The sequence below is a fragment of the Hemiscyllium ocellatum genome, chromosome 9 (genome assembly GCF_020745735.1).
Source record: "Hemiscyllium ocellatum isolate sHemOce1 chromosome 9, sHemOce1.pat.X.cur, whole genome shotgun sequence".
NCBI classification, from domain to species: Eukaryota; Metazoa; Chordata; class Chondrichthyes; order Orectolobiformes; family Hemiscylliidae; genus Hemiscyllium; species Hemiscyllium ocellatum.
In genome coordinates, this window is record NC_083409.1 from 78,253,166 (window position 1) to 78,325,254 (window position 72,089).

Sequence of the window (72,089 nt, forward strand, 5' to 3'; positions counted from 1 at the left end):
GGATGAGGGATGACTTGATACAGGTTTATAAGATGATCAGGGGAATAGATAGAGTAGACAGTCAGACACTTTATCCCCGTGTACGACGGAGTGTTACAAGGGGACATAAAGTTAAGGTGAAGGGTGGAAGGTATAGGGGGGATGTCAGGGGTAGGTTTTTACCCAGAGAGTGGTTGGGGCATGGAATGTGCTGCCTGTGGGAGTGGCAGAGTCAGAATCATTGGTGACCTTTAAGTGGCAATTGGATAGGTACATGGATAGGTGCTTAAGCTAAGACAAATGTGCGGCACAACATCGTGGGCCGAAGGGCCTGTTCTGTGCTGTATTGTTCTATGTTCTAAGATTTAACTGAATACATGCACTTTTACTGAATGAAGTGGTCTGATCCTTCAATATGTAGTCATGATTTGAAGGTGCCAGTGTTGGACAGAGGTGGACAAAGTTAAAAATCACACAACACCAGGTTATAGCCAACAGGTTTATTTGGAAGCACTAGCTTTTGAGGTGCTGCCTCTTCATCAGGTGGTTGTGGAACATGACCATACGACACAGAATTTATAGCAAAAGGGTTACAGGGTACAACTCAGTGACACGGTAACCCTTTTGCTCTAAACTCTGTGTTGTATGGTCATGTTCCACAACCACCCAATGAAGAGGCAGCACCTCGAAAGCTAGTGCTTCCCAACAAACCTGTTGGACTATCACCTGGTGTTGTGTGATTTTTAACTTCTTCATAACTGAGTTTAGTGGTAATTTGATCACTCACATGAAGTTTTTTCACCTTGGATCTTAGTGTTCCATTTGCACAGGCTGAACCTTAAGACACTTTAATCTGTAAGCTGTCAGCCAGCATTAATACAGCTGCTCTGATGACAAGCTCAAATTCTGTTTTAAATAGATTGTCTACAATCTTATTGACTGTTTTGTACCTCCATTAAAGAAGTTAGTTTAGTTTTGTTTTGCTCTTGATCCTTAATTCCTTACACTTTTCAGTTTCAAACAATTTCCATTTATCAGCACATTTTCTCCTAGTGGCACTTTACCTCAGTTTCTTATGATGATGGAAGTGGAGCTGCCTTGCAGCACTTCTTGAAGTGACCTAATCATCCACATTGATGACACTCAGCTATCCCTCAGCTACCCCTTGTGCTGCTTTGATCCATATCTTGAACCATAATATGGACAATATTATCTAACAAAACCCCTTGGTTAAGAAACAAAGTTACAACCTATTGATCTGATAAACATGATACAAGGGGAGAAAAACCACATGATTAAAAAGAACATTAAAAGTGTTTTTTAAACACAAAAAAAACACCAGTTCGCAGAGCAACCTTATATCATCCAGACCCAAAAACCTTCACTTCTGATTAAGAATACATTCTTCATTCTCAAGATTATTAGCAGGGTTGTAGAGCTAAACAAGAGAAAGAAATGTGTATGTAAGAAAGAAACCTGTTTATAGGCTTAAGCAAGCCCAGTACAGAACATAACATCACATTGAGAAAAGATGCCAAGACGTTATGTAACACAATACTCAGAAAAAAAGTTCATCCTCTAATTAGAACATAGAACATAGAACAGTACAGCACAGAACAGGCCCTTCAGCCCACGATGTTGTGCCAACCACTGATCCTCATGTATGCACCCTCAAATTTCTGTGACCATATGCATGTCCAGGAGTCTCTACAATGTCCCCAATGACCCTGCCTCCACAACTGTTGCTGGCAACACATTCCATGCTCTCATGACTCTCTGTGTAAAGAACCCGCCTCTGACATCCCCTCTATATTTTCCTCCAACCAGGTTAAAACTATGACCCCTCATGTTGGTCATTTCTGTCCTGGGAAATAGTCTCTGGCTAGCGACTCTATCTATGCCTCTCATTATCTTATATCCTCAATTAGGTCCCCTCTTCTCCTCCTTTTCTCCAATGAAAAAAATCCAAACTCAGTCAACCTCTGCTCAGAAGATAAGCCCTCCATTCCAGGCAGCATCCTGGTAAACCTCCTCTGAACCTCTCCAAAGCAACCACATCTTTCTTATAATAGGGCGACCAGAACTGGATGCAGTATTCCAAGTGCGGTCTAACCAAAGTTTTATAGAGCTGCAACAAGATCTCACGACTCTTAACCTCAGTCCCCTGTTAATGAAAGCCAAAACACCATATGCTTTCTTAACAACCCTGTCCACTTGGGTAGCCATTTTAAAGGTTCTATGTATCTGCACACCAAGATCCCTCTGTTCCTCCACACTGCCAAGAATCCTATCTTTAATCCTGAACTCAGCTTTCAAATTTGACCTTCCAAAATGCATCACCTCGCATTTATCCAGGTTGAACTCCATCTGCCACCTCTCAGCTCATCTCTGCATCCTGTCAATGTCCCACTGCAGCCTACAATAGCCCTCTATGCTGTCAACGACACCTCCAACCTTTGTGTCGTCTGCAAACTTGCTGACCCATCCTTCAATCCCCTCATCCAAGTCATTAATAAAAATTACAAATGATAGAGGCCCAAGGACAGAGCCCTGGAACACCACTCACCACAGACTTCCAGGCAGAATAGTTTCCTTCTACTACCACTCGCTGTCTTCTGTTGGCCAGCCAATTCTGTATCCAGACAGCTATGTTCCCCTGAATCCCATTCCTCCTGACCTTCTGAATGAGCCTACCATGGGGAACCTTATCAAATGCCTTGCTAAAGTCCATATACACCATATCCACAGCTCAATCCTCATCAATTTTTCTAAGGTTTGTGAGGCATGACCTTCCCCTCACAAAGCTGTGTTGACTGCATTTAATCAAGCCATGCATGTATTGACCATACCAATTGTTACAGAATTATAGAATCTCTACAGTGCAGATGGGGGCCATTTAGGCCTATCAAGTCTTCACTGATCCTCCAAAGAGCATCCTACCTGGACCCAACACCCAAGCCTGTCCCTGGAACCCTGCATGAGGTTTTACCCCATGGCCAATCCGGCTAACCCTGCATCTTTTTGGACTATGGGAGCAAACTGGAGCACCTGGGGGAAACCCAGGCAAATTCATGGAGAATGTGCAAACTCCACCCAATCAACAACACCCATATCTTTTTTGGAATTTCAGCTTCAATGGATTTTATAAAAATATCCACTCCAACATGGTTTATTGTCATCAGAATTCTTAATGGGAGGAAGCCGAAAACTCAGCTTCCTATGCTTCCAAAAAGGTTGACTCCATAGATAAGTGCCAAATACAATAAGAATGTTTCCTGTAAAGAAAACTATTATTGACAGCAGCAAGCTACTAACTATAAAAGACATTACCACACTAACCAGTTGCTAATTGTGTACCTAATGCGGTGACAGAAGATAAGAGGTCTCATTATTTATGGTACAACAATTGATGGACCATCAAAGGTCATTGGAGTGAATTGTATACAAAAATCGTAGAAAATTGTGTCCCAATATAACCGTAGCCAGTTGCTACAGCAGTGGGGTGAACTTAACGGTCAACATCACAATAACATCATTAACAATCCACTCTGGTATGGGATCAAACTTTGAATCGACCATCCACCAACTCGTCAAGCCCAACACATACATGTCCTGGAAGATATATCAAGTCTCCAGATTGATTAAATTGGTAAAATCAGAGACTTAAGAGCAAAATATACAGTAATAAAGCTAGCAATTGGATAATAGGTTAAATAGTGGGAGACAAGGTGGGTGAGTCAGGGCATGTTGTGAAAGGCAGTTGATCTGGAAATATCAACTAAGGGGCATTTGTGTGGCTCCATCCACTGATACATAAGTATCAGTCTCCTGAAGGACATAATCACTTTGCAATTTGCTTGCGTGCAATCCAATCTGAAGTGAAGCTCTATAGTCTGTATATTAGACCTAGCTACTATCTCATAGGCAATAGCAATATCTCTACCAAGTGTTAATGTAGTTAGCTAATCTTTCTCTACTGTAACTTGGTACCTTAATATTATGTAACAAATGACTTTTTGTTACTCAAGGACATGCTTCTTCTGCTGAGCCTTCCATGAGGTTACCCTTCATAATTTAATATGAATAAACTTTGGATATCATTAAAGGAGGAAATTAGTGGCAACTTCCAACCCAGAATGTTCACAAATCTTTTCGAGAAACATTTAGCAAAGATCCCCTTTATAACAAGGTGCCAGCTGAAGGCATCTCTTCCAACAAAAGCCACATCTTAACAATGACAAATCAGTTTTAGCCCCCTGCCTTTAAGCAACGTCTACTCTGAATGCCTCAAAGTTATCGCATGTAAGTAACTGCTCTGAAGTTCAGTTAGTGGTATCATGCATTTAAAGCAATGACATTTTGATCACAGAGGGTTCCCAAGAAGAGCATTGTGTTGAGTAATCAACTAGTCTGATTTAAGTGGTGTCACTGTGAGGGTTTTCTGCTTGACTTCAAATGGTGTCACTGACCTTTTAACAAACAGAAGCAGATGGGATGTCAACCTCATGCCTTGAGAGTCATTTTATGCCGTTGTGTTGCTGTCTTCTAGCCTAGCAATACATACCAGAAATTTGAGCATATATTACATCTTATACTCTAATCATTCATTTTAATGATCAAAACTCCTAAAATAGTTGCATATCCAACTTTTCAATATTTGTTACGTAGAACCGAAACTTTCCATTAGAAGTGCAGTTCCCTTAAATTAACACTATTAGCAATCCAGACAAGAATTAGCCAAAACTTTGAACTCAAGTTCTGGAGTATGAACCCACAGGTCAAGTATTACTAATGGAGCAAAACCTGATCTATGCAGTGAATGTCTGGCCCCTTTAAGATGTCACATTTGTAAAGAAGATTACCATATTAATTCTCTGCAGGTATCTTTTGATGAACAAAAGTTTCCAAGCACCTGTTAATTAAAAAATTTCCCCATCAACATCAATTGTCCATGGGATTTATCGTAATTGGGATTTGTTAATTTAAAAAGACAAAATACAAAGTCAGAATGATATTTTGTACATTACACTGCAAAAATAGTCCTTTGACTGTAAAACAACATAGTGACCTTTTCTGAAACAAATATAGTAAATAATGGAGAAATTCAGCCATTCTGGCAGCATCTGTGGAGAGAAAGCAGAGTTAATATTTCAAGTCTAGCAATCATTCTTCAAAACTGGGCAAATTCCTTGTGGAACACTTGATGCGGCAACAAAAGTAAAGCTGTCAATTAAGAACGATAAGAATGGAAATCCTGTCAGAGAGAGAAGCAGAACTTCTTCAAGATGGGCATAACTGGAGTTAAACTCTATAGTTAAACAAAAGCTCCAGATGCTAGCAACAAAAGCAGAAACTGCTGGAGCAACTCAACAGGTCTGGCAGTATGAATGGAAAGATAGCAGAAGTAATGTTTCAGATCCAGTGACCCTCCTTCAGAACTGTTGTATTTTAGCATTTTATTTTTGCTCATGAAATGTGGATATTAAAGGCGATGCCAACCTTTATTGCCCATCCCTACATGCCCTTGAGAACATGGTGGTGAGCTGCCTTCTTGAAACATTGCTGTCCATTTGGTGTATATATTTCCAAGTGACAATGGTGTGTGGCTCAGAGGAATTTCCAGGTAATGGTATTTCCAAGTCTCCTTGTCCTTCTATATGTTAGAGATCTTGGGTTTGGAATATGCTGCCTAAGAAAGATTATAAATTAGCGTGAAGAATATCATGATAGTTATCATATAAGCTCAAAGGCCTAGGAAATGTGGTAGTCAGGGTCAACAACAGAAACCAAGCAACTTTTAGAAACACTAAAGACAAGACACCAGAGGAAGGCTATCCATACAGAAGAAAATAACGTTACCCCTGGAGATCTAACTTTTTGAGGCATCTTGGACTTTAGCTTAATTTCTTTCCTGAAACTTGTGATTTCTTGATGAATTTGTGTTTATTCTGTCAATATCGTTGATCTGAAGACAGAACAAACACTGCTCGGAAAAGTACATTCATGTCAAATCCATTTCTTCTGCTTAATACCTCCAGGCAAGACATACATCAGATGTAAAACTGCCTCCTTTCCACTCCAGACTCCTTTGAGAAGGGAGGGAGGAAGGTAGGGCAGGGGAGTCTTACCGGCTTTATTGAGAAGAGAGCTGAGATACAGAGAACAATTTTGGGTGTTCAGAAGAGAAAGAGAAAGCCCAGTTAAACAAGAGGGATACAATGAGAGATGGGGAGAGGCCTAGATGCTGGGAGTTGAGAGATCTCATTGAGAAACGGAACCTGTTGAACATGAGATTATGAATTAAGAGCAGATGTAGGCAATTTGGCCCCTCAGTCCAGCACTGCCATTTGATAAGATTGTGGCTTCAACTCTACCTTTTTGTCGATACCCAATTCTGCTTGACTTGCTTATCAATCATTGAGGATGCTGCTGAATAACAGGTTGGGTGACCAGGTTGATTTGGGAGGAAATGTAGTATAATATAGTGTGGAAGCTACTGAATGAAGAAAGAAACAAAACTCTGCAAAGAGAGAGAGAGGAGAGAAAGATGTCTCTGTATCTTCTACAGCATGAAGGTTGGCTGATGTTCTGGCTAATGGTTATATATTTTAAAACATTGGAGGTGAATTAGTCTTGGCTGGGAGCCCAAGGTGGCAATAGTGAATCACAGCTCATTTAAGATGTCACTGACTTCAGTGTAGTGATAATGATGCATAAATTCAGCTGTTGATTCACTCTTTTCATGCTGCACAACTGCTCAAGACCAATGTCACCCTAGTGCAACAACTGACCTACCAGGAGTAACATCACAGGAGATTTATTTTGTTTAAAAACAATCCTGGGCATTAATCATTTAATCTCCACTCTTCCTATTAATTAAAAGATTATATTCTCTGCATCTGTACTACAGTCTACTGGCATGAGGTCGAGTTTAAGCCTCAGTATACACAACACATGGTTTTCAAACATGATAGATTCTGAACTCTAAACTAATGGCAAGAGGCATATTCTCAGCTGCTAACATTTAACTGGGCAGTTGATTCAGGAAGCAATTAGTGGACAAAATCTCTCCACTTTGTAATTAAAGAACTACATTTCATGATTTACCTGCCTTGTGCAGTTATTTAACTTTTTTAAAATACCATTTCTACATCTTACTAGTAAATTCAATAAAGTTGAACTTAGTGCTAAGTTTAGACTGTTTACATTTTTTGGCATTGCTCCCACTTCACACGAACAGCAGATATCCAAACTGACGTTACCAGATGCTTGCACCAGATATAATTTGAAATATGAGATTTCAACCTCAAGATATGTATCATCAAACTACATTTGTTATATTAAACACTGACAGGCTGCATATCTATCATGCTTTTTAGCAATTTTATTTGCTGACAAATGTGAGGTTTTTTTTTACAAAATGTATTGATTGTAAAAAGGCACAAGTCCTGATATTCCAAACAAATATCAGAATGGATTTTAACTGCTGACATGCAACTTATCTATCATAGCACAATCCACTTTTTAAAAATTCAACTCACAAGATGAGAGCTTCACCTGTTAGGTCAATTTCTTTTGCCCAACCCCTAATTGCCCAGAGGGCAATTAAGATTCAACAATATTGCCATGGCTCTGGAGTCACATCTAAGCCAGACCAGGTAAGGATGGCAGTTTCCTTCCCTAAAGGATATTAATGAACTGAATGGGTTTTTCAAAGCAATACCTATATCATTGTTTCCAATGATTTATTTTCCACTGACAAATCTTGCATGTGGTTTTACCCAAAGTAGATCATTTTAGTAATTGTGTTTTTTTTGTGAATCAAAGGCTGACTTTCCTCAACTGTATTAAATGATATAAAATCATAGAATCCATACAGTGTGGAAGCAGGCCATGTGGCCCATCAGGTCCACACCGACCCTTCAAAAAGCATCCCACCCAGACCCACCCTCACTACTCCCTGTAACCCTGCATTTCCTATGGCTAATCCACCTAGCCTGCACATCCCTGAAAACTATGGGCACTTTAGCAGGTCAATCCACCTAACCTCACTTCTTTGGACTGTGGAAGGAAACCAGAGCACCCAGTGGAAATCCACATAGACACAGGGAGATTGTGCAAACTCCACATAGACAGTCGCCCAATTCAAACCTGTTTCCCAGTCGCTGTGAGACAATAGTGCTAACCACTGAGCCACTATGCCGCCCAAACTGGATTCCACCAAACTGGAAAATCATAAGTCCTAAAAAAAAACCCAAAACCACAGACATAACTTTGAACTGTAAAATATGAATAGTCAAACCTCAACACACCATAGAGGGGTGAACCATACAAATGTGTTTGTGTGGTTCCTTGTAGAAGAATGAGATTGCTGAACTTCTGGCTCCTTAGGAGACAGAAAGTAACATTAGCACAAGTAATGATACAAGGTAACTGCCATTGCCTAATGCACTTTAGAGACTGGAAGTGAAATTATCATAAACAATGATTAAAGAAGCATCTTTCACACATGCATCAGTCATAGAGCTAGGTATCCCTTCCAATGAGGAAGGGACTATTTGGTTTTCTGTTACAGAAACAACATGATTCAGCAGGATAACAACAGGATATAAATCATCATAGCCAAGGACAACATCATAACATTGTTATTGCAGTCAGGAGGACAGAGACTAGTTATCTCTAAATTCAGGCCCACAATCCATGCTGGTAATAACCAACAATGTGTGATTATATGTTTTAGCCGAATTGTGGAATGATTTGGACATAGACCATGCTTAAGCTACAGTCAAATCACGGAGGGTTTCAAGCTGTGGTAATTTGTGCAAGTTCCAGTCAATCTTGTTCAGGGAGTTTGTGTTGTGGGTTTTGTGTAAATTCCTGGACAACTCACAGGGCAATGTGTATTGGGAAGTGAATTTTGTGACTACAATAAACAAATAAATCGGAGGTTGAGCCAAGCTCTGTGTTGTGTGCATTTTGTTTTTGCAATTCCTGAAGTCCAAGGACAATTTTAACGGAGAGGATGGGAACTGAAACCACACAGTATATCTTTAAAGCAGCAATTTCCACAGAAATTTTCCCATGCTAATGTCAGTGAGACCAACATGGGCCCATTTATGAATCACCCAAAACTCATTTACTTGGAGTTAAAAATCAGACTGTTTCTGTTATTTTCTGTTGGAAACACGGCAGGAAATCATGGAACCAAATGAAAATTGTTTTCTCTATAGTCAACATTTCCTTATAAAATATTACAATATCAACTTGTTTGCCAAATACCCAGACTTATACAAATTGCATGAAAGATATTTATGTGAGACAAAGTGCATCAAGATAATCAATCTATCAATATGCCTCAATGGAATTTGCTTAGATTCGGTTTGCACTTGAAAACTAATCATAATGCATTTGAGTCTGTATTATGTCTGGGGCTTCTGATGGGGAAGGAGGCAGAAAATGGTGTGTTTAATGCTTGGGAGGGCAGAATCTAGGTCAGTTAGGCTTGGTTCATTTGCCCTATTTATGAAGAAGATCTATTCCTTCTCTATTCCACCACGTAACAGCAGCAGCTTAGCTTCACCAGTCAACTACCCCAGTTCTGTGGAAGGGTCACTCTGATTTCTCTCCACAGATGCTGCTCGACCTGCTGACCTTTTCCAGCAATTTCTGATTTTGTTTGTGGCCCCAATGTTAAAGTCTGCACTGCAAACATATGTGTTATATCTCAAAGTTAGTATCCAATAAATCATGAAGAGGCAAGCTCATAATATCATCACCATAACATGGCAAATGACTTGAAGTCTCAGTATCTATCTGGGCTACCTTAAGTATTAGCGAGTTTTGAGAAGATTTGTAGGACAGGCTAAGGTTCTGGATGTAGGTTTGCTCGCTGAGCTAGGAGGTTTCGTTTTCAGATGTTTCGTCACCATACTGATGATGTTACTTAGTATGGTGACGAAACTTCCGAAAATGAACTTTCCAGCTCAGTGAGCAAACCTACATCCAGCACTTTAAGTATAAGTTTGCTTTATGTTATCAAATAGCTTAGTATCAGCCTAGTCACTGAAGTGTTTGGGATAGTAATGTATGTATATACAAGCAGCTGTAATAAATGTTTTTTTAAATCTTAACGTTCATACTACATTATCCACATCTAGATCATATGTTACCTAAGTATTACCACATCAGGTACAAATACCCTGCTGAAAGCAAGAACTCATAAACAGAGGCAGATTTATTCATTTTACTTTCCAGTGCTTAACTTTACAAAAGCGCATCTTGAAATGAAATGAGTACAATACAACCATGAAGAACTGCACAGCCAAATATCAACATAATGTATTTTCCTTAACCCAGCATGCTCATTTAACTTTACAGTAATTTCACCTAATTCCTTGCAAGCATTGCAAACTGCTTTTTCAGTAAAGTTTGACTTTGAAAACCAAAATTAACATCTCCATTTCAGTCTTAACAATGAAGTTTATCACAGAGCTTCAACTATTTTAGATTCCTATTTCCTCTCTCATAATGTGTGGACATTTTAAGTTTTTACTCTGGGAAAACATGACCAAATATGTGGTCAAAGTAAAACCAATCTTATTCAAAGAGGACAGTATGGATTTCCAGGGATTCCTCTGCTCATGTCCCATGATCTGGATTAGGAGCTGCAGAGGCACTGCACGAAATAGATTGCTCACACTATCTCTACCCTTTTCAGTAGTAGATTTAGCAAGACAAGAAGATTTTGCAAATGTAACCTCAATGAGTTTCTGCACTGCAGCTAGTAGTTGATGCATGCTGCAAGGATGCCAAGAATAGAAGACTAAATATTGAGTCCAATGCCAGGAAATGCAGATCAACTGAAATACTCTGCCTTGGATTGTGTTAGCCTCCTTAGAATGCTTTTAAAATCTCACCCTCTGACAAAGCTTTCAATCACCGCAGAAGACAAGACGTAAGAGCAGGAGTAGGCCATTCTGCCCTTCAAGTCTGCTCTGACATTCAATGAGATCATGACTGACAAGATATTCCTTATCTCCACTTTCCTGCCTATTCCTCAGAACACTTAATTCCCTTCCTGATTAAAAAAACTGTCTCTTTCGACCTTGAATATACTCCACAAACCAGATTTGACAGTCCTCTGCAGCAAAGGGCACAAATTCTTCCTCATCTCCGTCTTAAATGTGCAATCCCATATTCTGAGATTATTCTCTCTGCCCCAGACTCTCCCACAAAGGGAAACAACCTTTCCAAATCTGTCCTGTCAAAGTTTCAATAAGGTCACTTCTCATTCTGCTGAACTCCAATGAGCAAAGAACCAAATTACGCAACCTTTCCTCATAATACAGTCCTTCATATCAGTATCAGCCTCATGAACCTTTTTCTGGATGTCTCCAATGCCAATCAATCTTTCTTTAGATAAAGAGCCCAAAACTAATTCTCAACATTACAGCCTTAATTTGATGAGTGTCTTGTGTAATTTTAGCAAAGCCTCCTATTTTTATACTCAAGTCCCTTTAAAGAAAAGGCTAAATCCATCATAATATCTCCTTATGTACTTTGACATTATGTTTTGTCCCATGATATTGTTCCTGAAACAGGAACAGATAGCTTACATTTATATAATACCATTAGTGCAGTAAGTTATTGTTGTTACTGCACTCATCCAAGTGAATTTTGAGTACATCAAAGCATTCCAAAGTTGAGCTTTGTGAATGACAAATAGACTTTATGGGTCAGACATAAAGTCTTCCATTTCAGAGCATCAAGTTTTAATTCTGTTTTTGCAGTCACAATATTGACATGGCTGGTTCAGTTCTACCTCCTACCAATGGTAAACTCCAAAGATATTGGGCATGAACACTCATAGTGCCATTGAAAACAGGGAGATTTCGTGTTAAGGTAGTCAGCATCCTGAATTTAGATGGCACAAATGTCACTTGCCTTTTGTTAGTCCAAACCTGAGTATTGCCCAATGCATGTTATAAGTCAGCATTAAGAGGAGTTGAGAATGGGATCTAAACACCATAAAACAATTTGTAATATTGCAGCCTTATGCTGGATGGAGGTTAGTTGAAGAAACTGCTGGTTGAGTTGAAGCCACTTTGTTGAGGAATTACATACAAAGATATAAATAAAGAGCAGGAGTAGAGTCAGTAAGATCATGGCTGATCTGATAACTCCACATTCCCACCTATCTTGGATAAGTCTACCAAGAATCTACCTAACTCTACATTAAAAATATTCAAAGACTCCGCTTTGTTGTCTTATGAAGAATAGTTCTAAAGATTCATTATCCACTACGAGAAAATACTTCTCATCTCTGTCTTAAATAGGTTGAACAGTTCATCAACTTTACTAACACCTTCCATCCCGACTTGAAATTCACCTGGACTGTCTCAGACTCCTCCCTCCCCTTCCTAGACCTTTCCATTTCTATCTCGGGCGACCGACTCAACACAGACATCTATTATAAACCGACTGACTCCCACAGCTACCTGGACTACACCTCCTCCCACCCTGCCCCCTGTAAAAACGCCATCCCATATTCCCAATTCCTTCGTCTCCGCCGCATCTGCTCCCAGGAGGACCAATTCCAACACCGCACAGCCCAGATGGCCTCCTTCTTCAAGGACCGCAGATTCCCCCCAGACGTGATCGACGATGCCCTCCACCGCATCTCCTCCACTTCCCGCTCCTCCGCCCTTGAGCCCCGCTCCTCCAACCGCCACCAAGACAGAACCCCACTGGTTCTCACCTACCACCCCACCAACCTGCGCATACAACGTATCATCCGCCGCCATTTCCGCCACCTCCAAACGGACCCCACCACCAAGGATATATTTCCCTCCCCTCCCCTATCAGCGTTCTGCAAGGACCACTCCCTTCGTGACTCCCTTGTCAGATCCACACCCCCCACCAACCCAACCTCCACCCCCGGCACCTTCCCCTGCAACCGCAGGAAATGTAAAACTTGCGCCCACACCTCCACACTCACTTCCCTCCAAGGCCCCAAGGGATCCTTCCATATCCGCCACAAGTTCACCTGTACCTCCACACACATCATCTATTGCATCCGCTGCACCCGATGTGGCCTCCTCTATATTGGTGAGACAGGCCGCTTACTTGCGGAACGCTTCAGAGAACACCTCTGGGCCGCCCGAACCAACCAACCCAATCACCCCGTGGCTCAACACTTTAACTCCCCCTCCCACTCCACCGAGGACATGCAGGTCCTTGGACTCCTCCACCGGCAGAACACAACTACACGACGGCTGGAGGAGGAGCGCCTCATCTTCCGCCTGGGAACCCTCCAACCACAAGGTATGAATTCAGATTTCTCCAGTTTCCTCATTTCCCCTCCCCCCACCTTGTCTCAGTCGGTTCCCTCAACTCAGCACCGCCCTCCTAACCTGCAATCCTCTTCCTGACCTCTCCGCCCCCACCCCACTCCGGCCTAACACCCTCACCTTGACCTCCTTCCACCTATCCCACCTCCATCGCCCCTCCCCCTAGTCCCTCCTCCCTACCTTTTATCTCAGCCTGCTTGGCTCTCTCTCTCTTATTCCTGATGAAGGGCCTATGCTCGAAACGTCGAATTCTCTATTCCTGAGATGCTGCCTAACCTGCTGTGCTTTGACCAGCAACACATTTGCAGCTGTGATCTCCAGCATCTGCAGATCTCATTTTTTACTTAAATAGGAGGCCCTTTATTTTTAAACAACAATCACTGTTGCTACATTCTCTCACAAAAGGAAACATCCTCTTCACATTTATCCCTTCAAGCCCTTTCTAGTTATCTCTTATTCTCCTAAACTCCAGCAAAGTCTAGCCTGTCCTCGTAATACAACTTGCTCATTCCAGATGTTAGTATAGTAAACCTATTCTAACCTGCTTTGAATGGATTTCCATATTTTCTTAAGTAAGGAGACCAATACTCTACACTGTAACCCAGATGTGGTCTCACCAATGCCACTGTAACTGATGAATAACCTTCATAATTCTGTATTCAATTCCTCTCACATTAAATGATAACATTCTAATAGCATTCCTAATTACTTGTCTACTTACAGGAAGTCAAGAGACATGACGTTTTTCTTATAAAATTCAAGCCATTTCTCTTTGCGTTAGGTTTGGCTAAAGTTACTGGAGGGTTTTCTTGTTGAACCCAATGGTCCTCAGCTGCATCATTCCCTGATGCCATACTCATTCCAATACAACCTTGAATTTGAGGGCTAACCACGTCCAGATGAACAATAACTTCCGTTGGTGTTAAATACAGGTTGTAGTAAGCTTGGCAACTAAATGTTTTTGGACTTTCCAAACTGAGCATTAGTGAGCAGACCTTTGATGAGTAGGTGTCACTTGATAGACCACTATTGTAAATGTAACCTCTGCATTATTGTAACAAGATATACCAGGCATTTCTCCACATCATCAGAAAATATCAGCATCATAGTTATGGTGCAATAGTTTGCTGAGGACAGCAGCCATCGCTTATACATTTGCTCTTTAGAAATATGGCCAGAATGTATCACCTTGATAGTACATTCAGTCCCATTTCTGAACCGGTCTCTCATTAGCACACTGATATTGAGCACCCTGAAAGGAAACAGATCAGGATCTTCTGATCAGCATTTTGGGTTGAAGGTGTTTGCAAACATCTCCTTGAGGGTACTACTAAGGGTCAACCCCCTCTGTGTCTTGACACTAAAAATTTGATTCCTGCCTACACATGATCCTCACCTCATAGATTTCCATCCACCCCCTAAAAAGATTTAGTTGTGATCTGTGTTTCTCCACAATCCTGGGACTCCATTTGGGTGCTCTTCCTTCAGTCTTCCTCATGGTGCTGATGATTTCAAACTGCCAGCTTCTGATCGCCTGTCAAGTGCCCACCCTCAGCCTGAATCCAAGCAAGACCCACTGGTGACCTTGTCACTGCCTGATTGGCCAATGGTTCTGCAGCTCTTCTCAAAAGGCAGCTGTATGGATCTTTTGAAAACTATCCAGCTGATAGAGGAGACTCACAACTCCTCAACAAGATTTCATCCTGTGTTGCCAGTCAAATTTTAATCATATTTTCTCAAATGATTAGATGATATAAGCTGGGCCACTAAATTTCATAGATTTGAATCAATTCAATAGTAAAAGAAAAATCTTCAGAGTGCACTGAAAACAAACATTTACTTTCTGTATGGAAAGATATCATAAACAGTCATGTTGAAGAGGCATGCTACTTGGTTAACCGCATCCAGTGAAACTGGCTATTGCTTTTGTTTAAAAAAGTAACATCTGTTCATCTGGCAATGAATGACTTGTTGCTTCAGAATCATGGCAATAAAACAAAAGTACCAGTGCAAACTATTTCTACCTACCAATTAGAAAAACTGAGCAACACAATGCTTTTTTCTTCACATTCAAACGTTCATCAACAATTTTAATGGATCAGGCACAGAAAAATGAGGTAGGCCAATTGATGGTTCATGTTTTTTTTTCTTTTCATTAATATTAATGGTGATGTGTTGAGAAATGGAGAATGAAACTTTTCAACTGATCTGCTTTGTTCATCGCGTACTTCTGCTCAGACCGATAAGAAACAGTTGCAGTGCTTTTAATGATGTGAAATGCAAGGATGTCCATTCTCCTAACTAGCTGCTCCACCACAATCAGAACAAATACGGACCATTGATCATCAAACACCAATGGAAAGGACAATTAATTATTAACTGTCTGCATTGGTGGGAGTACACATTAATAATGGTGCCTGTCTTTCAAGCAACTCATTTAACATACTTACACAAAGATTCACAAGGTTTGTTTATTCAAAATCCAATTCTTAAACTAAGTATAGTAAAATAATCACAATTTTCATCAAAAAGCAGTAAAAAGAATACATTAAACTCCTTTAATTTTAACTTATAAATATCTACCATTAGAAAAAAATTGCCTTCACTTGGCAGCTTGCACATGCCTTCAAGATTATTTCATTTTGCTCTTCTTTTGGGTAAATAAACATATTCTCCCAAAACTTATCAACTTTCTCTTTACTGAATAGCTCTGTTAAACAAATGCATGTCAAACTGCAGAAAAAACAGCCGCCCTGCATTAAATAAGTATAAACAGCATTGAAAATGAATAAACAAAATAATCCCTTAACCATAGAGATGTATCATATTTAATAACTTCCTTTCAGCACCATGTAATCAGTACGCAGTCTTTCAAGCAGTTGGAGTCAAACGTATCATTCGTTAAAACTAAAGGGTGCTTGTATATTATGTGTCTGCTTCTACAACAAACATTAGAACCACTGCATGTTCCAATTGCTTGGCCTTCCTGTTTTCAAATGCAATTATCCACTGCTACAAGGATCCTTTCATAAAGTTTTATCAGCACTTTAATAACTGCAACCATTCTTTGTTGATTGACAGTACATGTTTCAGCAATCCAATTGCTCATTGTATCTTCTAAGCTTGATCAGGAGTAATGTAATATCATATGGCATTTCTTGTACAAACAGGAATGCTGTTTGACTATCACATTCAGGTTTCTCCTTATGAAAGTGTTTTTGATGTTAAAGTATTATCATTAATTCAGAATAAAAGAAATTTGATTGGGATGGATCATCTCTCCAATTGTTGACAAAGAAACCAATGACATGCCCACGAGGCAACATATATCTCTCCGTCCAAAGCTGACAGACAGCATGATGGACCTATAATTGAGGGAAATGGAAAAGAATTACAAGAATTCATAATCGTGTTTTATTCATTGAGAAGTTACTTCTTGTAATCTTTAACTAAGAACTTTCAATTACAAATTAGTTAGATGAGGATGAAGTAGAAAGTTATTCTTTCTGGTTAGGTTTAATGACTTGTTTCAAACATACAAATGAATTAATTTACTTCCATTGATATGTCCTATACTTTGTGGAAAATTCCAATTCTTTCCACATTTCACTCAACAAAATGACCTTGTATCCTGCAAAATCCCACGTAATAATTGTTTTTATGGCTTCCCTTTTCATATGATGGACTTTAGTGAAATGAGAACATCTTTACTTCGGACCCTCAACATTATCATTAAATAGCAGCAATAACTAAAGCTAGCATTTATAAAATGTCTATAACAATGAAAAAAAGCACCAGAAGGCCCTTCACAGAAGCAGTATGAAAAGTAATGGCAGATCAAAAAAGCAGCAATTATTAGCCTAAATTTTAGTCAAAGGTGAATAAGGAGATGGGGAATTTAGGGAAAAATTTCCAGCCCATGGGTTTCTAAGCAGCAGGTTCACAAGGATGAGGTAAAGTGAGAGGTGGTGCATTAAGAGCCAAAGACAGACAAAATGCTATCTGAGAATGGGCTACAGAGTTGAAAATGGACACAGATATGGAGAGGTGAACATGAATTAATTTGAAGATATGGGCAGTGATTTTAATGTTGAAGAAATAGGGAACAAATGAACACCGATTAACAAGGACACATGTGATAGGGGAATGGAACTTGTGGGAACAGATGCAGACAACAAAGTTTTGTATAAAGTGCAACATATGAGGGGGATGTTAGTTTGACAAAGAGCTTTGAATAATAAAAATTGATGGAGATTAAGGCAAAAATAAAAACATCAGCAACAGATCTCAGCTCAGATTATGATCAGTCCATGTTAGCCAGGAGACTGGGCAGTGAAGGAAACAATGCTCAACATCAAGAGGAGACTTCTAAAATTAATCTGAAAGAAATTAAGCCACATCCAAGACTGAACAGTAAAGAATCTGATGGGACACAGTCTTTGAAACATCAGAGAAATGGGGAGAGTTGAGGTTGGACATCATCAGTCTTCATATGTATGTTCTTTTAATGATCTGCTGGAAATCATGATATTTCTGCTAATTTCTGCATAATATGGGAGGTGAAAATAAACAGAAATTAAATGTACTGAATTGGTTTTTAAAAGGATGAAAATTAGTAAACAACAGGCTAAGCTAATCAGATACATTTTCACATGAAATTCAAAGTGACCCAACTTTCTGAGAGAGAAACCCAACACAACGTAATAAACACCATTTAATTGTTCTACACATGGTTTTGTCTGTGGAACACATGTAAATCATCTGGTGTTCCCTCTCCTCAAATTCACATGCAATGTGCTTGGTTTAGTTGAATCCACATGAAAAAAATAAGAATTTTACACCATCTTGCCTCAAGATGATTCGCCACAGTTCTTTGCTGTGGGTTTGGTGATAGGAAACTGAATATTTTCCTCTTCGTGCCATGTGAAGGTACTAAAACCTCTTAGGAAATGTATCTGCCTGCCTTAAGTAACACAGTTGCTCAACTTGGCTCTTAAAAAGCAATAAGCACTGTACCATGTTAAAGCTTTCCTTCTCAACATCATTCAGGGGCAAAAATTTACATGATCATTTCAGAGGCAAAGACATACAGTTTAAGATTATAAACAATTGTCAGTCTCAATGGTTTCTCTTGTCTTCCAAGCATGTGATATGGTAGCTAGGCTTAATGGCTAGTCATTACGTCCAGGGGTTCCTACATGGTCATTATCCAGGCTTGCGGAATGTTTTCAACATACTTTGCCTGTTTAGAAAACTCATTACACAGTTCATTCCCTCTTTCCTATGGTTTGGCAATGTGGCTGGGATGTTTCTGAAAATACAACCCATGCTTGCACAATGTGTTGAAAATAACATTGGTGTTTATTATAATTATTATGAGATGTTATGTGGCATTGCTTGTGATAAGTCTGAGAAATCGTTGCTCTTCAGGGGTGTTTAATAGGAGATAACAGTTGGGCTACAAATTCACAGAAATTGAATTAGTCCAATTGTATTGTAATTGTATGGTTTTGTTTGTGAATTTTACTGCTGCTTTCGAGCACTATTTGCTTTCTTTCTGTGAAAACTGTCATGGGCTCTTCATCATTTATGCTTTCACATTTTTTCATAAAACTTTTGTTTCTTAACAATTTAAAAGTAAACTAGGCACTGCGAGATAATCCTTTGACTCGGTACTTTGATGAGCGCAACTGATCTGTGGAAAATTTAGCAAAAGAACGACTGCAATGTGAAGTGTGACACACTAATTTCTGGTACTTGTAAGGCATGAACAGGGAGATAGGGCAAGAACTGGCAACAGTCGATAAAGAAATCTCATTTTGGTTATACGGTTTGGTATGAAAAACAAAAAGCAAGAGTATTAGTTAAATGGACATATATTGGAAAGTGTGAATGTGCAAAAGCATTTGGGTGTCCTTGTACCTTGTTCAAATTCTTTTAGCAGCATCTCCTCTCTGGTCCTGCAATGAAAGTAGACAGGTAGGCACAGCATGAAATTAGGAAAGCAAATGGTATATTGGTCTTCATTGCAGGAGATTTTGAATTGAGAAATATGGATTTACTGCAGCTGTACAAGGTGAGACTATACCTGGAATATTACATGCAGATTTGGTCTTCCTATCTAAGAAAGGTATAGGAGGGGTGCAGTGGAGATCATGAAGTTAATACTGGGAATGAGAAGAGGCAGCATGGCGGCTCAATAGTTAGCACTGCTGCCTCACAGCATCAGAGACTCCGGTTCAATTCCAGCCTTGAGTGACTGTCTGTTTGCATGTCCTCCCTGCATCTGCATGGGTTTCCTTTGAGTGCTCTAATTTCTTCTACAAGTCCAAAGATGTGCACGTTATGTGGAATGGCCATGTTAAATTGTCTGTAGTGACTAGGGATGTGCAGGTCAGGTGGACTAGCCATGGTAAATGTGGGATTATGGGGATCGGTTGGGGGCTGGATTTGGGTTGGATACACTTTGGAGGGTTGGTGAGGACTTGATGGACTGAATGACCTCTTTCTGTACTGTAGGGATTAAATGACTAGATTGGTATTTGCTAGACTTTAGAGGGATGAGAGAGGATTTGATTGAAAAGTATAAAAGTCTAACAAGGCTGGACAGACTAGATGCAGGGAGGATGTTTTCCCTGGTTGAAGAGTCTAGGACCAGTGGAAAAAGTCTCAGGAGAGTGAGCAGAGAATTTAGGACTACAGTAAGGAAAAATTTCTTCACTCAAAGGGGAGTGAACCAATGGAATTCTCCACCACAGATGATTGTGGAGGTCAAGGCACTGACTACATTCAAGAAAGAGCTAGATTTTAGATTTTAAAGGCATCAAGAGACAAGGTGAGAAATGGTACATGTGGCATTGAGAGAGAAGATAAGATGATCATACTTGATGACAGATCAGTTTTGAATGACATCATGGCCTATGCTTGCTCCTAGTTTCTATGTTTCTAAATAAGCATTTAACAGATGGTTTGGTGTTTTTGTGGCACAGTGGTAGTGTCACTACCTCTGGTAAGGAGTCCAGGTTCAAGTATTTCTTGTAGTATAGGTGTGTAATAACATTTTTGAACAGGGTGATTAAATAATATCCACATCACAGACTGTATAAGTAAGTTTGAGACAACATATTAGTGTAAATAGTTAGTTGTTAATAAGCTCATAGGTATATGACTCAATAGCAGGTCCATGGGAACACCATCATCTACAAGCCACTCACCATTATGACTTATAAATGCATCACCGTTACTTCAGTATCACGAGGTAATAATTTTGGAAACCACCTCCCTCACAGCATTGTGTATCTACCTGTGAAGTAGTTTAAGAAGGAAGCTCACCACCATCTTGCATTCACCCGAGACAACCAGGAATAGGCAGTAAATGGTTATCAGTCAGCAATGCTCACATCCCATAAATGAATAAAATGGATACAAATGTAACTCACAGCTGTGCATGTTACATGTGTCACCATAGAGAAAACCACAAATCACAGATTGCTAGCAGCATGTGATCAGATAGTAGCAGTAAAGGCAGCAGAACACTCCAGGAGGTGGGTGATAGGAAATGTATATCAAAAGCTGGTAACAGCAAGCTGGTACCAAAGATGGTGTGCAGGAGTGTACGCCCCCTGGAAAATCCACCCACTTCTGGTTTGGAACAGTTAAATTGCTCAGTAACATCTAAATCATAACCAATCCAAATAAACGTATGATTAAATGGTCACCTGGTTCTAATGGAGGTTGATACTGGCATGGTTATTTCAGTGATTGCAGAAGACGTCTTTCACAAAATTTGGTCTTGACTCCAATCCTTAAGTTTGTGCAAGACCTCTGTGAGATTGAGAACCTATACCGGGCAACCTTTCCAGATTAAGGGTACAGCTTCAACTCTGGTCTCTTATGAGAAGCAGCTGGTTCAGTTACCACTGATTGTAGTAAAAGGTTTGGGCCTCAGCTTGGTGGAGTGAAATTGGTTGAGAAAGACTAACCTAGATTGGTTCAACATTAGAGGTATACCAGGAATGTCAAGCAACTGTGAAATGAGCTAAGGCCACTTTGTATGTTGTCCAGGAAGCAATTCTTCAAAGTCCACCCAGTTTCATTTGCCTTATGGACAAACGTAGAGGCAGAAACCAAGAGGCTGGAAAGCGAAGGAATCATCAAACCAGTCCAGTTTGCAGATTGGACAGCACCAGTCACACCAACTGTGAAGTTCAACAGGTCGGTTCAGCTTTGTGGGATTTTTTAAGAAACAGCAAATTGCTATTCAAAGCTGGATAAATATCTAATCCATCTAATCTATCTATTCCCTAGTCACAGGAAAGATGAATAAGGAGCACTCAGAGAACTTGGACATAGTCCTTAGATATTTCTCCCAGGCAGGCGTTTGCCTTAGAAGGAAAAAATGTGTATTCCAGGTTCCCCAAGTGACCTATTTGGGCTACAGGATCAACAAGACCAGATTACACACATTAGAAGATAAAGTAAGGGGAAGCAAAGGTGCCCTGGCTCCCACATCTAAACCAGAACTCAGGCTTATCCTTGGATTGGTGTATTATTACGGAAAGTTCATGCATAACCTTGCCTCCACACTGGCAACTTTTCATCAATTCTTAAAAAGGGTCAGCCTTGGAAATGATTGCAAAGCCTAGCCATAGATTTCAGTGGAGTGAAGAAACAGTTCAGTTGGTACACTATGATTCCAGCCAAGATATGGTATTGATATGCAATACCGCTTCCCCCCCCACCACTTCCCTGTACGGCTTTGGGGTAGTGTTAGCTCTTAGGTGACTCAATTGAGAGAAACGCCTGAAGTGTATGCACCCAGGTCTTTGGCAGATGCAGAGTGTAAAGACTCCCAGACAGAGAGGAAGGTTTGGCAGGCATATTTGCAGTCTACCAATATCTTTATGGACATATATTTGTAATAATAACAGACCACGAATTCTGTCCAGATCTACTTAAAGAGGACAAGGCAGTGCCACCCATCAGGAGGAATTCAGCAGTGGGCTCTAATACTAACTGCATATAATTGCAAACAACTTGCAAACAAGTTGGAACACTGTCCAGGAGCCAAGTTGCGAATGCAGATGCATTGAGCCACCTCCCACTGACAAATACACCATCCCAGCGATGCCACCACTGGAAGAATCCATAATGGTTCTAAATTTTCTGGACAAACTTCCAGTCACAGCTGACAATATCAGACGTTGGAAGCAGAAATATCCAGTCCTTATAAAACTGAAACAGCTGGGTGGTGATGGGGGAAACCAATAAGGCCATCACAACCAGAATTGAAACCTTTTTGGCCCCGGAAAGACAGATTACACTAGAGGATGGTATATCATGGGAAGGAAGAGTGATTGTCCTGAGCAAAGGTTGCTGGTACATACTGACTAAAACTCCATCAGGGATATCCAGAGGTTTCCAAATTGTAGGTGTTGGCAAGACGTTATATCTTGTGGCCAGGATTGGAAAAAGTGAGGACTGCAGATGCTGGAGATCAGAGCTTAAACATGTGTTGCTGGAAAAGCGCAGTAGGTCAGGCAGCATCAAAGGAACAGGAGAATCGAAGTTTTGGGCATAAGCCCGTCTTCAGGAACACATTTTTAAGGCCAGGATTGGATGCAGACATAGCTGCATTGATGGAGCAGTGTCCACAGTGCCAACAAGGACAAAAATTACCACCAGCAGCTCTTCCAAATTCATGAGAATAGCCGGGTAAATCCTGGACAATGTCAACTATTAGGTCCTTTTATGGACTCAACATTTTTAATCATTGTGGTTATCCATTCAAAGCGGCTGCATGTCAAACATAGAAAAACTGCACACATCTTTTGCAATACACAGATTCCAGGAAGTGTTGATCACAGATAATGGGCCATTGTTTACCAGCAGGGAATTTGAATATTTCCTGAAGTGAAATAGCATTTGACATATTAAGACAGATCCATACCATCTATTATCCAATGGGCTGATGGAAATAACAGTCCAAACTTTGAAGGCAGGCTTAAAGAAACAGCCTACAGCTACACTAGATACCGAACTGCCCAGATTCCTTCTGATTATAGGACCACCCCTCATGCAACTTCAAGGATAGCTCCAGCACAGTAGCAAATGGATAGAAGACTCCACACCAGGGCCTGTAGGGGAGAGTGAAACAGCATCAGGAATACCAATTCTGGGCATAAGACCTTGCTAAGCGAGAGCGACAGTTTACTTCAGGTAATGAAGTTTGGGAATGGAATCATGGGAATGGCCCTGCATTGTTAAGAGGCATGGTCAACAAGCATTCGGATCCAGTGACATATCAAGTTCATGTATGTGTGACAGTCCTGAACAAACACATGGACCATATGAAAGCTGCAAACTTACAAACAGTGCAGGAGCAAAATATTTTTGCCTTCTCAATAGCTTTTCCAACTGCTCCAGAATCTGTGGGCTCTCTTTCCCCATCAAGCATTGAAGATACCTTGGAATCTGAGATGGATACAGAAGATGTCACTGTGTTGAATAAATTTCTTTCAAGATGCTTCAGGCACAAGAGGAGAGCTGCTGTGCACTACACGATGCCAATATCAGAGACAGAGTTGGAGTAACCTGACCAGGTGCTTAAATGCCCCAGGAGGAACTCAGACTCAGAATGAGGAGGGATGTAATGTTTATAACGAGGTCAGATGGTGGACATCAAAGAATATGAGTTCCCTAATTGGGGCTACAAATCTGATCCAATTAGGGAGTCCTGGTTGATAGATATAAACAGGACTGTCTGAAGTTCTGCCCAGAAAAGTGACATGGTGATGGAATGCCGGCCTCTGTGGAGTTATTTCAGGTTATTACTTTGGCCTGTTTCTTACTTTTTAAAATTAAAGAGGCTCTGTCAGTTTTGATATTGTTTGCTAGATTATCATCAAAGGCTTTTTTTCCTCTCCTTAATTTTTATTTTGATTATATTTTGTTGATTTTTAAAACTTTCCTAATCCTCTGGCTTGCCACTAATCTTTGCCACATTGTATATTTTTTCTTTCAATTTGACATTATCCTTGGCTTCCTTGGTTAACCATGGCTGGTTTATCCCCTTCTTCCTGACGGGGATATCTTTGTCATGAGTCAGAAACTATTTTCCCAAATGTCTGTCATTGTTTCACAACCATCTTTTCTCCTTTCCCAGTCTGCTCCCAGCTTTGATATTCACTTTATAATTAACAAACAACAATTTATTTAACACTAACAGTGAATAAATTAACAAGACAACTAACAAACCAAGCAATTTCTCTCTAACTAACTATTCCAATAAAACAAGATTCTAATAGTCTGCTGTTCCAATAACACAGGTCCCACTTAAATCAATCCAAGTAATAAGAAAACTTTAAATTAAAACTTAGTCCCTCAAAGTTCACACAGGAAGTGTATATTGCTGAACATCCTGTATCTTCCTCTGTCATCTTCCTCTGTATGAACGCCTTCTCAGTCATTTTCTGGTGTCATGAATATTATCTAAGAGTGCTGTGTACCTTTATGAATAGATGGTGCTTTTTTTCCTGAAAGCTGGAGAGTATTTAGTTGGGTTCTAAGTTCGATTAAACACATGATTCAAAGATTGACTTGTAAAGAATGAGGCACGCGGATGAACAGTTGATGCTTAAATGCAATATGTCATGGTTTGATTTTTACATTTAGTTTATTTTGTGGATAATTTTAATTTAGCATTACAGTCAAATCAGAATGTGGTGGTCAGTAACAAAGGGAAATTAAGATGTGGAACTATTAGTGAATGGAGAATTGGACCTGCATTTACTGGTAACACTGTAAGATGGGTAATTGGGCCAGAAACTGTGTTGAACGCCTCCTCCTCCTTTTCCTTCCCTTACCTTGTGATTCTGAAGTTGTGTAGCATGCCACAGATCAAAACAACATTTGCTCATACTTTGTGAAATACTGCAGGACTTTTCCAGAAAGGTCCAATCAACAGATGCATTGTTTATACCCTCTTGAGGTCTGTTCCATCACATTTTGTGTGGCAGAATGGCTTTCGTTCTGTACACTCTGTCCAAATATTCAAGGTTTGCACATCATATTAATAGGATATGTTGTAGTGGCACCTCAAATGAAGATGACACAGTAGAATACCACAGAATTAAGATATTATGGCTGCTGATAGGGCCCCAGACATTGACATGCATTATATATTCTATATATTTTCACAACTCTTCTATAGGAAGGATGTTGTCAAACTTGAGAGAGTGCAGAAAAGATATTCAAGGATGTTGCTGGGGATGGAGGGTTTGAGCTATTGGGAAAGGCTGAATAGACTGCGGCTATTTTTCCTGAAGCATCAGAGACTGAATGTTGACCTCATAGAGGTTTATAAAATCATGAGGGTCATGTATAGGGTGAATAGTCCTTTTCCTAGCATGGGGGAGTCAAAGATTATAAGGCATAGGTTTAAGGTAAGAGAGGAAAGACTTAAAAAGGGGACCTGATGGGCAACTTTTTCACACAGAGGGTGGTGCGCGTATGCCAGAGGAATAGGTAGAGGTGGTTACAATTACAACATTTAAAAGACACCTGGATGGGTATATGAATAGGAAGGGCTTAAAGGGATATGGGCCAAATGTTGGCAAATGGGACTAGGTCAGGTTGGGACGTCTGGTCGACACATATGAATTGGACCGATAAAACAAAGAAAAGTACAGCACCTAATAAAATAACCTAATAAAATAAAACTTCTGTGCTGTATGACTCTATAACTGCTGGGCACTGAAGGACTGCCTAAAATATTACATTTCAGACATGCAGTGATGCCTAGGGAACAAAAACAATGTCTTCTGTCTGCTCATCCAGGCCAGGATAATGGATAAACTGTATGATAATTTAACAATAGCCAAAGAGTTGAGAGACGTAGTAGCGAGGTGGAACTTATTTTCATCAACATACATGAGAAAACTAACTTGACGCTTTTGGATAGGTAACGTTGCTAAGAGGTAGCAGGTAGATGTGAAATTTGAGCAGGCAAATGATCGATCCTTGGGGGACACAATAATAACTGTAGGAACCAGAAGAGAATCCACTGCAAGTGATTTTCTTACTACAATCAGATATGAGAGCAATGCCACCCAACTGGATGAAAGTCAAGAGACTTCAGAAGAGAGAATAATGTGATCAACTACATCCAAGGCTTCAGCCAGATCAAGAAGGTAAAGATTTCCTTTGTCATTATCACGTAGAATCTCACAAGAGTAATTTTGGCTCTGTGATATAGACTGAAACCTGATTCTAGGAATTCAAACTTGAACCTCTGAAAATAATGGACTATTTATTTATATTTTTGATGTGCAACTTACAAGGCATGGTGTACAAAAATATTAAAAATTTTCCTGCTAGCGAGATTTGAGAAGATTTCTAACTCAGATTGAGGTTCTGGATGTAGGTTTGCTTGTTTAGATTAGATTAGATTAGATTACTTACAGTGTGGAAACAGGCCCTTCGGTCCAACAAGTCTACACCAACCCACCCATACCCCTACATTTACCCCTTACCTAACACTACGGGCAATTTAGCATGGCCAATTCACCTGACCCGCACATCTTTGGACTGTGGGAGGAAACCGGAGCACCCGGAGGAAACCCACGCAGACACGGGGAGAACGTGCAAACTCCACACAGTCAGTCACCTGAGGCGGGAATTGAACCCGGGTCTCAGGCGCTGTGAGGCAGCAGTGCTAACCACTGTGCCACCGTGCCGCCTGGAAGGTTCATTTTCAGATGTTTCGTCACCATGATTAGTATAGATTCCCTACAATGTGGAAACAGCCCCTTCGGCCCAACAAGTCCACACTGACCCTCCAAAGAGTAACCCCCCCCCCCGCCTCTGACTAATGCACCTGACAACTATAGACAATTTAGCATGGCCAATTCACCTGACCTGCACATCTTTGGAATGTGGGAGGAAACTGGAATACCTGGAGGAAACCCACACAGCCACGGGGAGAATGTGCAAACTCCACACAGACAGTCACCCTAGGCTGGAATGGAACCTTGGACCCTGGTGCTATGAGGCAGCAGTGCAAACCACTCAGCCACCATGCCACCTCAAAGGAAAGCCAGCCTTTAGCAGCCACATTGTGGGTGATTGATCTGGAGTGATCAACGTAGATTAGATTAGATTAGGTTTCCTATAGTATGGAAACAGGCCCTTTGGCCCAACAAGTCCACACCAACCCTCCGAAGAGTAACCCACCCAGACCCACCTCTCCCTCTAACTAATGCACCTACCAACTATGGACAATTTAGTATGGCCAATTTGCCTGACCTGCACATCTTTGGATTGTGGGAGGAAACTGGAGCACCTGGAGGAAACCCAAGCAGACACAGGGAGAATGTGCAAACCCCACACAGGCAGTCGCCTGAGGCTGGAATCAAATCTGAGACCCTGGTGCTGTGAAGCAGCAGTGCTAACTACTGAGCCACCGTGCCACCACCAAATGAGGTAACATCTTCAGTGAGCCTCTGTATGAAACACTGGTAGTGTAGCCTACTTTCTATTTATATGTTTGAGTTTCCTAGGGGTGGTGAAGCTATTTTCTGTGGGGACGTCATTTCCTATGATGATGTCATTTTCTCTTCTTTTCCTCATGGGGTGGTAAATGGAATCCAAGTCAATGTGCTTGTTGATAGAGTTCTAGTTGGAATGTCATGCTTCTAGGAATTCCCATGCATGTCTCTGTTTGGCTTGTATGAGGATGGATGCATTATTCCAGTCGAAGTGGTGTCCTTCCTCATCTGTATGTTAGGATACTAGTGACGTGAACTAGCCACAAAACAACATGACCCTCTCTCACTAGTATCTTTACACACAGATGAGGAAGGACACCACTTTGACTGGGACAACACATCCATCCTAGGATAAGCCAAACAGAGACACGCATGAGAATTCCTAGAATCATGGCATTCCAATTGGAATTTCATCAACAAACACATTGGCTTGGATCCCATTTACCATCCCTGAAAAAAGAACAGGAAATAACATCGCCATAATAAATGATATCACCACAGAAAATGACATCACCAACCCTAGGAAACTCAAACATACAATTAGAAAGCAGGCTATACCACCAGTGCTTCATTTGGAGGCTGACTGAAGACGTTACCTAGTATGGTGATGAAACATCTGAAACAAACCTTCCAGCACAGCAAGCAAACCTATATCGGGGATCTTCCTGCTCTAGTCATTAACAGTCATTACCAATTGATATTTATTATGAGTCTTGAATTTGTTGTTTTATAATGAAGCTACATTTTTGGTCCTTTGAGGTTGGTCTTCAGACATTGAGTTTACTATAGTGAAAGTCTATGATTATTGTAACATAGTTTTGATGTTGGCTCAAGGTGGAGACATATTTGACCTATACAATTGCATGTGAAAAATTACCCACTGTCAGTTAGATTTTAAATCCAAATAAAGTAAAATAAGACAGTGTGACTAGCTATCAACAGCATTTTCGATCAACATGGTTGCAAGTTAATATTTTGGTTATTCTTCTTTCCTGAAGTCCACTATTTCATATTTAACTGATGATTTATAAATAAAGTTCCTGCATTATTTCATCTGTCCATCCTTAGAGTGACCTGCTTATGCGTCAGTCTGAGCAGCATAGTGGGATTCCCTGACAATAGATACCTCACAATGCGGAGGTTATTTTAGATTTTCTGACAGAATATCACAGTAAATTTGCCCACACTGGTTGGTTATTGTTTTAAAAGTTCTTTGAAAGCTTCTTATAACAGATTTTGAGCTTTTGACATGTTAGCTTTCTACACTGCATACTTCAGGTGTGACTGCACTTGAGTGAGCAACTCACCCAACCACTTGAAGTAGACAGGAACCTGCTTAAATTTCAAATAAAGATCTAACACTTGCCACCCCACCAATATCCATATCCAAAGGGTCATGAGCCACCACATCTGCCACCTCCAATGGGATGCCACCATCAGACACATTTTCTCCTATTCTCCCTGCCTGCATTCTGCAGGGACCATTCACTCCGGGACACCCTAGTCCACTCCCAATGCCTCCTCACTTTCTATGGCACCATCCCCAGCTCTCTCAAAGTGTAGCACCTGCCTACTTATCTCCTGCTTCTTCACCATTCAAGGCCCCAGACATACCTTCCGGGTGAAGCAGTGATTTACCTGCGCTTCACTCAATCTAATATACTGTATTCACTGCTCACAATGTCGTGTCCTCTACACAGGGGAGATGAAACATGACCATTTTGTGCAAAAATGACTTTGAGCTTCTGGTTTCCTGCCATTTTAACACACCAACATGTCCCTGGCCTACATGTCTGGACCTTCTGCAGTGCTTAGCCAGCTAGAAGACCATTACATTTTCTGTTAGAGTACCCTCCAGCTTTCTAGATTCAGTACCAACTTCAATAATTTTAGGTCCTGAGCACTTCCCCATGCCCTTTTCTCACTCCTACGCTCCAGGACCTGTCATCTCATGGGCTACTTTCATCACAGCCAACCCATTTTCACACACTAATGTTCCTCATGAAGGATATTATTCCTGTTTTAAAAGGATTCTACTACTCCGAACAGCATCCTGTAAGTATTGACTGCTAATTTGTATTCTGTAAGGCATTGGAGAGTGAAATGTCAAATGGAGTAAGCTGCTCTGATTAATACTGGATCAAATTCTCAAATGCCACTGCAAACAGATGTCACCTTTCTACATCTATTCCTTAAATGCATGCTTGTTTGTACTATAATGTTCAACTGTTAGGTTTTTATGAACCTTTGCATGGGAAAACTTAGATTCTAAATGAACTGGTGTCACTAAAACAGCTCTGACTTTTCCAACAAAATGATTAGAGGAAACTGTGTTTAAACCCTTTTTTGATCTATGATTTCAAAAAGGTACTTGAGGTTGTGGAGATGGCATTAATCTTACTCATGAAAGTACAGAGAACTTTTAACTTAAACATGTAAACTGATGGTGAAAGGAAATACTCCACAGAGGTAATGGCTGGAGTAATATTATGTATATACTTCAATAATTTATGTATTGATCATCAAGCACTGATAACTTTCTTTATGTGAAGGGCAAAGAAATATAGAATTCATGTTCCATAATGGCCATGTCACTGGAATTTAATTGGGCTTAATGCAGACTTACTTGATTTAGATCTTTATGTTTATATTTAACTGCTACATAGATATGAAAATACTATTGGGAATAATAGTGAAACCTTCTAGTAAATACATACATATTGCCAGTTCAATGTCGGAGATGAAGCTATGTTGACTTAGTCACAGATGATGTATCATGTTTCTGGCACAGAAAGAAAACAGTTTTAATGCATTAACTTGGCACCTCAATCTCTTTATTCATGCTGAGGCTATATATGGCTTAGTCATGGAAAGCAAACCATCAATCTATAAGAAATTGCTTAATATAGGGCACAGTATATTTATAAACTACTTGTCACACATTCAGCAATGCAAACCTAATTCTTTCTCCTTTCACTCTCATTATAGTCACTCACCTGTTTTTTCTTTGTCTTTCTATTTCTTTTGCTGTCTAGTTCACCAGCTTTTCTTTACTTAACAATTTTTCATACTCTTTTAAGACTCTTCCTTATTAATCAACCTGCTTTAACTTAACTATCTGTCATTGTGACGTCTGCATTATTGAGGCAGTTATTGTTGACTGACCGGGAAACTGTTTCTACTACTGTCCAAACTAAATGATCTCAAGGAGAAACATACCGAGGAAACTGCAGTTTCAAGCTACAGTTTGTTCTGCACCCAATCTCCAATTGAGAGGGTAGACCGATTGACGATTTTGTTCTAGTACTGTCAGTTTATTAATGTGTGTGTGTGTGTGTGTGTGTGTGTGTGTGTGTGTGTGTGTGTGTGTATATACACATGCAGGTGTGTGCATGCAGGGGGCTGTTGCAGATTTCAGTAGACACCCATTGTCAGATGCCAGCCATCAAGTGTCGGTTCACTCACCCAAAAATGAGTGGGTGCTTTTAAGTGAGGCAAGGATGATGGAATGACATTAAGCATCATGGTTTCCTTGTCACAACATTAGTTTTCCAGGACTAAATCCAACTTTCAACAGAAAATAAAAGCTCAGAGGCAATAGGAAATTATGGGGGAAAAAAAACTTGATTAAAGGAAAAGATACTTCCTATTCAATTCAGACTAACCAGAATTACACCTGTACCTAATGGTTTCAAACAGTCGGTATTTGTTTGAGTTTAGGAGAGGAATAATCAAATTCAGGTTGTTTCACAGTACTAGTTTGAAAAGGTTCAGAGGGCAGAATCTTGTTTTCTCGAGACCAAGTGTGAGGCCAGCCTAAAAGTGGGAGACAATTCCATTTCTGGACAGGTTGGGTTTTCTCATGGGATGACTGTCTTCTCATTTCAATACATATTTATACATTTGAGTGGACACTCAGGAAGAAGGTCTGCCCTCCTTCTTCCTCCTCCCCTACATTGGGGGCCTCTCAGCTCTAACCTTCAGATTCCATGTTTAAAACATAACTGGACAGCACTTCACTCTCTGCAACCCAGTCTCTGCTCATCACCCCCATTGTGTCTGACACAGACAATCTAGATAGAAGTGGCTGAGGACATGAACACGTATGGATAACTCAAGAGAGTTCTATTGCTGAATGAGCTTTTGCATTTTGTCAGGATATGTGCCTCTCTCTGCTAAGTGCTTCATGTTGGTATGAGTGTGAGTTAGCACAATAAGCTTGTCACTGATGAGCAATGTCACACACAAGATTGATTGCCATACATTTCCATTAGATAGCTCTTGTGTAGCCATTGCCTGCCATTCCATTGTAGTTATCAAAGTAGCATTTGTTGCATCACAGTGTTACCACCTCACACATTTTCCAAGATGTACGCTTCAAACTTAAAAGATGCTACAACACTCAGTGTCTCATAGAGCATCTGTTCACTAACATTTCTTCACAGCTGGAAGAACATGAGCAACTTATAGCTTTTTACTGTGGACTTCCATGGGACAAGGAAAGAGCAACAAAACGTGGCTTTAGAATGGACATCTCACTGCATCTCAGGCACACACATAATGTGGTTTACTTTCAATCAGAACTCTTTAACACTTAACTACCCCATACCACATTGTTCATACCAGCAAGCCGCACAGATAATCACAGCTTTGAGTATTCAAATTATGCAAGCATATTATTCATGCAGCCATGCTAATATCTCTTAACACTTGTCTCCTTTTGCAGGAGAGAAACAAGCACAACCAGCAAGATCCTACATTGGTAAGGCATGAGGGGATATTTGAAATAAGTCTCCTCATCCACTTTGAAGTGCAGGACATCAAGCTAGCATGAGAAAAAGGTGAACATGTTTGATTTGAAGGGAAGATACAATTCCTTCAGCAATCTCAAGAAGAAGACTCCAAGTAGCAACTTGCAGCTCCACAACAAACATGATCAACCTAATAAAACCTTGGATAAGGCCAGCAGTTCATGATATATACCCATCTTTATGTTTTTTTATGCAGCCTCCACATCTCCAGGCAGGCTCAGAGATTTTGCCCAGAGAAACCATTTCATCCAGACCAAGGAACCCCAATCTTAAAATTAGAACTCACTCGTTCAGGAATAAAATCAAGAGGCCTTCCTCAAACAAATCTTGAATTATTTCCGTATTAAAGTAGATATTGAGTCAATTGGAACTTGTGAGACATGAACTAAACGAGTTTTGTTCAAATGAGAGAATCAATGGCAGCTATTTGGTCTATTTATTGAGAATGTTTTTAATTAATTTGGACATATTATGACACACCTTCAGAATAGATGGGACTTGAACCTGGATCTTCAGGGCCACAGACAGCAGTTTAGAGCTGAGATATAGATCAGACACAATCAAATGGATAGATGGAACAGCCAGGGAGCTAAATTACTTACTCATATTTCGATATTTCCATAAATCTTCACTAAATACAAATCATTTACCTTGTATAAATTGGAAATGAAAAATAATCTAGCGTGAAAAAAATCCAAAGCATTTTGGTAATGGACTGTGGGGGTCATTTTATCCTAAACCACTGCCAGGAAACTAAAGAGATTGGATACAATGCTGGCTTTAAATCCCCACCCAATATTAGTCTATGAAACCACTGGGGAGTAATATTGGACTGGGTGTAAATACAAATGATACTGTTCCAGCCCAGCAAGTTAGCTTTGAAAGAAAAAAGAACAGATAAATCAGAATGCATGATCAACTTTGCTTTGCTTTCCTGGCACCAGCCCAAAAGCAATCCATTGTTCCCCAACTTTTAAGCAAATAGCAGAAATATGAAGCTAAATAACTATATCAGCCACATGTGCACATCTACAGCCTGAAGTAAAGTTAAATCCTTCCCAAAGACACATGCCACAGACTATAAAATCTGGCATCAGTGAAGGCAGCTTAAACATCTGCCAATTAAATAAGCGGACATGCAAAATACGTTTTGCAAATCAGGAGAATACACTGCTTCTCACAATGAAATTTATTTAAGCACTAGCTCACATATAAAAAAAACACAGCTGTGTAAAATCCAGAACATTTTATGTTTTCCTTGAAATTGATTGATGTCATATCAGTGCGTAACCAAAAGGTTCTTATTACCCAAAAGTCTTAGTCCCTCTGATCATGTGCCTATTTCAATGCCACAAAAATGTTAGTTCTTCTTTTCTTTGGCTGCACTTTCCAATACCATATTATATACAGGAAACTCATGACTGCATTGAATGGATGACAATAAGGGTCTACAAACATACTAGTGAGACCAATTTCCTTGCTTTCAAAGTAAGCGCAGCATATTCAAAGTGTCACCCATACTACATTACATCAGTGATTACACTTCAAAAGAATTTCAATGCTTTGGGATGATCTGAAGTAACGAAAGACACTATATAAATGCAACGCTTTTGTTCTTCCTGTCTATTGTAAAATCAGTATTATAAGCATTAACCTATTACTATCCATTTCTTGCTGACAACTAGAGTTCAGATTCTTCAAATAATTTTTAAATGGAAACTAAAAGGTAAGAAAAGGAAAATATCTTGGATCCTGACATGATCAACTAGGTTGTGAGTTTGATGCGATGCCAACATTTCTACCTTCTAACGAATACATTTAAGGAATTTTTAGCATATGTGGAAGCAAAATATTTAATCTAATGAAGAAAAATTAAAAGAATATATATATATATATTCCTGCATATATATATATATATATATATATATATATAAAGCATTCAATTCAAAATACTGCAAAGCCTTGAGGAAAAGGTCAGCTGTATGTATCCATCATCAAAACTGAACATTGATCTTGAAAATTATCCAAAAGTTTGGTTGTTTTCGTGATGTTCAGCCCAAAAGAGAACAGGAATTGGCAGCCTGAGCTGAAGCCACTGCCAAAGGTAATGTTCAGCTGCCAACTGCCATGAAAGCATGCGATCCAGGCCTTTTACTGATTCCTATCTCATTGTTCTGATCTCTTCTGTTCATTTCTCCCAGTGACTAGTTTAGAAACACCATCATCATTGCCACATGGGTAGAGGGTCACGTGACAGTACCAAACATGAAGTACTGCACTAAAGAGATCAGTAGCAGAGCCATTTCCTTCCTAACAAATGTACAACTCTAAGAAAGAAAAACTGTCTATTCCAGAAATCTGAAACAAGAGCAGAAGAATTGGTAACACAAAAATGGCACCAGAGGCACAAATTCGGATGCTACACAGCCAAAAAGCCCCTGCAATTTCCACATGGGAGGGCAGAGCAAAGAAGTGGGTTGTAATTTGCAAACCTATTTTCCATGGATGGGAGCAAACATATTAAAATGCATGTGCCTTCAGTCAGAACATGTCTGAAACACAAACTGCGCACTTTGGATCTGATTAACGCTAGTGAAAATGTACTGGAACTGTTTGCAGCAGTATGGTACTGTTGGTCTAGGTAATATACCCTTTTGGATATGGGTCCAGGACACCTCTGGGAAAGGTTGTGTCCCCATTGGGAGAGGTAAGGCCCACTTTGCAAGAGGTCGGGTACGTTTTGCAATTATTAAGTGTAGACATGGGTGTGGATAAAATATTGATAAAATCACTGTCGAAATTGTCCAAGCCTGCCAGAGCTTTGAGAACGCCAACAAGGTAATTTTCTTCTATCAGCAGTTTAAAGGTTTGCTATAAGGCTCTCAGAACTTAAGACAAATTGGCTTTCCCAGTCTAGATGAACAGGAACCTGTTTCGCCATCATTAGCATGTCATAAATATTGTTACTACTCCAGCCACTGGTTAATATATAATCTTGTTTGCCAAAGTGGGGTACATAAATTGACAAACCTGATTATCTATTTGAGAAATGCATATGGCAGAATGCATTTCTTCCTCCAAACTCAGATGCATACAAACTTTTTCAGTTACTTGTCTCTTTTATAACTAATACTACTCATTGTGTAAATACTTACATTATTATAAGTGAAGTCTCTCCATGTCGATCAGCTCATGTGAAGCCACAGTCTTATGCAATCTGGCTTGTTATCCTAAATGTAATAGGGGTGAGACTTCACTGTAGCAACAAAGCAGCACAAGGGAAGTAATGACACCAGCTGATACCAACAAAGCTGACCAGGGTTGGATTCTAAAGGGAGTTCAACTTGAAAAGCCACCTTTTGGTGAAATCTTACCAAATGTTTAGGTTCTCCTGGTTGTGATGAAAGGTCGCTGACCTGACAGTGCATGAGCTGCTGAGTGTTATAGCTCCTTTGATGTTTTAACTTTCAAGCCTAGCAGTTGTGTGAGAGATAATACGATAGTTCTGTTCTCAAGCAATCTCGCGAGAACATTATGCAGTAGCCACACTACTTAAACTAGTGGGGCCAGAATTGCATTATAGCCAATACAGGTAAGGAAAGCTCATGTTCTGTAAACAGCAGTTTAAATTCTTCAATTGCATTAAAGCTAATTTGCATTGGAGAAACACACACGTTATAGCAAAACCGACTGTAGCACTAATGTGGTGCCAGTAGCACTACATTGGTAACTGTAACAAAATGGAAGACATTTTGAGTCCAATGAGGTTTCTGCTGGAGATGCCTGGCACCCGACTTCCTGTGTGACAGTCCTCTGTAGAGGTAACTTCATAATGCTAAGCTAATCTAATAAGAATCCATACCTCTTGCAGCATTGAAGCCATCTACTCTTGAGCCATCCTTAGGTGCTGACTTCTACAGCCATCTCTGTGCAGACTGGCTTTATCATTTATGATGGCTTCTTCTTGCCATCCATAGGGGAAAGAAAACTCAATCCTCTTCTGGCAAGCTTTCAGGGGACATCTAGGAGGCATCACTAAAATATGGCACCATTTTTATGCTTGGTCTGGATCTGAAAAGAGGCATAAGGCCTTTGCTTATCATTCACATGTAGAATTCTAGCTGTTTCAAGTGGACAGCCTGGCACCCAGAGACCACTAGTTGGCAATTGAGCACCCCCATTATGAATGGGGACCCACAAATAGGCACCATGCCGATCAATTTCTATCCAAAGTTCCACAACCATCTAAAATAGAACTGAGTGGGGCAGGTAGAACATTACATCTAATGAATAATGCTTTTCATTCAGGGCAGCAGCAGGCAGCATGAACAACATCAAAGCCAGCAATAGATTTAAATAAAGTCAACCCTTTCTTCAGATCCCAAAAGCTAAGGTCAAGTCCAGATTATTAAAATGACTGTCCATTTTTATACCACAATAGCTTGGAATCGCCACACATTAGTGGATTTGTGCCAGTGTGGTCTACGTGCCCACCAATTTGCAGGTTTCAACAACACAGCAATAACTCCACAACTGAACCTTGCTAGACATGTACAGTAATGTGATCAGATGGCTTTGATTGAAGAGAATTTCTCATAGGCAGAAGGCTATACATGCTGCTCCAAAAATTTAAGAGGAACAGCTAAGTGCAAAGTGATGTAATGTAAGTCAAGAAAAATAAAAAAAACTACTAATGTATGTTGTCTTAAGAATTTCTAAGCTTCAAACCCTCCTTTAGTTAATATTTGCAACAAAATGATAAAGGAAATAATGTTCTCTTATTCAAGGTAATTAATGAAGGATTTCTGCAGATTTCCTCAGCTGCAGACTTAAATGCAAAAGCAAGTATTTTGTTCCAGTTCAAATTTAGAATAATCTGCTTAACAGAATAAGAATGTCAAAGTATTGCCAGTGACAGAATGCAGGGTCTTGTCAGTGGAGTTTTCTCAATTGTTGTTAAATCATTTCCCACAGAAATTGCCCACTTAGCAGCTGGATTACTGAACTTCTGACAGTTATGGTGTTTAAGTGGCTTGTGAGCTGCTTAAGAAGTATTAAAGGATCATTATTATGATTATGTCATGATTGGCTGCAATTATTTGGTATCTCCAAAGACATGGCATTCTCAGGAGGCAGATATTTCAGGACCGTGTTCCCACAGCTTCATTGGCAGGTTGTAAATTAGCATCAAGATTGAGATTTTCTCCTACCATTCAATACAAGTTAGAATTACGTTACACAGGCAAGAAGTTGAATTTACTATTAATTAACTTGTGAAGCCAAGGATGTTGGTCCAGGGAGTGCAAACAACAGATTTAAAAAGTGCAGTCTCACTTCAAGACCTTTAAGAAACAGCAAACAAGATAACTCAGTCATTAAGCTAAATGTTTGCAAATGAGCAACTGCCATACCAATTTGCTTTGATGCATTTGTTTCGTATTTAATCCTGAGATATGTTTCTGAACATAGTCACATCGTCATTAAGACTGTCTATGTCCACCTGTATAACATTGTCTGACTCCAGATCACCTTCTACTGAACCCTCATAAATGTCTTTGTCACCTATAGATTTGATGATTCCATTGAACTCCTGGCTGTTCTCCCATCATTCACACTGCTGCCTTTAGAATTGCAGCACAAGAATTTATGAGAGAAAATCATATTTAACGAATGTTTAAGAGTTTTTTGAAAATGTAATAAGTGGGATGGAAAAAGGGAAACTATTAAAGGGCAGTACATTTGGATTTTCAAAGGGCATTCAATAAGATGTCACACAAAAAAGAGTGTTTTCCCAGATAAAAGCTCATGGTGTCCTTAGGATTGTAAAAAAAAATCAATATCAACATCAAAGATAGCAATGTGCCAAAAAAATGCAGAAAGGCATTGACACTATCACACAAATTGGAATTATTAACAGAGCTATCAAAAGAACCAGCAAGAGAACTGTTTAGCTGTCAAAACTGTTAAATCTCCATCACTTTAATATTTGAAAAAAATAAAATTATATGCAGTGTTTAAAAAAAAAGCACTTGCTATTTCACTCTGTCCATAATCATAAGACTGAGTATTAACATCACAGGAGTGCTTGACTAATTTCACAACCTATCATTTGGAGATGCCGGTGTTGGACTGGGGTGTACAAAGTTAAAAATCACACAACACCATGTTATAATCCAAAAGGTTTAATTGGAAGCACACTAGCTTTCGGAGTGACGCTCCTTCATCACCTGATGAAGGAGCGTCGCTCCGAAAGCTAGTGTGCTTCCAATTAAACTTGTTGGACTATAACCTGATGTTCTGTGATTTTTAACTTTATCATTACCACGGTGGGGTACTTTCACTTCACAACTTAATTGACAGCTCCCAGGGCTTATCAAATCTTAGAAGTGGAACAATGAATATAGATGCTTATACTTATAAAGCAACAAAGGAAACTAAATATAGTGAACTTTTTAAAATCATTGAGTTTTATTTTTCAATTGTTGATTTAGCACCTGATACTTAGAACTGTATTTAATCTCAACATGGATCCAAGGTCACGCCATGTTGAGTATTGGCGGAGTTGTAAGGGAGGAGGTGTAATGACAAAGATTGGTGGGTAAGAAGCATGACTGGCATGTGTTGGCACTAAATTGATATAGGATCTATAAAGGACCTGAGGGATGGACAGAGGGCAAAGTTAGCATACAGAGATGTAGAGGGTTTGAGGAGGGAATAAGTGGAGGGACATATATGTCCATGAATGGTATGAGGGGCCATTGTGAGTAAGTAGAGGGCCACAGAATGGGTTGAGAGTAGGACAGGCCATGAGAGGCAGAGGAAGGGCCATGAATTGGTATGGAGGCTATGAGAAACCAAATTGTTGGTGGATGCATAAGATTGCAAAGGGAGTATTTAGGGTGGGGGGGTTGGTGGCAAGCACAGAAGGGATGTAATGTGTACAGTACTTCCATCTCACAGTCACCCACCCCCAGGTACAAACATTCAAAATTATGGGGCACAAGTTGGGTTTGCAGACCCAGGAAAAGAGCTGTCCCAAACATTTAGGCCAATTTTATTTTATCCCAGATTTATTTAACTGAATATACTTTAACATAATCTAGGGAGCTTGGCTGGAGCTTGGACCAGGGGCCTGCCAGAAACAGTGAGCCACTGATTTGAACCTTTAATAACTTAGCTCGAACACAGGAGTCCTCTATTTCTGTTTTTCAGCAGCAGCAACAGCTCGAAATGGGGGAGCTTGGACCAGGGGCCTGCCGGGAGCGATGAGTCACTGATTTGAGTTCTTATATTTGAAATCAGAGAGCAGAAGTTTCTAGGAAAGGCAGGACTTTTTCAAATTTCTGTCTAGCTATTTCTAAACCCGAGATCCTACCTTTGTAGGGCCTCCCACCCAACCACCTCCTCTAACTTTAAAGTCCAGGGACACATCAGGTAAGCGTCTCTGTTTTTTTACTTTGTGATAAGGGGAATGGCAGGGATGGCAGTGCAAGGAGAGCAATGTTCCTCCTGCATGATGTTTGAGGTGATGGATGCCATTCGTGTCCCATCCAAGTACATCTGCAAGAAGTGCACCCAACTCTCGCTCCTCCAAGACCGTGTTAGGGAACTGGAGTGGGTGCTGGATGAACTTTGGATCATTTGGGAGGCAGAAGCTATGATAAATAAGAGTTACAGGGAAATAGTCAATTCTAGGCATGAAGGAAGCTGGGTGACTGTTCAAATGGGGCAAAAACAGTCACTGGAGGGATCCCCTGTGGTCGTTCCCCTGAAAAACATATATACCATTTTGGATACTTTTGGGGGGGATGACTTACCAGGGGAATGCTGTGGGGCCCAGGTCTCTGACACAGAGTCAGTCCCTGTTGCACAGAAGGGAAGGAGGGAAAGGAGGAGAGTGTTAGTGTTTGGGTAAAAACAATGACTGCAGATGCTGGAAACCAGATTCTGGATTAGTAGTGCTGAAAGAGCACAGCAGTTCAGGCAGCATCCGATGAGCAGTAAAATCGACGTTTTGGGCAAAAGCCCTATTTGGGGACTCAATAGTTAGAAGGCTCAGATGGGAACAAACGAGACTCATGGTTGGTGCATTGCCTCCCAGGTGCCAGGGTCAGTGATGTCTCAGATCGTATCTTTGGGGTCCTGAAGGAAGAGGGTGACCAGCCCGAGTCGTGATCCGCGTAGGTACCAACAACATAGGTAGAAAGAGGGATAGGGATGTAAGGCAGGATTTCAGGGAGCTATGGTGGAAGCTGAGAGCTAGAACAAACAGAGTTGTTAGCCCTGGTTTGTTACCCGCGATACGTGATAGCGAGGCAAGGAATAAGGAGAGATATCAGCTGAACACGTGACTGCAAGGATGGTGCAGGAGGGAGGTTTTCAGGTTCTTGGATAATTGGGGCTCATTCTGGGGAAGGTGGGACCTGTACAAACAGGACGGGTCTTCACTTGAACCAGAGAAATACTAATATCCTGGGTGGGAAATTGGCTGGTGCTATTCAAGTGGGTTTAAAATAGCTCAGCAGGGGGGTGGGAACCTGAGGTGTAGTTGCAGTTCACAGGAGGATGCCAGTAGGGAGGACAGGGACAAGATTTCATGGTCACAGGAATGTGCTGGCAGACAGCAAACTGGTTTGAAGTGTGTTTTGAAGTATCGAGAATAAGGTAGGTGAGCTTGTAGCATGGATAGGGACCTGGGACTTCGATGTTGTGGCCATTTCAGAGACATGGATAGAGCAGTGTCAGGAATGGATGTTGCAGGTTCCAGGGTTTAGATCTTTCATTAAGAACAAGCAAGGTGATAAAAGAGGGGGAAGTGTGGCCTTGTTAGTCAATGATAATATAATAGTGGCTGAAAGAACTTTTGATGAGGACTCATCTACTGAGAGAGTGTGGGTTGAGGTTAGAAACAGGAGAGGAGTGGTCACACTGCTTGGAGTTTTTATAAGCCTCCGCAGAGTTTCAGGGAGATAGAGGAGAGGATTGGTTTAATTATTCCGGGAAGGAGTGAAAGGAACAGGATGGTCATTATGGGCGATTGTAACTTCCCCAATATTGACTAGAAATGCTATAACTCTCGTACATCAGATGGATCAGATTTTGTCCAATGTGTACAGAAGTGTTTCCTGACACAATATGTCGAAGGGCCGATAAGAGGGGAGGCCACAGTGGATCTGGTGCTTGGTAATGAACCAGGCCAGGTGTTTGACAATAGACAATAGACAATAGGTGCAGGAGTAGGCCATTCTGCCATTCGAGCCTGCACCACCATTCATTATGATCATGGCTGATCATCCTCAATCAGTATCCTGTTCCTGCCTTATCCCCATAACCCTTGATTCCACCCTTGATTTAGTCGTAGGTGAGCACTTTGAAGAGAGTGACCATAATTCAGTTATGTTTAGTTTAGCGATGTAAAGGGATAGGCACATGCCGCAGGTCAAGAGTTATCGATGGGGCAAGGGCAATTATAATGGGATTAGGCAAGAATTAGGATGCATTATGGGGTAGCAAAATGCAGGGGATGCAGACAATGGAAATGAGGAGCTGGTTTAAGGAACATATATTGCATGTCCTTGATAGATATGTCCCTGTCAGGAAGGGAGGAAGTGATAAGGTAAGGGAACCGTGGTTTGCTACAAGAATTGCATCTCTTGTTAAATGGAAGAAGGAGGTTTATGTGTTGATGAGACAAGATGGTTCAGATGAGTCAATGGAGAGTTACAGATCAGCTAGTATTTTGAGAAGGTGACCAAGTCTGTAGATGAGGCTAGGGCAGTTGACATGGACTTCAGTAAAGCCTTTGATAAGGATCCACTTAGTAGGCTGTTGGACAAAATGCAGAGGCATGGGATTGAGGGTGATTTAGCAGTTTGGATTAGAAACTGGCTTTCTGAAAGAAGACAGCGAGTGGTGATTGATGATATTCAGCCTGGAGTCCGGTTATTAGTGGTGTTCCACAAGGTTCTATTTTGGGACTACTGCTGTTTGTCATTTTTATAAATGACTTAGATACAGGCATGGGTGGATGGATTAGTAAATTTGCAGATGAAACTAAAGTTGGTGGAGTAATGGACAGTTTCGAAGAATGTTGCAGGTTGCAGGGGAACTTGGATAAACTGCAGAATTAGGCTAAGAGGTGGCAAATGGTGTTCAATGCAAATAATTGTGAGGTGATTCACTTTGGGAAGAATAACAGGAAGGCAGAGTTCTGTGTCAATGGAAAGATTTTTCGTAGTGTGGATGTGCAGAGGGATCTTGGAGTCCACGTACATTGATCCCTGAAGATTGCCACCCAGGTTGATAGTGCTGTTAAGAAGGCATACAGTGTATTAGATTTCATTGGCGGAGGGATTGAGTTCCAGAGCCACAATATCATGCTGCAACTATATAAAACGCTAGTGCAGCCACACTTGGGATATTGTGTACAGTTCTGGTCGCCATATTTTGGGAAGGATGTGGAAGCATTGGAAAAGGTGCAGAGGAGATTTACCAGGATGTTGCCTGGTCTGGAGGGAAGGTCTTATGAGGAACAGCTGAGAGACTTAGGTCTGTTCTCATTGGAAAGAAGAAGGCTAAGAGGGGATTTGATAGACATACAAGACGATCAGAGGATGAGATAGAGTAGACAGTGAAAGTCTTTTTCCTAGGATGATGATGTCAGCTTGTACGAGGGGGCATTACTACAAATTTAGTAATAAAGGTTCTTTACTCAGAGAGTGGTAAAGGTGTAGAATGCCCTACCTGCCAATGTAGTTAAATCAGCCACACTAGGGAGATTTAAACAATCCTTGGATAAGCACATGGATGATGATGGGAAAGTGTAGGGGGACGAGCTGAGAATAGTTCACAGGTCGGCACAACATCGAGGACCGAAGGGCCTGTTGTGCGTTGTATTGTTCTATGTTCTATAATCTGCAATGAAGGTGTTTAAAAACAAATAAGAAATACACCTTTAAGGAATAAAAGCAAAGTATTGTAAATGCTGGAATTTGAAATAAAACTAAGAAGTACTAGAAAAATTAAACAGGTCTGGATCGTCTGTGGAGAGAGAAACAGAGACACTATTTGACTCCATTATGAATTTTTCTGAATATAATTCAGAAATATCTTTAAGGAATATTATCACAAGAGAAAAAAGTTATACTGCCCATTTATGCCCATTTTCAAAGAACGAGCTAAGGATTTGTGGATGCTGGGAGAGAAAGCAGGAATTAGTTTGAACTCTCATATCTGTTGATTTACAATAGAATTAGCCCTGTTTCTGTGAAATTTATTATGCAGCAAACCCTACTGTACACTGACAAACATGTCAACAATTTAGCATTGCTTCTGTAGGGGCAGGAAGCTGATAAGTTCTCAAATTGTGATTTTTCAGCACCACAGACTCAGGGCTTACAAAAAATAAAAACATTTTAACTGCAGCAATTCTTAGGCTACAGTCAGCAAGATCAGGAATGGGAGGCCTGGATGATTTAAAAGGTAAGGTCTCATTGAGTAATACAAGTTTGTCTCCCTCTGGCAACCAGTTTCACAGCCTGGCCAATGGATATGATCATCAACAAATGAAAAGACATTAATTACTATTACCTACAAAATGCACTGCCGTAAACATCAATCTAATATGACTGTATGATGGACCATCTACAAGACTCAGCATGGCTTCTTTGGTAGTTCTTCCCCAGCTCAGAAAATCTACCATCTAGAAAGACAATCACAATGGGTGCATAGGAATGTCATCATCTCTAAGTCACAAACCATGCAGTTATATGTATATATTGCCATTTGTATAATGTCACTGTGTCAGAATTCCGGAATTCCCTAACTAACACCTTGATAGTTTGCAAATATCAAGGATAACTTGAGATGTACAGTAAATGCCAGTCTTATCAGCAATGCACACAACCTGAGACATTGTTTTTAATTGAATCTCCATTGCTAATTCGATAACACAGTCAAATTATCTTTTAGTACAAAACATTCGCTCTGCCCAGCAGCTGTGTCCCTGTTGAGCAGCTCAAATATTCACACTGTTGCTCTAACCTGCCTTAGAGAGGAATAGAAAGTTTAGGAGAAACAAGTTCTACTGCCAAATATCTTTTCAAGCATGCCCTGAAACAATACGGTAATTATATTAATTGCTCAATGCAGAACAAAGCCAAATGTCTGTATTAAATTTTAAACAAATATGAAATAATGATTGGACTAACAAAAGTAGTGGTAGGGGATGATAGTATAGAAACCTAGCTCTAGCTACCTATTACATTGTAGTTACTTTAGTTTTCACTCATTCAAGATTAGATCTGAGCACACCCTACACTGGTTAGAAATTGCAGACTTCTTTATTTTAGTCTCAGACCCTGAGGCGACATTTTATTTTACCATAAGCTCACATTGCTGGTGTTAGCATATTCATAGACTTCAAGATCCAAGGTATTTACTAAGCAAGCATAAATACTGCAAAGTTTTATGCCAGTTGACTTTGTTCTTCTTGTAGACATCATATGGGTCAGTTTCAATCTAATTCAATGGTCAGAAATCCCAAAAGATTGAGAGGAACAACAGTTTTATACCACATTCAATATTACTCTCCATTGACTTCAGAGTTTGAGGATTATGAAGCACTAGGCAGGAAATTGAAGCACAGGTCCTCAAGGGTCATAATCTCCGGATTACTGCCCGAGCCACGTGCCAATTGGCATAGGGACAAGAAAATTAGGCAAGTAAACACGTGGCTAAGGGATTGGTGTGGGAAAGAGGGATTTTACTTCATGGGGCATTGGCATCAATTTTGGAAGAGAGGGGATCTGTACCGTTGGGACAGTCTCCACCTGAACCGATCAGGTACCAATGTTCTAGCGAAGAGGATAAATAGGGTGGTCAGTAGGACTTTAAACTTCTGAGTTGGGGGGAAGGGAAAGTGAAAGCGACAGGGAGTATGGCGTTAAATGGAAAGATAAACAGCAGGATAGCATGTGTCCAGGCAGATTTAAAATTGAGGCAGACTGAGAATGCAGAAAAAAGCAAGGATAACTTGGGACATCATATGACTTCCAACATCTCTAATGATAAGAAAGTTAGCATTAAGGCACTTTACCTGAATGCTCGTAGCATTCATAACAAAGCCGATGAACTAATGGCATAGATAATAGTGAATGATTATGATGTGGTAGGCATCACAGAGACTTGGTGACAGGGGGGTCAGGACTGGCAGTTAAACCTCCATGGTTTTTCAACTTATCCGAAAAAAAACAGAGAGGTGGGCAGAGGAGGTGGGGTTGCCTTGTTAGTTAAGAACAAAATTAAATCAATGGTATTGAATGACATAACTTCGGATGATGTGGAGTCTGTGTGGGTGGAATTGAGGAACCACAAAGGCAAAAAAACCATAATGGGAGTTATGTACAGACCTCCTAACAGTGGTCAGGACCAGGGACTCAACATGTACCAGGAAATAGAGAAGACATGTCAGAAAGGCAAGGTCACATTGATCATGGGAGACTTCAATATGCAGGTGGACTAGTAAATAATGTTGCTAGTGGATCCAAAGAAAGGGAATTCATGGAATGCTTACAGGATGGCTTTTTGGAACAGCTTGTCATGGAGCCCACAAGGGAGCAGGCTATTCTGGACCTAGTGCTTTGCAATGAACCAGACTCTATAAAAGATCTTAAAGTAAGGGAACCCTTAGGAAGTAGCGATCATAATATGGTAGAGTTCAGTCTGGAGTTTGAAAGAGAGAAGGCAAAATCGGATGTAATGGTGTTACAGTTAAATAAAGGTAATTATGAGGGCATGAGAGAGGAACTGACAAAAATAGACTGGAAGCAGAGGCTAACCGGAAAGACAGTAGAGCAAAAATGGCAGGAGTTTGTGGGTATAATTGAGGACACTGTACAGAGGTTCATCCCCAAGAAAAGAAAGATTATCCGGGGAGGGATTAGACAACCATGGCTGACAAAGGAAGTCAGGAAATGTATTAAAGAAAAAGAGAGATCCTATAAAGTGGCTAAGAACAGTGGGAAATCAGAAGATTGGGAAGGATGCAAAAACAAACAGAGGATAACAAAAAGTGTAATAAAAAATGAGAGGATCAAATATGAAGGTAGGCTAGCCAGTAATATTAGAAATGATTGTAAGAGTTTCAGTACCTAAGAAACAAACGACAGGCAAAAGTAGACATTGGGCCACTTCAAACTGGTGCAGGAAGCCTAGTGATGGGAGATAAGGAAATAGCAGGAGAACTTAACAAGTACTTTTCGTCAGTTTTTACAGTGAAAGACATGAGTAATATCCCAACAATTAAAGGGAGGCACGGGGCTGAGTTGAGTATGGTTGCCGTTACGAAAGAGATAGTGCTAGAAAAGTTAAAAAGTCTTAAAATTGATAAATCTCCTGGCCCCGATGGGATACACCCTAGAGTTCTGAGAGAGGTGGCTGAGGAAATAGCGGAGGCTTGGTTGAGATCTTTCAAGAGTCACTGGAGTCAGGAAAGGTCCCGGATGATTGGAAGATGGCTGTTGTAACCCCCTTGTTCAAGAAAAGATCAAGACAAAAGATGGAAAATTATAGGCCAATTAGCTTAACCTCGGTTGTTGGTAAAATTCTAGAATCCATCATTAAGGATGAGATTTCTAAATTCTTGGAAGAGCAGAGTCTGATTAGAACAATTCAACATGGATTTAGTAAGGGGAGGTCATGCCTTACAAACCTGTTGGAATTCTTTGAAGAGGTGACAAGTAGGTTAGACCAGGGAAACCCAGTGGATGTGGTCTATCTAGACTTTCAAAAGGCCTTTGATAAGGTGCCACACGGGAGGCTGCTGAGCAAGGTGAGGGCCCATGGTGTTCGAGGTGAGCTGCTGGGATGGATTGAGGATTGGCTGTCTAACAGAAGGCAGAGAGTTGGGATAAAAGGTTCTTTTTCAGAATGGCAGCCGGTGACGAGCGGTGTCCCGCAGGGTTCAGCGTTGGGGCCACAGCTATTCGCATTATATATTAATGATTTGGATGAGGGGACTGGGGGCATTCTAGTGAAGTTTGCTGATGGTACGAAGTTAGGTGGACAGGCAGGTAGCACTGAGGAAGTGGGGAGGCTACAGAAGGATCTAGACAGGTTGGGAGAGTAGTCCAGGAAATGGCTGATGGAATTTAACGTGAGCAAGTGCGAGGTCTTGCACTTTGGAAAAAAGAATAAAAGCATAGACTACTTTCTAAATGGTGAGAAAATTAGTAAAGCCAAAATACAAAGGGATCTGGGAGTACTACTCGAGGATTCTCTAAAGGTAAACATGCAGGTTGAGTCCGTGATTAAGAAAGCGAATGCAATGTTGTCTCTTATCTCAAGAGGGTTGGAATATAAGACACTGTTGTGCTACTGAGACTTTATAAAGCTCTGGTTAGGCCCCATTTGGAGTACTGTGTCCAGTTTTGGTCCCCACACCTCAGGAAAGACATACTGGCACTGGAACGTGTCCAGCGGAGATTCACACGGATGATCCCTGGAATGGCAGGTTTAACATATGAGGAACGGCTGAGGATCCTGGGATTATATTCATTGGAGTTTAGAAGATTAAGGGGAGACTTAGTAGAGACGTACAAGATAATACATGGCTTGGAAAGGGTGGACGCTAGGAAATCGTTTCCATTAGGCGAGGAGACTAGGACCCGTGGACACAGCCTTAGAATTAGAGGGGGTCAATTCAGAACAGAAATGCGGAGACATTTCTTCAGCCAGAGAGTGGTGGGCCTGTGGAATTCATTGCCACAGAGTGCAATGGAGGCCGGGATGCTAAATGTCTTCAAGGCCGAGATTGATAGATTCTTGTTGTCTCGAGGAATTAAGGGCTACAGGGAGAACGCTGGTAAGTGGAGTTGAAATGCCCATCAGCCATGATTGAATGGTGGAGTGGACGCGATGGGCTGAATGGCCTTACTTCCACTCCCATGTCTTATGGTCTTAAAATCTGGCAGAGTGTGTGGTCAGCGTTGTGTAGATATTGACTGTTTTCTGACAGGTTAAAGTGACTTTTGTATTTGAGTGCAAAATTGTCCATCACATGGAAAAGAACATGAAAGCAGAGACATTGGAAATCAAGTCTCTGAGTATGTTTAAGGCAGAGACAGACAGATTCTGGATAAAATCAACAAGGTAAAAACAATGACTGCAGATGCTGGAAGAGCACAGCAGTTCAGGCAGCATCCAATGAGCAGCGAAATCAACGTTTCGGGCAAAAGCCCTTCATAAACAAAACAGTGAATGGTTATAAGGGGGTAGGTAGGAATATGAAATAATCAGATCACCCATGATCTTATTAAGTATAAGAGCAGGTTCAAGTGGCCTACTCTTGCTCCTAATTAGCAAGTTCACATGTTAACCCTTTGAATCTCAACAGTTACCCTAGTTTACCCTGTTGCAAAATACGGCTTACATCAACCATGTGAAGATCATGCATGTGACTCTAAAAATACCACCATGAGGACAATACCAGGGAAACCTGAAGTTGATTCTAACTTTGTAGCTCCCAGTGTCATCCCAGCTGTCATTTGCCACAGTCCTACCCTGTTCCCTGAAAAGAAAAATATCATAAGCATCAAGCTTCCTATTCATAAAGATTTAAAAAATCCACGTAGAAAGTTTTCATTAATCACTCTCATCATTGTGGAACACAGCAGTTAATATTCATGCATCAAGTTGTTATCATGTGGAGAGAATTATAGCATAAATGGAAGATAATAAACCAACATCTCATCAAAGATCCAATGACAAATGTCACTGGTTTTAACCTCCCTCTTAACCAAATCCATCCAGGATATGAATGATGTGGATATCCACTCCATAAGTAGAAGTTGAGTACTAGCAGAAATGATTGTGATCAAGAATATCTAATAATGAAACATGTTACATTAGCAGGCACCACATTTAAAGACCTTTTAAAGGAAGTGCCTTGTCTCTCCAGTAAATATGAGTCAATCTAAAGACAGATACAGACAAGTTTTATCAAGGAAGAGCACAGCTGGTTGAAGAACAGAATAAACGGAGAGGCCTACATTGAAGTTTTAACTGAGTTTACTATTTACTAGAAATTCATCTAGTATGTTCAAAAATTTCCCATAATTCATAAGTGAGAAAAGTTAACTTTAGCTTGCAAACTATAGACAAACTCAGCATTAAAATGTAATCATTGGAATCATTTCATTCCAAGATGGCGGTGGCTGAGCACTAGTGTTCGGGCTTTTTTATGTCCATTTGGTTTTTTTTATGCGTTTGTTCTTTTCTTTCGAATTTTCTTCTCTTTTTTCTCTAAAATTCTCTCTCCCCTTTTGCTCTTGAGAGCTTGGTTACAGCTGAACTGGCTGACATGGGCCCAGCACAGGCCTCAAGGCAGTCATGGCAGCACAGGCATTGACGACAGCTCTGATGTCAGCCTGGTTCAAAAGAGTTACACTCCTGCATTTGTGCAGGGAGGACTCTGACACTTCAATGGATTCCAAGATGGCAGTGGTGTCGGCGAGGTGGGCCCAGCAGTGAGTGATGATGCCAAAGCATGGCAACTTCAACATTGATTGGTCTGGTGCGGGCAGCGGTGAGATGCAGGGCTCAAGGTTATGGCATTGGTGAGGGCACCGCAGCATCAATGGGTCCAGTGCAAGCAGTGTTGGTGAGTCCATCTCAAGACTCATGGCAGTAGTGGCTAGGCTGATCTGGACATTTTCTTTTCCTTTTGTTCCTGTTTCTTTCATTTCTGTTCTTGTTTTTAATTCTAACTATTGTAATCTAAGATGGCACCGAGAGTGGCAACTCTAGAAAATGTTTCACTATACTGCTGTATTCCTGTACTCAGGTACACATGACAATAAAACCTAATCTAATCTTAGCAGGATTTATACACTTAATGGTAAGGTCCTAGGGAGTGTTGCTGAACAAAGAGACCTTGGAGTGCAGGTTCATAGCTCCTTGAAAGTGAAGTCGCAGGTAGATAGGATAGTAAAGAACGTGTTTGGTATGCTTTCCTTTATTGGTCAGAGTATTCAGTACAGGAGTTGGGAGGTCATGTTGCGGCTGTACAGGACATTGGTTAGGCCACTGTTGGAATATTGCGTGCAATTCTGGTCTCCTTCCTATCGCAAAGATGTTGTGAAACTTGAAAGGGCTCAGAAAAGATCTACAAGGTTGTTGCCAGGGTTGGAGGATTTGAGCTACAAGGAGAGGCTGAACAGGCTGGGACTGTTTTCCCTGGAGCTGAGGGGTGACCTTATATAGGTTTACAAAACTATGAGGGGCATGGATAGGATAAATAGACAAAGTCTTTTCCCTGGGGTCAGGGAGTCCAGAACTACAGGGCATAGGGTTAGGGTGAGAGGGGAAAGATATAGAAGAGATCTAAGGGGCAACTTTTTCACTCAGATGGTGGTATGTGTATGGAATGAGCTGGCAGAGGATATGGTGGAGGCTGGTACAATTGCAACATTTAAGAGGCATTTGGATGGGTATATGAATAGGAAGGGTTTGGAGGGATATGGGCCGGGTGCTGGCAGGTGGGACTAGATTGGGTTGGGATATCTGGTTGGCATGGGCGGGTTGGACCGATCTCTCTGACTCTCTCTCTGACTCTGCTGATCTCAGTATTTGGACAGGAAACCTGTCTCCACACCAATTAAGGGTTCACCCTGTGAAAATCAACACTATCAGCACTTTCATATTTTGATAAAGCAATAATTTAGGAAATGCTGACTAGTGTATCAAAAATCAAAACTAATAGGACAAACTAACTGACAACAAAATAGCTTTTATTTGCAATATTATTAGCTTTCACTCCGATTATTGAAAGGGCCAAATGAGATAAACATGAGATAAATATCGTACCAGCTATGGTCCTGCACCTATCATTTTGAATTGTTTCTTTAACATACAAAAACATTCAAACATTAAGCTTTAAAATACAAGTGTTGGTTATGATGTATTTCAAGAGAAATAATACTGAATCCTTTTCCGAAAATTTATTTGACAATTTCAGACCAGTTCTATAAACTTAGAATTGTACATCCATTTGGACCTCACCATAGTCAAGCTGACCTTGGAGCAGTACCATTGGGACATCAGGACTTTGATAATAACTGGAAATTCTTGTGTTCGGTGATGAGGATGAAATAATTGTATGAACAGAAATGGGGCAAAACATATTTTCATTTGATTATAGGTCAAAATAGCTGCATGAACAGCATTGTGGCAGGGTCTACATCAGTAACTTGTGGCTTAGGTTGTTAGCATTTGCATTTGGAGTCAGAATGCTGTGGATTGAACCCCACTTCAGAGTTTGAGTAGATGACACACAAAAAAAGTTCACTGTAATACTATGGGAGTACAGTACCTCACTTTGAAGATGCTGTTCCTTCAGTTCGGATGTTAGAGATCGAAAACTATCTTTAATACAAATTAATGCAAATGTCCTCAAAATGTCCCAGTTAATATTTAACAATAACGAGTACAATTTAAAAACAGGTCAGCTATTAATTTTAAGATTTTAAACATGTTTTGTTGACATGAAGTGTTAATGTCTACATAATAACTGGGGTGAGGGGAGTTGTAGTGTTGTGGTGATGTCATTGGGCTAGTAATCCAGAACGCCACACACTCATGGGTTTGAATCCTGACATGGCAGATGGTAAAATTTGAATTCAATTTAAAAAGTCTGAAACTTAAAAAGCTATCCTAATGGTAACCACATAGTTGTTATTGATTGTCATTAAAGAAAAATCTGGTCCACCAAGGTCTTTTAGCGAAGGAAATCTGCCATCCTTACCAGTTCTGGCCTGCATGTGACAATAGCAATCTGGTTGACTCTTAACTGCTCTCCAGGCAATTCCTAGCCAGGAATTCCCATATCCAATGAATGTCAGAAATGGTTATTTAGCTTACTGTGAAGATACTATGGCTTTAAGAAGTGCATTTTGTCCTTTTTCTTTACAAAGATAGGCTGAGACAGAAGTATCGAGCAGTGTGTCCAAAGACAATAAAGTAAACAGCTTGTGAGACCGTTTTTAAAGTTAGAAGAATAGAAGCAACATGAAGGGGTGGGATCAAGTTCCCACACAACCAGGATTTTAGTTTAACTTTCAATGGCTGTTGGGGTTTGGAGGCTGCTATACATCTTTCCCTGCTACAGCAAAACACTTTAGTTCTCTCTCTCTTTCCCTCTCCCTCTCTCAGAGTTTTCTCTTCATGTTCTCTCCTCTTGGACTGGAGACAATCTATTTTACTGGGTTTGCCTTCAGTAAGTGTGTGCTTATGGGATGTTATGCAGATCAGTCAGCACCCATGGAGAGATTTCAAGTCTAGGTGACACATCATCATCTCAATGGATGCTGTCTGACCCGTTGTGATTTCCAGCATTTGTTGCTTCAGTACAGATTCCAGCATCTGTAGTAATTTACCCCCACACTGTAGTTAACACATATATATTCTTGTTAAGTATTTTGATAGTTATAGTTCATTTTTAAAATCTTATTTTGTCTGTATTATAACTATAATAAAAAAATTAATTGTGTTTTGTTTTAAGACTGGTAGTTTGACTAATTGATTTGCATCTGGAACACACACACACACACCTTACACTTGCCTTTAAAAATAAGAAAAAGTTGGGGTCTAGGCAATCTTCTTAATATATCCTGAAAGGGTTTGGTCTGGTCCATAACATTACAATGATGAATTTAACACGTAAACCATTTTGAAACATTTAAATCTAAAATTATGATGACCAAGCAAGTATTGGGCCTGAATTTAATACTGAACAAAGTTAATTAGACATCTTCCCTTTCCAATCGTAACATGCTAATTATTGAAATGTTCATTCATTAATGGATAACAAGGACAATTACACAGCCAGTGTATTAACCCTTCACAACCATCACCAGAAAACTCTATAAGTGGCTGACAACAGACATAAGGAGTAGAAAATAAGAACCAAGTCTGCTTCTGGTTGGATCTAACAAAAGGTTTTCACAGACTGAGATCATAATTTGCATGGAGATTTATTCCCTGTCCCAATAGAGCTAACAGGAACAGAAGCCAGTCAGATAACACGAGACTCATTTAGACACCCTGTGGCAGCCATTGCTGAGGCTGCTGATTGTTTCAAAGGAGAAATCTGTTGATTATGCCTGAACTCACATGGAGAGGCAATGATATGTAATGGAGTCTGCGATACTTATGCTGAGACAAGTATGAAAGACACAACCTGGAGTATGTAATCATTTTCCACTAATGAAGAGAGAATATCTTTCCAGAGGCTTTGTCTTTACCAGGGACCATCTCATTTTCTCTTTCAATACCCATACCATTTTTCCTGTCACAACAGCAGTAAAAGTCATAGGGTCAAATAAGAGTCATAGAGGTTTGGCCTGAAGAGTCATCATTATTGTGGTGCAAAGTGAAAAAACCAGGAGACAGACTCAGTGAAAGACATCTTAGGGACTCACCTCGTGTTCTGCATGGCAAAGTGACCAATCCTTGCCACCCTCTAGTAAAAGGATCTCCATTGTCATGGCCTTGGGCATTAAATTAAGGTTGGACTAATGAAGTAAGGGGTGGCCCCTTACCCAACTGTCTCATGACTGTTTGCTTCCAGTACTGGTAAAGAGGTCATCAGTGGCCAGCGAGATTGCAATGGTGTGCAGTATTTGCCACTAAGGTGCACTGCTGCTCCATGGAAGAAAGTACATGCAAAGACATTAAAGGTTATGATGACTTTGAGACCATGGCAAAAAAATTTGTGACAAAGTCACATATATCTGTGGCCATTTGCTTGGAGAGGCATAGTTATCTGCACAGCTGGAGTTTTGGTCATTATAGATAGTTCATATTCATTGTCAGAGCACTAGATGCCTACTTGCCCTAAGACATGCTGTCAAATTCTGAGACCTATTTTTCCCACTGATCCTATGATGGGGACAAGGCTTCGCTCTGGAGAGTTGCGATGGTTGACTCCCCAATCTGTATTGGCCTGTCTTTAGCTGATCAGAAGCACACTTTAACATTCCATCCACCTCCTCCAACAAGCTCTTAATGAGCTTTTGAATTGGACTCAATGGAGAGGCAATTGACTTTTATTGACTTGGGAACATTGTTAATGCCCAAAATGGCAACTTTAAACTGACATGCTTAACAGTGCAATATTTTAGGACCCCCAGGAAGGCCATGGGTGCGTAGTGGGAAATTTCAGTCCAAGGACTCACATTGACACATGGCGCTAGGGGACAAATGAGCTATAATTTTGATAACCATTGCAAATTGGCATTTAAAAGTTAATTCTTGTTTGAAAAAAAAATCTACATTGAAAGCAATAGAAAATAATCTTGTGTCTACAGATTCCCCAGAAATGTTTCAAGTAAAACAAAGAAAAAGGTCATCCAATTTAGGGGAGCAAAGACTAGCATACCTTTTTCAATGAAGGGCAGTAGATTCAATACAGGATTCAGGGGAATATAAAGGCAAGAATTCTCAAATGTTCCCCAAGGTGGAATAAAAGGAGGTGGCTGAATCACTTGTCCATGTATTGGAGGACAAGCTTAAAGCAAATAGAATGTCTGACTGGGTTGTTAATGTAAACATTCTCTGGGCTTCAAATCAGTGCTCACATTTCTATCATGCATATTAAATAATAAAATCTTTGCTGTTTCTGCAGTTATTTTTATGTAGCTAATGGTGCCTCTTTCATGTGGAGTTAACCTCCTTCTGCTCAGTTTCACTCTCAGTAATATTTAAGTTCACTTCTGACTGCACGATAACTTTCTGTAACCAATGTGCAAGATTTGTATTGTTGTCAGTATCACAATTGTTTCCCATCACAGAAATCTGTTGGCAATTTCTCTGTTGTGATTTTTTTTCAAAAATGTTGAACAATACCATAGCCAGATTTCCTCTCCCTCCTCTGACCAGCAACAGCTCTGCAATACCCACATCCAAACGCACTTTACCTTTTCCCCCAAGTACCATGTCCCTCACATTCCAACAGTACTAGATCCCAAAACTGTTGCCATTCAGGTCCATGGGAGGTGGCAACACTGCTGTCACCTTCCCATAGGAGCCAGGTCTGTAGCATTAAAATCAGGCTCAGCAGTTAAACTTGCATTCTTATTACTGGACTGTCACACAATCAGCCCAGCCTGAGTTAAACTGACCAAAGACAATCCAGTGAAATAAAGGTGTTTTATCTTAATCTGGATCAGTTGTGTTTTCCATTATCATTCTGATACTTTTTAACAGGTCGCATCATACCTTACAGATTGATCTTTTTAAATGCTCTACATGAGCTGACATAATATTAGAAATTATGAAAATCTTGGACGTCATCCTTTTGGACAGGAAAATGTCGAGATATGCCCGAACAGAGAGACGAAAAATATGTCTTTTTTTGTACATTGCCATTCAGTTGGATAAATTAACGCTGAATACTTGTCGTGTGAAACCCAAAGCCCATTCTGAACTGCCAGCAATTAATCAAATACTGATAAACACAAAGGAAGAAATGTTTATCATTTGGCATTAGGGGTGGAGTTGTAAAGTAAATGTTTGGATTTAAAGGAATTTAGTCTTCAACAGATCACATTAAACATGTTCATTTTCAGATGTCTTTAGTGCAAGAACAGCAGTTTTGTGTTTTACTGTTTCAGTGTAATGAATGCTGCAACTTCAATACTGACTTCATTCTTTCATGACTAAAATAATTATTCACCTCTCATGTGAACCTTTTTCTGTGTCCAGATAGAGTTCGATTTGACTGATATACAGTTTTTGCCTTCGCTGACTTCTGCCCTTTGTACTCGTGGTCACACAGCCAGAATCCAGAGGTGGATACGGAGAGAGAGTCGGTGGCGATGGGGCACTCTGGACAAATCTATCAGCCTGACATGTAATACTTTGATAGACAAGTTTTTTTTAACAAGTTGCATCATACCTTACAGATTGATCTTTCTGAATGCTCTAATGAGCTGACATTATAATATTAGCAAATATGAAAATCTTAGACATCACCCTTTTGAACAGGAAAATGTCAAGATGTGCCTGAACAGAGATACCACGAGTGACACATCATACTTGTGAGGAATAGCACAAGAATAATTGGCAATTTCCTTTCTTCAAGACAATGCAAATATGAACTGGTCAAAGATCTTCATTGCCAATCTTGATTTTATTTTTCAACATTTGAAAATATCACTATTTTTGCTTCATATATTTCTGGCATTGATGTTGCTGCTGCGCCAGCATTGCATATTGTCTTGAGGCCCTGATTTTTGGGTGGGAAACTTTATGGTATTTTTGCTGCTGTAGCTTTGCTGGATGGTGTAGCAAACAGCCTGGTTGCAAATGTGAAATGGGATTAATGGCACATTTCTGATGGAGATACAGGAAGCCCGAAGAAATCTCAATAGAAACCATCAAGTGTTGTCATCGAATCATAGAGTTGTAGCATGGCTACAGACCCTTTGGTCCAATTTGTCCATGCCAACCAGATATAGTAAATTAATCTAGTCCCATTTGCCAGCATTTGGCCAATATCCCTCTAAATTCTTCCTATTCATATACTCATCCAGAAGCCTTTTAAATGTTGTGAATGCACCAGCCTCCACCGCTTCATCTGGCAGCTCATTCCATACACTACAACATGAAAAGTTGCCCCTTAGGTCCCTTTTAAATCTTTCCCCTCCCACCATAAATCTATGCTCTTTATCTTTGGACTCCCCTACCCTGGGGAAAATAAACTCTTAGCTATTCACCCTATGCATGCTCCTCATGATTTCATAAACCTCTGTAAGATCACCCCCTCTGACGTTCCAAGGAAAACATCCCCAGCCATTCAGCCTCTCCCTACAGCTCAAATCCTCCAACCCTATTTTGTTGAAAGTACACTAAAATTAAAATATTCTAAATCAAACATCAAGCAAGAAGGCTATCTGTAGTGCTGCAATTCTTAATACATAACAGACAGAATCATAAAGTCATAGAAAGCACGGAAACAGACCAATCAGTCCAACTCATCCATGCTGACCAAATATCCTAACCTAATCTAATCCCATTTACCAGCTCTTAGCCCATATCCCTCTAAATCCTTCCTATTCAGATACCCATCTAGATGCCTTTTAAATGTTATAATTGTACCAGCCTCCACCACTTCCTTTTGCAGCTCATTCCATACACGCATTACCCCCTACGTGAAAAAAATTGCCGCTTAGGTCCCTTTTAAATCTTTCCTCTCTCACCCTAAGTCTATGTCCTCTAGTTCTGGACTCCTCCACCCCAGAGAAAAGACATTGTCAATTTACCCTATCAATGCCCTTAATGATTTAAGGTCACCCCTCAGTCTGCAACACTCTATTCAACCTCTCCCTATAGCTCAAATCTAAATAAAGGTCACAACATAGAAACAGAAGCTATTATTTTATACTTTTGTCCTGGTGATTCAGGATGCACAGATTTATTAGACATCTCTCCGAAGAAAATAAAACTGACAAATACCCTAAAACACTACTACAACATGAACGTTTATTATTTTATTTGCAACTGTCCAAATTATGAGTTTCTAATCCCAGTCAAGGTGTGGCCAAATGGATATAATTTTTAGCAGAAAATGACTTTTTGCAAGGCAGAGGCAAACATAAGCAATATCTAGGCCTTCTTATGGCTGGCCGTAAGGAATGAGGCCTCAAAAAGGATTGCTGTATGGGCCTGAGAGAACCTTGAGGAGACAAAAAGCATAACATGTAAATTGGATCTGGTCGAAGGGATTAAGCTCATTCTTTATCATTTCGTGAATGATTTCTCTAGTTCCCCCAACACTTACAAGAAATTGTGTTTGCTAACTTAAGCCAAAATCATATTGTTTCAAGTTCCAGTTTTCATCTTATTCAGTGCTTTGTTTAATTATAAAACTTGAGTATCTTAATGCTGATGGCAATGACCTTTCCAATGACCCTCATTTATTTTCACTGAAGTGCCCCTGTGGACTCAATGAACTCTTATTTTTAAAACCATGTTAGGCCAGGCCATTCAATAAACACTGTGTGAAGCTGTCTGACTTGTGCAGGAAAAATGTAAGTCATAACAAAAAAAACTTTATAAAAGAATAGTGATACATACTACTGGAGTCTGAACAAGTCTGTTGATAATTGGTGGTTGGGGAAGGGGACAGAAGGAAATTATGCAACACTTTGGTTACAAGACTGACTTTGCAGTTCTGAGACTTGGATCTGGATCAAAATATCCTCTGCACTTAACAGAATTTCTCAGTACTGTCTTTCGCAATGCCACCTTCACTCTGTTCCATACTACTATGACATATTTCTATTCCCCACATTTAACAATCTAGTTGGAATTGACAACTCAGACCAGTGTTATGCTATTACCCCACCCTCTGGAAACCAAAGTAGGATACCCAAGTAGTTTCACTCTCCTGCTCTTTCTCCATAATTCTTCAAATTTTATCATGTCTAATTCCCTTTTCAAAGTTACTATTGAATTTGCCAGCGGTCTTTCAGGCAATGAATGTCAGATCATAAGAACACACAGTATCACTTTTCTCCCCACATATCACTTCTGATTGTTTTGCCAGTTATTTTAAATCTGTTTCCCCTGGTTACAGATCCTTCTGTCACCAGAAATAATTTCTCCTTGTTTACTCTTTCAAAGCCCATTGTAATTTTAAGAATCTTGTTCAAATTTCCCTTTGAACTTCTACACCTTAAAGAGAACAGCCCAGTTTCTCCAGTTTCTCAAAAATGGAGACTTTCTTTTGTGTTACCATCCTAGCAAAATCTCTTGTGCTTTGTCTCCATCTTTGGTCACAATACTCCAGCTGAGGCCTAATCTGTATGTTACAAAAGCTTAATATAACGTTTTCAATTTTCATTCTAAACCTATAGATATAAAGAGAAGGACTTGCCATAGAAGCCCTACCATATGCCTTTTTAACTGTCTTTTAAACTGAAACACCTCCACAGAAGCTGGTATCCCTTCACCAAGTCATCCTTTAGTTACACATGAACAGTCCGTGACTATAGTGCAACCTCATACAGAGTCAGGCACCCAGATTGCCAGTATCTCTAACGTTCATCCATTTATGTCAGCCAGGACTCCCTAATTGGACCAGATTAGACAGACACCGGCAAGGGCTGAATGACATCACAGGTTCTAAAAAGAGTAAGTACAAGATAGCAGACGATGACATATTCTTCACAAATCGTCTCAAGGCCTTCTATGCTTGCTTTGAGCAGAATTTCGGCGGAGAGGTAGCACCTATATTGACAAATCCTGATGAACCTATCCCAACAGTCACTGAATCAGAGGTCAGATCAGTATTCCTTCGTGTGAATCCAAGGAAAGTGAAAGGACCAGAAGGAGTACCAAGCCGTACACTCAGAGCATGCGTAGAACAACTGGCAGAGGTCCTCTTGGATATCTTCAACCTCTCCCTGCAGCATGACACTGTCCCTGCCTGTTTCAAGAGGGCCAACATCATCCCTGTACTTAAGAAAGCTCATGCAGTATCTATCAATGACTACCGCCCAGTGGCCCTAACTTCAGTGGTCATGAAGTGCTTTGAAAGGCTGGTCATGGCATTAATCAACTCCAGCCTCCCCACTACTCTTGACCCACTCCAATTTGCCTATCGGACCAACAGATCCATGTCAGATGCCATATCACTTGTTCTTCACTCCTCCCTAGAGCATCTTGACACCAAGAACAGCTAGGTAAGAATCCTACTCATTGACTACAGTTGTGCCTTCAACACTATTATCCCCTTGAGATTGATTACTAAACTTAGTGATCTCAGACTAAGCCCCATTCTCTGCAATTGGATCCAGTTTCCTGACCCACAGGACACAATCAGTGAAGACTGGAGACAATATTTCATCCTCACTGACACTCAATACTTGAGTTCCCCCAGGGGTGCATACTCAGCCCCCTATTGTACCCATTGTATATCTATGACGGCGTCGCCAAATACCAGACTAATGCCATTGACAAGTTCGCTGGTGACACTACCATAGGCAGTCAAATCTCAGATTGTGATGAAACAGACTACACAAGGGAGGTGGAAGACCTGGAAAAATGGTGTACTGAGAACAACCTAGCTCTCAATGCCAGCAAAACCAAGGAACACATTATTGACTTTCGGCAGCATATTACTCATGCCCCCCTACACATTAACTGCACAGAGGTGGAACGAGTGGAGAGTGTCAAGCTCCTGGGAGTGGTCATCAACAACAAACTTGCTTGGACTCTTCGTGTGGATGCACTGTTTACAAAGGCCCAGCAACATCTCTTCTTCCTCAAGCAGCTGAGGAAATTTGGCATGACGGTGAATACCCTTGCCAACATTTATAGTTGCGCCATCGAGAGCATTCTGTCTGGATGTATCACTAACTGGCATGGCAACTGTATCATTCAAGATCAGAGACAGTTACAGAAAGTGGTGAACTCGGCCCCTCAATCACAAAAACCAACATCCCATCTATAGAATCCATCTACCAGGCCCTCTGTCAAGGAAAGGCCACCAGCATTCTCAAAGATCCATCCCCCTGTGGCAATGCTTTTCTACAACATCTACTAATGGGGAGAAGGTACAGAAGCCTGAACACATGCACCAGACGGTTTTGTAACAATTTCTACTGTACTGTTGTTAGAATACTGAATGGATTTACAAACTCTTAACATTCGCCTGTACTTGTGTTTTAGATTTTGCTGCTGTTTATCTATTATTTACTTATCAATGCTACTTAACTATGTGATCTGACTGTACTGCTCGCAAGACAAAGCTTTTCACTGTGTCTCAGTACACGTGACAATAAATTCAATTCAATTCAATTCAGATTAACAGCTCCCATCAGGGAACTCATATTCAATGAGGTCCAACTGACTGACCTCACTACAATCAACACAACAACTTGTTTTCAAAACTTTCAGAGGCTTGTTTATACATATCCTCAAGCCTCCCAGTTCTTGTGATGCTATTATATCTATGCCATTTAGTTTATATTGCTTGTTCTCTGTATGAATAAGTAGAACACATTCAACTCAGCCAAGTACTGCCCCATTAATGTACTCTCATTCACCAACAAAGGCATACAATCCCATCCTTCCTTTGGCTAACTTTTTGCTATTTCCATCTTTGTAAATGAATTAGGTTCTCTTTTATGTTGCCTGCTAATCTTTTCTGATATGTTTGTTTTACCCCCTAATTTCCTTTTTGCACTTATCCGCTGTACTTGGAGTATTCAGTTTAATTTCTGGCCATATTCTGAATTAAGCATCTACAATATCCCTCCCTTTCTGTTTCATTGTAATCTCCATATCTTCAGTCATTCAGGGTGTCCTTCCTTTTCTGGTTGTGCCATTGTGTCTAATCTGTACACAAACTAACTTGCCATGGCAGTGGTAAAATATGAATTTACAATTTTCAACTTCAATTTTAAGACCTCAGACTTTCATGGACTAAAATAGTTTAGAAAGGAAGAAATATGGACATAAAATTGTTGCAGTGATCATTTGACCACAAATTGAGGCAATCAATATGGAATAAACAAATTCATTTGAAATGAAATTGCCTATTTTTTTTAAAAAAGATATGAAAATCAGTCAATTAAGTCAAGTATGAAGATACTTACATCTCCTGCTCTAATTTACACTAATAAGAGAAGCTGCACATATTAGACATGACACTATTGCTTGCAACTGTCTATCTTGGAAGGACAGTAGAGCCAGACTCAGAAATGACTGCTTAGCAGAGAAAAAAAAATGGATTTATAACAGCAAGAATTAGAAGACTCTTTCTCCAGCTCTCCCTCTTACTGTTTTCTTATCATCATTATCTCAAAAGCCAACAACTTTAATACACCTATTCACTGAGCACTCAAGGATTCTACAAATTTCACTGCTATTAAGAATACATAACATCTACTAAACAGTTATGGTCTCAGGTTCAACTGTAATAACTCATGGATTCTAAGAACTTCTTAAACTTCTTAAATAAATTCTTTAAAATCTGATTGAAGATTTGTAGCTCGGGTATCCGTTGTTGTGGTTCTGCTCGCCAAGCTGGAAGTTTTTGCTGCAAACGTTTCATTCCCTGGCTAGGGAACATCATCAGTGCTGTTGGAGCCTCGTGTGAAGCGCTGCTTTGATGTTTCTTCCGGTATTTATATTGGTTTGTTCTTGCCGCTTCCGGGTGTCAGTTTCAGCTGCAGTGATTTGTATGTGGGGTCCAGGTCGATGTGTCTGTTGATGGATGTTCTTGCCGTTTCCGGGTGTCAGTTTCAGCTGTAGTGGTTTGTATATGGTGTCCAGGTCAATGTGTCTGTTGATGGAGTTTGGGGATGAATGCCATGCTTCTAGGAATTCTCTGGCTGTTCTCTGTCTGGCTTGTCCTATGATAGTGGTGTTTTCCCAGTCAAATTCATGTTGCTGGTTGTCTGAGTGTATGGCTACTAGAGATAGCTGGTCGTGTCGTTTTGTGGCTAGCTGATGTTCATGGATGCGGATTGTTAGCTGTCTTCCTGTTTGTCCTATATAGTGTTTTGTGCAGTCCTTGCAAGGACTGCACAAAACACTATATAGGACAAACAGGAAGACAGCTAACAATCCGCATCCATGAACATCAGCTAGCCACAAAACGACACGACCAGCTATCTCTAGTAGCCATACACTCAGACAACCAGCAACATGAATTTGACTGGGAAAACACCACTATCATAGGACAAGCCAGACAGAGAACAGCCAGAGAATTCCTAGAAGCATGGCATTCATCCCCAAACTCCATCAACAGACACATTGACCTGGACACCATATACAAACCACTACAGCTGAAACTGACACCCGGAAACGGCAAGAACATCCATCAACAGATACATCGACCTGGACCCCACATACAAATCACTGCAGCTGAAACTGACACCGGGAAGCGGCAAGAACAAACCAATATAAATACCGGAAGAAACATCAAAGCAGCGCTTCACACGAGGCTCCAACAGCACTGATGATGTTCCCTAGCCAGGGAACGAAACGTTTGCAGCAAAAACTTCCAGCTTGGCGAGCAGAACCACAACAATAAATTCTTTAATTTTCTATTTTACTAGACACTCTTCCATTTTTAAGCACTATACCTGTGTTTATATATGTATTTAATGTTGCTTTTTTTGGAGTAAGCAAGTAATGAAATTCCTCATTATTTCACTGAAGGAAACATTGTAATTTGTTCCTTCATTTTGATATAGTGATTAATTAATTAAAGTTATATAGCTACCTGCTAAAAATAATTTTTAAAAACTCTTGTGACTGTCCCAAGGGTTTTAAAGAGAGAGGAGCTGATTCATTGAAGGTCTCTCTTTAATCATTTGAGACTTTACCTGCCAATCTTTTGTTGCAAATCATTTAAGCTAGATTATTTTTCAACTCACTAAAACTAATTCTACTTCAGTTGAATATTTTCACATTTCTCCTTGTCCTTTTCGCTGATGCTCCTCTTCTGATAATTGCTTTATTTTCTGACTTATTGTCCAGAACTAAATCCAGCATAGCTGCCTTTCACATTGAATTGGAAATACATGAATATGAAAATTCTTCAGTATTACTTTATATTCACCAACTGTTTCATTTGCTTTGAGTTCTAAATTTGTAGCTTTCTGCTAATGCATTGCCATTCTTATTTTTTCAACTTTGCAATAATTACTTTATGGCTTTTGTTTCTTGCATTACTGAGAACAAGAAGATTTTTTTGTCTGCCATAAATGTCCGGTCCAATCTCTATATGCCTTATTCTGAATATGGAGCATCTTCACTTTCACCTGGAGATCTAATAGACCATTAGCTCTAAGAACATGGCCATTCTCACAATGGATTAGCTGAATAGTTCTTGAGCTGCATAATACATTCCTAACCTCCTCCAATGAATCCTGTGGGTGCAGGCATTTTATCACATTTCCAAATGATCCAGCCAACACATTACTATAGCTGCCTGTAATTATGGTACAAAAGCTAAGTCAGCCTAATCAGAAAAAGCTCACCAAATCATCCGCTATTCATGGTTGAGCAGTAGTGGATGAACACTAGGACACTGGGGCAATCTATTCAACTGATCACAACACAAATTTTTAGGAAGATGGAGGCTCAATTTATCTTAAATCATCCTGGCACTTAGGTCATTGGGAATATACTAATCCTGATCATCATTGTCTCTATAGCCCTTTGCTGCAAAAGGCTTTGCATTTGATGCCATTTTATCACCAAAATCTATTGTATATTGGAAGGAACCTATAAATCACATGTTGAATTATGTCATGTACAAAGGATGATCATCCTAAATGAACACATTACAGATGAACTTCTAAAATTGTGCATTCGATTGTCCAAATTTCAGATTATCCAGCAAGATAGTAAGGTCACAATGCTTAGCGAAACAGTGTTATCTGGCATTCGATTACCCGAGCATTTGATGATCCCACAAAATACTCCCCACCCGTGTCGTTTGGATAATCGAGGTTCCTCTGTATATCAATTGTCCTGATTAATTAGTTGGGGAGACCAGAGGTAGGAAGACAATTGGTGTGTTTTTGTTAAAGGCTCGAAGGCCTGTTCAACAAGTCAGGTTCCAAACTCAAGCATGGTTCTGCCAATGCAACAACAATTCAGGTGTGAAGCTTCAATACCAATTATGTCTTCAAATGAACTAATCCCTTTGATGAAATTATAGACAGGTAAAACGTTTTTATTTCTAAAAATCACAATGTGTGAAATCTCAAATTGATTTTGTCAGAAGACACTGAAAATGTAGGTTTGTTTCCGGACACGTTCTGTATTTCAGTTCTGATTCACACAGAGCAATTTGCATATGAAGTTAAATAGTGCATTAACACCTCAAGGTGGTAATATCACACTGCATTAGCTTCTCAGTGTCTGCATTAAATCTGCAGCTTGTTCAAAGTAATGGTTCTGCTTTATCTCTGTAATGCTACGGAGTCAACTATTTCATCTGCTTTTTATTACTTTCGAAGTTTAACCATCCTTTAGATTTGACGGGTGGTCAAAGACTGAAGCAGAGCTGGAAGTATAACTTGAATCTGCACACTCTATCATTCCTGAAGTGGATACCAGCCTCTAACAGGTACTTGCAGTGCAATCACACTCTTGGGCATGGCTTCCTTCTATTCCCCAAAGTTTTTGGATGGAATGTACCTTTGCTGTGATTTTTTTGTAGCTATTAATTTTCAGACTGACAGATTAGTTCAATGATGCGCTATTGATGAGATTTATTTTCTGTGCACAAATTGTACAACTAACAAAATAAATCATCAAATTTTGCTTTAAAAAGATACAAATGAGCATAGACAATTGCACGCCATAAATTGTGTTTCTGGCGCCACTGATGTCATCCTTCTCTACACTGTCTGGAGACTGTCTGTCATCACTTCCAGGAATGATTTGCAGTACCTGACTCTGCCTCCAAAGGTTTTTATATACCGTGTTCTATATGTAGGATGTCAAAGTGGTATGGAACACCTAACATTACAGAAGGACAAATGGCAGAACCTTACTGGGAATCAACTGAGATCAATTCATATACATTTGCCTGACAAATGATGAAGTATTTTAAAACTTAATTTACAAGATGTCTTCAAGGGGATCAAAGTGCATTACTTTGCTCCAACAGCTCATTACTGTTTATTTGCTTACAAATCACAACCATTTGTCATAGCAAATAGGTATTCGCTGTGATATTTGCTAACATATCTAACAAAAATATAATTTTCAACATTAAAATCGTTTTAACAAATTCACGTTGTTTGTTTTCCTAATAAATAAAATAATTCTTTTTCTTTTACATAAAAGGTTATCTGGACTCTGAAGAAAATTAATTCAAAACATGTGTTCTTCATTCAGGAGACAATGCTGTTATCAATCAGTCCACAATAATTTGCATTTATATTGACAAAGGAAAATTTCCTAAATTGATTCAGAGGAATACAAGTCATAGAAAATGGCACAGAACCAACAGTACTATTAAGACAAGTGACTAAGGCTTATCATTTTGTCATATATTTGTAGTACAAAGTTTGAATATGGCCTAGTAATTCATTACAGTTGGTCAACTGTTCCTGCAGGTTGTGAGAGCCACATTGCCACTTCTCAATCACAATCACCCTGATCAGAATGAGCTTTCATTCTGGACTTTTGTTCTAAGGTAGCTAACAATATCACACAACAACATCTGCCTGGAATTGTAAGAGATGGGCATCTTGACGGAACAACACAACATTTCTCATAAGACATAAAAACAAAACATATATAGGAACAGGATTAGGCTGTCTAGCCTGTCAAGATTGCTCCACAATTCAATTAGATCATGACTGATCTTCTACCTCGATGTCATTATCCTTTGATGGTACCAGTCTCCAGAAATCTATCACTCTTTGTTTTGAACCTGCTTAATGAATGAAAGTCCACAACCCCCTGGGAAATCAATTTCCAAAGAGTTACCACCCTCTGGATGAAGAAATGTTTCCTCATCTCAGTCATTTAAGACCTATACCTTATCTTAAGATTATGCTTCCTGGTTTCAGACACTCCATCCAAGGGAAACATCTTATCTACACCCATCTAGTATAGCGCTGGATGAATTTTATAAGCTTCAATCAGGTTATCCTTTCTTCTTCAAAACTCTAAGTGATTCAGATCCAACATCCTCACTCTCTCTTCCTAAAATAATCCACTGCTGAAAATGTGTTGCTGGTTAAGGGCTTATGCCCGAAACGTCAAATTTCCTGTTCCTTGGATGCTGCCTGACCTGCTGCGCTTTAACCAGCAACACATTTTCAGCTCTGATCTCCAGCATCTGCAGACCTCACTTTTTCCTAAAATAATCCACTATCTAGGATACCTTTTTTATCCTAGAGGTAATACAGAACCTCCACTGTATTACCTCTAGGATAAAAAAGATCCCTCCTTAAATAAGAGGAGCACAATTGTACATAATACTTCAGGTGAGGTCTCACAAAGGCTCTATGAACTGCAGCAAGACATCTATATTCCCATTCTCAAATCTCATCGTGATGAATACAAACAGTTTATTTGCCTTCCTAACTGCTGGTGAACCTCCAGCTAACTTTTAGTGACACCTGAACAAGGACACCCAGGTTTCTTTGGACACCTGCTCTTCCCTCATAGTAGTATATTTTCCCCAGTCCCATGCACTCTAATTTTATTTAATAATGTCCTTATTGAAACTTACCAAAGCCTTCTCCAAATGCAAAAGCACCATATCCACTGATTCATCTTTATCAATGCTATTCAAAAAGCTACAAGTTTGCAAAACACAATTTCCCTTTTATCAATTCATATTGACTCTACCTAACTTTACCATTCTTTTCTAAATGTCCAACTATCACATACAATAACATAGATTCTAACATTTTTCCTACTCTGATGTCAGACAGATCTGTAGTTCATCATCGTCCGTTTTCCTCATTTCTTGTATTGTGGGGTTCCATTCCATAATCTACAGGAACTTTTGAGAATCTAAAGAATTTTGAAAGATAACCACTAAAGAATCTATTATGCCCCTTTGAACTCTGCAATAAAACTCATTTGGTCCAGAACATAGAACCATTTTGAGTTAAGAGAAGAGACAGTAAGGGGCAGAAAACAGTGGGGCTTCCATACTAACATTCCAGAGGTTCCTCTGATACCATCTGTTATATGTAGTCATACTTAATAAAGTTGCTAATTTACACTGACTTAGGTGCAAACTAGTTTTTTTCAGCAACCTAGACTTAGAATCATAGAGTTATAGAGATGTACAGCATGGAAACAGACCCTTCGGTCCAACCCATCCATGCCGACCAGATATCCCAACCCAATCTATTCCCAGCTGCCAGCGCCCGGCCATATCCCTCCAAACCCTTCCTATTCATATATCCATCCAAATGCCTCTTAGTGGCTATCAGTGACTAGATTCACAGAACCTATGGTAAGCAATAACCGGGTTACTGGTCATCTCGACAATCTGACTGTATAGAGCAAAGACTGAGGAGAAACCAGCAGTGACAGGAAGCAACAGTCAAAAGGTTTCAAAATCTGCACAGGCACTAAACCTTGAGAGGGAAATTCTACACCATGCCAACAAAATACAAGAAAAGCCCACAGTAGGAAATGCAACAAGCTGAAAAATACATACAGCTACAGGGAGTAAGTAAATACTGCAGATGAGAACTCTTACAGGGATGGGAAAGAAAACAGCATTCAGAGCATCCACCAGCTGGAAGCTCTAAGAGTTTTGCCCAAGCAGTCAGACATGTTAATGGAGAAACCATGTCAGAGCTGTAGCATCTGGACAAAGTCAAAAACAGACCAAAACAGCTCTCAGTGTCTAAGCATTAGTGAGAATGCTGAGGAGATGAATGAATTCTTCCTGTAGGATATACCAAGCATTATTCAGGCATTTCTATTTCCCTGATTATACAGACTCACAAGACAAATTCTGATATGCAGATATTATGGTCAGTAGAAAGAAAATTCACTTTAAAGTGGATTCAGGATAGGTGTGTCTACTTTTTCAGATCTATAACTCTGTTGTAGCAAAATATACTCCAATCAAGTTTTACTTCTATTAAGGGTAAGGGAGGTATTAAAATTAGGTTGAAACTACAGATGCCAGCTACACTTTAACATAATGGGAGCTAGCTCATCAATACTTTGTGTGTCATTCCTAGTTACCACCTTCCTTTATGAAATGGAGATGTTTGTGTAGCATTGAATCTTCATCAGATAGAACTGAAATTGACTCAGAATCACTGCAGAAACTCCATCCTTAGGACCATAGGATGATAATGCTGATCTTTTATTTCTCTCAGAAGAGAGGCTAGAAGTAGCAAGAAAGGTAAAAGTGATCAGCCACAAAAGGGAATAATTTTGTACCTGAATTTTCTTTTTCGGAAAAGAATGGGGGAGATCAGAGAATCATTGGTGATGATGATTTAATGAACTTGACTGACAATAATCATTAAGTTTCTGCCATTTCTTTTGAGACAATCGCCCCTTTATTGGAGTAAAAAACAAATATGAATTTGACCAATTATTCTACTAAACCTACCAATGTCATGCAACAAAAATAGCAGCAACAATCACAATTGATTATTCCTTCTTGTGATGAAGGTCTACGCACTAAGGGAAACTGAAAGCGACTGACATTCATGTCAACTGCACTTCCAAAGCTGTCAGCAAGAAGAGGATCTTGGCATATTTCAGATAACTCCAGTGCAGGTAGAGGAGCTGCCAGTGTTGTTGGCTAAGTGCAATGAACAGGTACAAATGGTAGATGGACTGACACTTAATAGGTCAGCAGCTTGGAAGATCTTATACTAGTTCAATCACAAATGAACACAAATGAAACTACAGATTTTTTTGCATCCAGCAAGATGGTCACAATATTTGAGAACTCTTTCATTATAGAATTAGAAAGGGATCTTTACTCATGCGTGAAGGAAGTGTCAGGGCTTTGACAAATTCATAACTATTGAAGCTTCACGTAGGGAGGACAGTATTTCACTTTTCTTAGCAGATATCAACTTCCTGCAACACATTCTTATAATAATGTTAAAAGAACATCTTGATGAACTTGATATATTCAGACAAGATTGTCAATCTTCTGAGACAGGCAAAAGTGAGGACTGCAGATGCTGGAGATCAGAGTATAGATTAGAGTGGTGCTGGAAAAGCACAGCAGATATGGCAGCATCCGAGGACAGGAAAATCAACGTTTTGGGCAACGATTTTGGGAAGAGCTGGGAAGTGGTGCTGGTAACTCCAGAAGATGGACTGTTCTAGGAAGCCAACAAAGAGACAGGCATAGCTGGGGCCCATGGTTACTCCTTTCATCTGAAGAAAGTGGGAGGATTCGAAGGAGAAATTGTTAAGGATGAGGACCAGCTCAGCCAAACAAATGAGAGTGTCAGTGGAAGGGTACTGGTGGAACATCAGGAGAGGAAGAAACGGAGGGTTTGCAGGTCCTGGTATTGGTGGATGGAGGTGTAGAGGGACTAGATGTCCATGGTGAAGATGAGGCATTGCTGACAAGGGAAACAGAAGTCTTGGAGGAGGTGAATGGTGTCTCAAATGCATGTGGGGAGTTCCTGGACCAAAGGGGTAGGACAGTATCGAGGTAGGTGGAGAGGAGTTCGGTGGAGTAGGAGCAGGCTGTGACAATGGGTCAACCAGGGTGGTCAGGCTTGTGGATCTTGGGAAGGAGGTAGAATCGGGCGGTGAAGGGAACCCTGACTATGAGGTTGGAAGCTATGGGTGGGATCTTCTGAGATAGCCCATCAAGCAGTAGTTCAATGCTTCCACCAACTAGTGGAGAGTGAACCAGGGAAAAAAATATATGTTTAAGTCCAATTGCATCAACCCAGTGTTGAATGTTCAGAAGTTATTAATTTGCATGAATAGCAGCTGAAGCCTGTCACTGATGTTCATCAGCAAGCAATGGAAGTCATTAAGATTCCTTTCAGAAAAGCAGGAGAAGTTCAAACCATAATCTTCTATAGTTTAGGAATACCTTAGAGAAACTTAAAACTGAGCTTTGGATGGAGCTTGAACATATTAAAATTAAAGAGATACTGGAGAGTCTAAAAAAGACTGCTGAACTAAAAGCTCAGCTATCAGAATCATACAGCACTATCAAGTCTCAGAAACTGAATGATGGAAAAAAATCCCTCTTTCATTCAGAGCTCAAAGATCACTGTACATTGTTAGTTGAGGAAAACATTGTGATACATCCAATGAGTAATGACTGTACTCAACAAAAAAAGACTCTTGAGTGAGTGAAAAGAGTTGTTTGCTTGCATTTGTTGAAGACTATCCTGGAAAAGAATGCCCGCATTAATGACAGGGTTCAATGCTAGGATGATTATAATCTTTTGAAGTAGGATTTAAGGGCAAATGGGTAAGAAAATGCAAAACTTAAGCTTTCAGTGTATCAATCTCAAGCTAAGACAAGTACAGATGTGATACCACTACCTACAAAAAGACAAATGCTTGGCCTAGGAGTCGCAGGAAGTACTCATTTTCTCATCTGCAGAATTGTCTTTAAAATTTTCTTCATTCTTCTTTGTGCCTTATCAGAATTTTACCTAAGACATTGTTGAACTTTTTTTTGTCATCGTAGTAATTGTGGCTAATACAGCCATGGAGTTCTTTATAGCAACTGAGGGTGGTTAATTTTTTCAAGCTGGCCCTTTAGCCCCTTCACGGTATTCATCACAGAATGAAGGGGGTCAGATTAATTGCTGCTCATCTTCTTCTTCTTCAAGGGGTTCAGATGGTTTGAGTTCTGAAGGTTTAACTCTTCATTAAATTATCTTCAT